This window comes from Triticum urartu, chromosome 5A, assembly GCF_056163025.1.
Source record: "Triticum urartu cultivar PI428250 chromosome 5A, HENAU_Tu73, whole genome shotgun sequence".
NCBI classification, from domain to species: domain Eukaryota; kingdom Viridiplantae; phylum Streptophyta; class Magnoliopsida; order Poales; family Poaceae; genus Triticum; species Triticum urartu.
In genome coordinates this window covers 601410740-601482828 of record NC_141877.1, presented here as the reverse complement: position 1 = coordinate 601482828, position 72089 = coordinate 601410740, and the positions used below count along the sequence as shown (strand labels likewise).

The 72089-nt window shown below is 45.8% G+C and overlaps 1 protein-coding gene, 1 long non-coding RNA gene and 1 pseudogene across 3 annotated transcripts; 2 read left to right on the top strand and 1 right to left on the bottom strand.

The window, feature by feature from the left end:
• Positions 1-29684: 29684 nt before the first annotated feature.
• On the bottom strand, positions 29685-32674 carry LOC147973234 (tryptophan synthase alpha chain-like; annotated as a pseudogene). Its single transcript, XR_015603624.1, has 8 exons — positions 32314-32674; positions 31952-32273; positions 31807-31873; positions 31674-31683; positions 31168-31245; positions 30999-31076; positions 30836-30895; positions 29685-30734 (listed from the first exon to the last, which is right to left on the bottom strand). The product of XR_015603624.1 is annotated as a tryptophan synthase alpha chain-like (transcript).
• A 4367-nt stretch (positions 32675-37041) lies between these two features.
• Positions 37042-38869, top strand: LOC147973233 (RNA-binding protein 1-like). The gene is made up of 4 exons (XM_087524613.1): positions 37042-37050; positions 37101-37153; positions 37381-37642; positions 38612-38869. The coding sequence occupies exons 1-4, from the start codon at positions 37042-37044 to the stop codon at positions 38867-38869; spliced, it is 582 nt and encodes a 193-aa protein (XP_087380739.1).
• Positions 38870-41804: 2935 nt separating this feature from the next.
• On the top strand, positions 41805-43271 carry LOC147973232 (uncharacterized). The gene is made up of 3 exons (XR_015603622.1): positions 41805-41891; positions 42028-42075; positions 43142-43271. It is a non-coding gene; the product is annotated as an uncharacterized LOC147973232 (long non-coding RNA).
• Positions 43272-72089: the final 28818 nt, after the last annotated feature.

The window sequence follows — 72089 nt, the reverse complement described above, 5'->3', positions numbered from 1 at the left end:
TAAAGGCAGTGAATGGTTTTAGGTTTGTGGTCAAGTATGAAGGTTAGAAGTAATAATGTTGCCTAACACTAGTTTGCTCTGTTTTTTTGGGGGAAGCTACTCTAGAAGCGCAACCAAAGCCACTCAATCATTTCCTTTGTTGGAGTTGCAAAGGGTTTGTTTATGAGCCCTTACGAATTGATTGTAATATATTGTTTCATGTGCTCGTAGCAATCATGTATTAATGTGGTAGAAAGCACACACGCTTCGGGTCTTACGTCCATATCATATTTCTAATTTAAAGAGGAGTAGGATTGCTCACAGTGGTGTGCCCGATCAATCAAGCCCCTCATGCCTTGGGAAATTATCAAATCATCCTCCAAGCTATTCCCAGAAGGCGGGTTTGGCTACTGAAAGGGAGCAACTGAAGGAAATATGCCCTAGAGGCAATAATAAAGTTATTATTTATTTCCTTATATCATGATAAATGTTTATTATTCATGCTAGAATTGTATTAACCGGAAACATAATACATGTGTGAATACATAGACAAACAGAGTGTCACTAGTATGCCTCTACTTGACTAGCTCATTAATCAAAGATGGTTATGTTTCCTAACCATAGACAAAGAGTTGTTATTTGATTAATGGGATCACATCATTAGATGAATGATCTGATTGACTTGACCCATTCCGTTAGCTTAGCACTTGATCGTTTAGTTTGTTGCTATTGCTTTCTTCATGACTTATACATGTTCCTATGACTATGAGATTATGCAACTCCCGTTTGCCGGAGGAACACTTTGTGTGCTACCAAATGTCACAACGTAACTGGGTGATTATAAAGGAGCTCTATAGGTGTCTCCAAAGGTACATGTTGGGTTGGCGTATTTCGAGATTAGGATTTGTCACTCCGATTGTCGGAGAGGTATCTCTGGGCCCTCTTGGTAATGCACATCACTTATCCTTGCAAGCATTGCAACTAATGAGTTAGTTGCGGGATGATGTATTACAAAACGAGTAAAGAGACTTGCCGGTAACGAGATTGAACTAGGTATTTGGAATACCGACGATCGAATCTCGGGCAAGTAACATACCGATGACAAAGGGAACAACATATGTTGTTATGCGGTCTGACCGATAAAGATCTTCGTAGAATATGTAGGAGCTAATATGAGCATCCAGGTTCCGCTATTGGTTATTGACCGGAGACATGTCTCGGTCATGTCTACATTGTTCTCGAACCCGTAGGGTCCGCACGCTTAAGGTTACGATGACAGTTATATTGTGAGTTTATGCATTTTGATGTACCGAAGTTTGTTCAGAGTCCAGGATGTGATCAAGGACATGACGAGGAGTCTCGAAATGGTTGAGACATAAAGATTGATATATTGGAAGCCTATGTTTGGATATCGGAAGTGTTCCGAGTGAAATCGGGATTTTACCGGAGTACCGGGAGGTTACCGGAACCCCCCGGGAGATATATGGGCCATAGTGGGCCTTAGTGGAAAAGAGAAGAGGCAGCCCAACATGGGCCGCGCGCCCCTCCCCTCCCTTGGTCCGAATAGGACAAGGAGAGGGGGCCGGCCCCTCTCTCTCCTTTCCCCCCTCCGCGAATCCTATTCCAACTAGGATTGGGGGGGGGGGATCCTACTCCCAGAGGGAGTAGGACTCTCCTGGCGCGCCTCTCCATGGCCGGCCACACCCCCTCCCTTAGTCCTTTATATACGGAGGCAGGGGCACCCCAGAAAGACACACAAGTTGATCCACGTGATCATATTCTTAGCCGTGTGCGGTGCGCCCTTCCACCATAGTCCTCGATAATATTGTAGCGGAGTTTAGGCGAAGCCCTGCTGCAGTAGTTCATCAAGATCGTCACCACGCCGTCGTGCTGACGGAACTCTTCCCCGACACTTTGCTGAATCGGAGTCCGGGGATCGTCATCGAGCTGAACGTGTGCTAAAACTCGGAGGTGCCGTAGTTTTGGTGCTTGATCGGTCGGGCCGTGAAGACGTACGACTACATCAACCAAACGCTTCCGTTGTCGATCTACTAGGCATGTAGATCATACTCCCCCTCTTGTTGCTATGCATCACCATGATCTTGCGTGTGCATAGGAAATTTTTTGAAATTACTACGAAACCCAACAGTGGCATCCGAGCCTAGGTTTTATATGTTGATGTTATATGCACGAGTAGAACACAAGTGAGTTGTGGGCGATATAAGTCATACTGCTTACCAGCATGTCATACTTTGGTTCGGCGGTATTGTTGGACGAAGCGGCCCGGACCGACATTACGCGTACGCTTACGCGAGACCGGTTCTCCCGACGTGCTTTGCACATTGGTGGCTTGCGGGTGACAGTTTCTCCAACTTTAGTTGAATCGAGTGTGGCTACGCCCGGTCCTTGTGAAGGTTAAAATAGCACCAACTTGACAAACTATCGTTGTGGTTTTTGATGCATAGGTAAGAACGGTTCTTGCTAAGCCCGTAGCAGCCACGTAAAACTTGCAACAACAAAGTAGAGGGCGTCTAACTTGTTTTTGCAGGGCATGTTGTGATGTGATATGGTCAAGACGTGATGAGATATAAGTTGTTGTATGAGATGATCATGTTTTGTCGAAGTTATCAATAACTGGCAAAATCCTTATGGTTGTCTCTCTATTGCATAAGATGCAAGAGTCCAATAATTGCTTTACTTTATCGCTATGCGATAGCAATAGTTGCAAGAGCAATTATTGGCGAGACGACCACGTGACGACACATTGATATAGATCAAGATGATGGAGATCATGGTGTCATGCCGGTGACGATATAGATCATGATAGTACTTTGGAGATGGAGATCAAAGAAGCAAGATGATGATGGCCATATCATGTCACATATTTTGATTGCATATGATGTTTATTTTTTATACATCTTATTTTTGCTTAGTTTGACGGTAGCATTATAAGATGATCTCTCACTAATTATCAAGAAGTGTTCTCCCTGAGTATGCACCGTTGCGAAAGTTCTTCGTGCTGAGACACCACGTGATGATCGGGTGTGATAGGCTCTACGTTCAAATACAACGGGTGCAAAACATTTGCACACGCGGAATACTCAGGTTATACTTGAAGAGCCAAGCATATACAGATATGGCCTCGGAACACGGAGACCGAAAGGTCGAGCGTGAATCATATAGTAGATATGATCAACATAGTGATGTTCACCAATGAAACTACTCCATCTCACATGATGATCGAACATGGTTTAGTTGATTTGGATCACGTAATCACTTAGAGGATTAGAGGGATGTCTATCTAAGTGGGAGTTCATAAGTAATATGATTAATTGAACTTAAATTTATCATGAACTTAGTCCTGGTAGTATTTTGCAAATTATGTTGTAGATCAATAGCTCGCGTCGTTGCTTCCTTATGTTTATTTCGATATGTTCCTAGAGAAAATTGTGTTGAAAGATGTTAGTAGCAATGATGCGGATTGGATCCGTGATCTGAGGTTTATCCTCATTGCTGCACAGAAGAATTATATTCTTGATGCACCGCTAGGTGACGGACCTATTGCAGGAGCAGATGCAGACGTTATGAACGTTTGGCTAGCTCAATATGATGACTACTTGATAGTTTAGTGCACCATGCTTAATGGCTTAGAATCGGGACTTCAAAGACGTTTTGAACATCATGGAGCATATGAGATGTTCCAGGAGTTGAAGTTAATATTTCAAGCAAATACCCGAGTTGAGAGATATGAAGTCTCCAACAAGTTCTATAGCTAAAAGATGGAGGAGAATCGCTCAACTAGTGAGCATGTGCTCAGATTGTCTGAGTACTACAATCGCTTGAATCAAGTGGGAGTTAATCTTCCAGATAAGATAGTGATTGACAGAATTCTCTAGTCACCATCACCAAGTTAATAGAACTTCGTGATGAACTATGATATGCAAGGGATAACGGAAACGATTCCCATGCTCTTCGTAATGCGGAAATTGACGAAGGTAGAAATCGAGAAAAACATCAAGTGTTGATGGTAGACAAGACCACTAGTTTCAAGAAAAGGGCAGAGGGAAGAAGGGGAACTTCAAGAAGAACAGCAAGCAAGTTGCTGCTCAAGTGAAGAAGCCCAAGTCTGGTCCTAAGCCTGAGACTAAGTGTTTCTGCTGCAAAGGGACTGGTCACTGGAAGCGGAACTACCCCAAGTGATTGGCAGATAAGAAGGATGGCAAAGTGAACATAAGTATATTTGATATACATGTTATTGATGTGTACTTTACTAGTGTTTATAGCAACCCCTCAGTATTTGATACTAGTTCAGTTGCTAAGAGTAGTAACTCGAAACAGGAGTTGCAGAATAATCAGAGACTAGTTAAGGGTGAACTGACGATGTCGGTGTACTAGAGTAGGGGTACCCTAGTATCCCGAACTTGTGCACGGGCAGTCGCAGCATCCCGCCGCAAGGCTTGCCGAGTGACCGCCAAGACCCTCCGCGGCTACTTTGAAGACCATTCAAGAACAAAGTACTCAAACCAAGGCCCCGGCAAGAGGAGCTAGCCGGGAAGGAAACAAAACCCCGGCAAGAGGAGCTTGCCGGGAAGGCCAACCAAGGCATACCAAGAAAACTTGCCGCGACGCGCCACGCGTCCCAGCAAGGCCCGGTGAGCGACAAGCTCCCGAACACGACAAGACGACGACCACGGCAAGGAGCTTGCCGCGGGAAACCCCCACTTCGTGCCGGCGCTCCAGCACACCCGCCAACGTGTCGCTCTAGGACCCTCCCAAGCACACGTGGCAGGAGGCCGTGTAGCTAGGGGTGCGCGGTGGCAAGCATGCGCTGACAAGATAACCATCGTGGCAAACGGTGGCGTCCCTAGCGGTCCCTTTCAGTACTGTTTAGGCGACACAGACGGGCAATTAATGCCCTTGTCCCCTGCCGTCAGGGTTAGGTATGATACACTGTAACAGGTAGCTGTGCCTACCACAGCACCTTTCCATTTTTGCCCTTTACCTCCGTTGCCACCTGTCGGTAACCCCTTGAGCATATAAAAGGAGGCCCGTGTGCAACGTAGGGGAGAGGAGGGCCAGTTCGAACACTCACGCTCGGTCTTGCTGGCCGCTGGTGTGTACTGTAGCACTCTGCGCTCCCGAGCTAGAAATCAATACCAAACCAGAAAGCAGGAGTAGGGTTTTATGCATCCGTGCGGCCCGAACCTGGGTAAATCGCTCGCGTGCTTCGCCTCGATCTGCTCTTTGCACGACCTCCGCCCCCGCTGAACCGAAAGGGACCCGGTCCGCCGGTCCCATAGGTGCCCGTGGATCAGCACCCCGGCATCTTTGGCGCGCCAGGTAGGGGGCGTCGAAGTTGTGTGAACCAGATCCGGCGTTCTCGCGAGCTAGATCTTCATCATCTTTATCAACATGCCGCCGAAGAAGAAAGTTTTGGAGGCAGCTACTCCGTCCGCGCTGAGCCAGCCACCGCCGGAGCAAACGGTTGGTGGGGCAGGCACCGGCGGAAGGATACGCGTCGACGAGGGAACTCACGGTGCTGCCAGGTCCCAGGACAAGGCTGCGCTGCCCATCGGCGGCGTAGCCGGCTCCTACAATGACCGGGCACACTCCAAGACCTCGGCGTCCGTGCATGCACCGTGCCCATCTCAAGAGGCGCGGGACCGGCAGCGTCATGGTACTCACGGTACCATGCGTTCGCTAGATCAAGATCGAGCTGGTGGATCTCGGAGCGCTCAGGACCACCATGCACGTCAACCTGCTGGCGCGAGCGAGGCACGGTCGCCTAGACGAGATACTGCTCCTTCTAACGTAGTTAGAAGTCCGAGCATATCCCGCTCCTCGCACCGTTCGCCACCGCCACCCGCTACCGCAGCAGAAGCTTTGGCGCGAGCTCAGCTGCTCCTAGACTACCCTCCAGCGGCGGACAAGAACGACGCCAAATCGAGCCACTGGACAGACACCTTTTGCTCTAGTCTATGGAGCAGAGGCAGTTATCCCCACGGAACTCGTATACGGGTCACCTCGAGTGCTCGCTTATGATGAGCTCGAGCAAGAGCGGCTGCGACAAGATGACGCGCTGCTCCTTGAGGAAGACTGTCTTTAGGCTGCTGCACGAGCTGCTCGCTACCAGCAAGCTTTGCGCCGCTACCATAGCCGCAAAGTTAACGCCAGAAGTCTCGTGGAAGGCGACCTTGTTCTTCGGCGCGTTCAGTCCGCCAAGAATTCCAACAAGTTGACGCCGAAGTGGGAAGGCCCTTACCGGGTGAAACAAGTCACTAGGCCTGGCGCTGTCCGCCTTGAGATCGAAGATGGCATTCCGGTGAGCAACTCCTGGAACATTGAGCATCTTCGTAAGTTTTACCCGTAAGGCGCGGTTGTCGGAACCTGTTCCGGCAACCACCTTTTGTACAAGTCTTGCCGCTGTTGCATGTAATCCTTTGTACAAAGCCGGGCGCAGATCCCGTGCACAACACCTACTCCACGGTAAGCAATAACGAGCCGTAAAGCTCCATATCTGTATTGTCTCTTCTTCCTTTTGAAAGCAAGGTTCCCCTCGCCCACAAGTTTGCCGGGGGGGAAAGGAGAAGACGATGGATGGTATGGGCCAGGCGTCGTTCAAGAAAGTTTCGCCTTGCCGGGAAGCGAACAACAGAAAAGCTAAGTTGCCAAAGTTTGAGCAATCAAATTTTTTAAATTTTAAGTTATCTCCCTTGAACGACCACACTTTGTATGGGAAACCTGTGCGCGTAGGAACCAACTCATAGCTAGTTGCGCCCCTACTTTGTTTCGAGTCCGCTCAACAACTTAAGTGAGCTGCTAGCGCCCTTACTTTGCTTCGAGTCCGCTCAGCAACTTAAGTGAGCCGCTAGCGCACTTACTTTGTTTCGAGTTCGCTCAGCAACTTAGGTGAGCTGCAACTAGTTGCGACAAGGTTTCTTGCCGGTAGCGGCACCGCCAGCAGGCTGCTGACGTTCCGCACTCAGCGCTCGCGGCTCAGGTGCCTGCACCGGCAAGTTCCCTAAAAGCGTAGGGCAAAAACATACAAAGGAAGGAATCAAGTAAAGGGAGTAACGTTGCAATCATTGCCCACAATCAAGTTACATTACAAAGATAGCTTGTCGCAGCTCTAACAGATTGTTTCCATGACGAGGTAAACAGCGACAAGGGAAGAAGAGATGGGCGGCCTAATCTACGCGATCGCCTTCAACCCTCTTGATCCCGCTCACCTTGTCCACAATGGGTGCGACAAGGGCTTTGAGCTCCTCCAGATCAGCTTCTGGCGGCAAGGTCCTGAGGATGCTGGTGAGGTGTAGGCCAGGATTGCGGAAGGCCACCTTCATCAACACTTTCTCGAGGGCCCCTGCGCAGACCCTGCGCGACTCGTCAGCCAGTTGCTTGGGGATCCTCTCTCGGAGTCGCTGAAGAGCCGTCGCCACGCCCTTGAAGAACAGGACGAGCTTGGCGCTGGGTTGGAGGTTGTCGTCGGTGGAATACCCAAGATCTTCCATCCCCAGCTGCGCCAGCTCCTTGTCGATATCTGTGGCGGCGTTCACCAGACTCTCCGTCCAGTGCGTCACAGTCTCCCTGAAGGCGTTCTGGGCGGTGGCAGCGCTCTCCAGCAGCGCCTTGTCGGCCTTGATTTCCTCCTTCAAGGTCGCCTCCCGCTTCTTGGCGCTGTCCAGAGTCTTGGTCAAAGTGGTTAGCTTCAACTCAAGATCCACGTTGGAGGCCTTGGCAACGCTGAGCTCCTTGCCCTTCTCGGAGAGATCGGCCTCCAGCCGCGCCACCTTCGTCTTCAACTCCTCCTTGGCGGCCTCGTCGGCGGTGGCGGCGTCCTCCGCTTGCTTGAGGGCTCCGCCAAGCTTCTTCTCGCGCGAGGCAAGCTCCTCCTCGTGGGCGTCGAGACTGACCTTCCGCTGCGCCAGCTCACCCTCCTCCGCGGCTAGCTTCACAGCGGCAAGTCGCTGGCGCTCTTCGGCTTCGGCCTTCTCGAGGAGAAAGGCCTTCTGCGCTTCAACGAGCCGCTCACGCTCCTCCGCCAGGGATCGGAGGGCTTCCCGGTGGAAACCCCCGAGCTCTTCCGCGCGCTTTTCAATGTCTGCCCCCGCCTTCGCGACAAGTGCTCGTGGGACTCCAGCTTGGCCTGTCGCGCGCGGTAGAGCGACATCAACCTCCGCAGCAGCCGCTCTTCTTCGGGCTCGTTGCTGCTGGTGCTTGGCGCGTCGACCAGCGTCAACCCCGCGGAGGCAAGAACTTCTCCGTCAAAGATCTCCCCCTCGACCGGCGCTCTGGAGCTTGATGCCCAGGGAAGATTGATGAAGACATCGTCGCCGGCCTTCAGGTAGACGCCTGGCTGGGGCTCTCCGGAGCCTGGCGCTGCGGCAGCGGCGGACGGATCGGCGGTCGGTGTAGCGCCTGGCGCTCCTGCGGCCTCAGGGCCGTCAGTGCAATCGCCGGACCCCTCGCCAGTTGCCGCGGTGTCTGCCTTGGCGGCCTCTGCGCCGGCGGCGTCGCCACCACCGGTTGCCTCGTCAGCGGCGACCTCGGTTTCCATCTGCTCCGCAGCGGGTGGATCTGACGACCGGAAAAGGGGGAAGAGTCAAGCAAAATCCAGCAAAAACTCAAGAAGATCAAGAGAAGAACCCAAGGGAAGTTTTGAAGCAAGAGGAGTACCTACACTAGGTTCTGCAGTCGTGGTCTCCGCCGTCGGGGGGCCACTGGCGTTGTCCCTCGCCGGAGAACCCTCCCTTGCCGGAGACTTCTCCCTTGCCGGAGATCCCTCCCTTGTCGGAGACTTCTCCCTTACCGGGAAGCCCTCCCTTGCCGGAGAATTCTCCCTTGTCGGGGGATTTTCCCTTGGCTCCTGGTGAGGCTGCTCGGTTCCTACACAAGTCAACAAGCAGATATCAGCAAAGACAAGTACCCTAAAGCGCCTCGCAGCAGAAAGTAAACCGTACACTTACGCTGGGGGCTGCCCTGGAGGAAGGTCGCCAGGTCCGGCAAGCTTGTCTCGGGCGCGCCACCTGCTGTCGCAGTGGGCTCGTCCTCGACGACGATCACCGGGGCCTTGGCTCTCTTTGCTGCTCTCTGAGCCAGAGTCCCAAGAAGGAACAAATTCAAAGCAAAGCAAATGAGATACAAGACAAACAGCAAGATTTGAAGAATTATAAGTACGACAAGAGAAGCTTACTCTTCTTCCTCTTCGTCGTCGGAGCTGAACGCGGAGAAGTCGAAGGCCGGCGCGCGCCCGGCGTGAGGAGGTGGAGGGGTAACTTCCCTTGGCCGCTTGGCAGGAGCGGTGGTGGTAGGCTGAGACGACCCCGCTCCGTCTGTCGGCGCGGCGTGAGTAGCGGCAGGGACTGAAGCAGTGGTCCGGCTAGACTCCGCTCTAGTTGCCGTCGCAGCATGAGGCCCTCCCGCGGCAACGGTGCTTGCCGCGGTAGAGCGTGTCACGCGGCGCGGCGACTGTTGACCCGCTTGCCGCTCCGCCACGTCACAGGCCTTGCGGAGACGCCTTCTTGGCGGGGATGAAGGCCCTGCTTGCGGCGAGCTGCCTGAAGACGAGGAGGAAGAAGAGTTGATTTCCAACGAGCCGCTCGTGTCCCTGGCGGGCTCGCTCGGCTCGGCGTCACGCCTGACAAGCTCCTTCTTGCCGGCGGCTTCCCCTCGCTCGGCACGGCTTGCCGCTTCCGCTGCATCAGCCTCCTCCACAGTAAAACCAAACTCGCCCGCGGCTGCCGCTGCCGCTGCCTCCTCCATCTTGGTGGCGATGAGCGCCAACTCCGCATCCGTGGTGTCGCGGGTGAGGCCGCCCTTCTCGTCGGGACGGACTGGCATTTCCACCAAGTCGTCGAAGAACTGCTGCACAACCTCGTCGGCAGGTTCCTGCCAAGTTGGCACAATTCCATGCGAGTCACACTCCGGCATCATTGCACGGATGCGATCGAGCGAGGAATTGTTGCACAACGGCACGACGCCCCTCGGCAACCTGAACACCTCAGGATGCTGGGGGTCATATTTGAACAGCTCCTGCAGCATCGCCTTGAGCTCCAGGACTGTGAAGTTATAGTTGAGGCCCGGCCGCAGCCTCATAATGTCTACCGCGTTCTTGAACTCCCAAGTGGGCCTCCCCCGTTCCTGTAGGGGGGCGATGCGGCGGCGAAGGAAGTCTGCGCCAACAGCGCCAACAGTAAGCCCGGCAAGCCTGAGGCGCAGGATCCTGGTGACGACAATTCTCAGCCTGTCGTCTTCCGGGGCCATGTCGCTCCAATCGCTGCCGCGTGCTACTGGGGTTTTGCGCCGGGTGGTGAATGGCTGCGGATCCTCTTCGTCAATCCAGCACCAATCCGCTCTCCATTCCTCCCACTTGCCGCGGAACTCTCCCTCCAGATAGGTCTCCTTCTTGCCGGCCCTTGAGATCCAGGCAATCCCGCCGGATAGAGGCTCTCCTCTCTCTACTCGGGGTATGAAGAAGTGGCGGAAGAGGGCTACGTTGGGAAGGACTCTGACAAAGTTTTCGCAGAGGTGTGCGAAAACTGCCATGGTCAGGACGGCATTGGGGGTGAAGTCAAGGAGATGGAATCCGTACGTATTCATGATGTCGCAGAAGAAATCTGAGAAGGGCGGACAGAGCCCGCAGTAGAAGAACAGAGCAAAAAAGGGGTATCCGTTCGGAGCCTTCTTCCAAGAAATGGCGGGGAGTACCTTTGTGCGCGGATGCGCGCGCGTCTCCGCCGACCAGAAGAGGTAGTACTTCTTCCTCAGCTCCTTCGCGGCAAGCTTGGGAGGGAAAACTGCCCACTCCTTCCGCAGCGCCGCGAGCCGCTGCGCCTCGGTCGACTTCACGGCCTTCCCCTTGTCGGCTTTCGGAGCCATGGCGGAAGCAGTGGAGGAGGCCGACGGCGTTGGTGATGCTGGCGGCAATGGGGGCGGGGCGCTGCTCTCTCTCTCTGCTCTGGGAACGCGAGGGAGCGGCGGAGGTTTCTGAGATTGGAAACAGCAACGGGCGAATGTGCGAACTGCCACCATTTCCTCTGCTTATAAAGGGGGAGGGGGCGGACGTTCCGCATTTCTGAATAAAATAACCACCCACGATCTCGCCCACGACCCCGCATTCAACGCGTGCCGTTCGGGGAGGGCGCGGTGGATACGGAGTGAGATACGGCGTAACCTAGGCCTCGCGTGCCCGTGCCCTGTTTTGGGCCTGGCCCAACAGCGCTCGGCACCGTGTCTGGCCCAGGCCCGGGGGCTCCTGTCGGTGTACTAGAGTAGGGGTACCCTAGTATCCCGAACTTGTGCACGGGCAGTCGCAGCATCCCGCGGCAAGGCTTGCCGAGTGACCGCCAAGACCCTCCGCGGCTACTTTGAAGACCATTCAAGAACAAAGTACTCAAACCAAGGCCCCGGCAAGAGGAGCTGGCCGGGAAGGAAACAAAACCCCAGCAAGAGGAGCTTGCCGGGAAGGCCAACCAAGGCATACCAAGAAAACTTGCCGCGACGCGCCACGCGTCCCGGCAAGGCCCGGTGAGCGACAAGCTCCCGAACACGACAAGACGACGACCGCGGCAAGGAGCTTGCCGCGGGAAACCCCACTTCGTGCCCGCGCTCCAGCACACCCGCCAACGTGTCGCTCTAGGACCCTCCCAAGCACACGTGGCAGGAGGCCGTGCAGCTAGGGGTGCGCGGTGGCAAGCATGCGCTGACAAGATAACCATCGTGGCAAACGGTGGCGTCCCTAGCGGTCCCTTTCAGTACTGTTTAGGCGACACAGACGGGCAATTAATGCCCTTGTCCCCTGCCGTCAGGGTTAGGTATGATACACTGTAACAGGTAGCTGTGCCTACCACAACACCTTTCCATTTTTTCCCTTTACCTCCGTTGCCACCTGTCGGTAACCCCTTGAGCATATAAAAGGAGGCCCATGTGCAACGTAGGGGAGAGGAGGGCCAGTTCGAACACTCACGCTCGGTCTTGCTGGCCGCTGGTGTGTACTGTAGCACTCCGCGCTCCCGAGCTAGAAATCAATACCAAACCACAAAGCAGGAGTAGGGTTTTACGCATCCGTGCGGCCCGAACCTGGGTAAATCGCTCGCGTGCTTCGCCTCGATCTGCTCTTTGCACGACCTCCGCCCCCGCCGAACCGAAAGGGACCCGGTCCTCCGGTCCCATAGGTGCCCGTGGATCAGCACCCCGGCAGACGATGTGTGTTGGAAGTAGTTCCAAGATTGATATGATCATCATCGCACACTCCCCTATACTTTCGGGATTAGTGTTGAACCTAAATAAGTGTTATTTGGTTTTTGCGTTGAGCATGAATATGATTTGATCATGTTTATTGTAATACGGTTATTCATTTAAGTAAGAGAATAAATTGTTATTCTGTTTACATGAATAAAACCTTATATGGTTACACACCCAATGAAAATAGTTCGTTGGATCTCGATCGTAGTGATACACATAATCATAATATTGAAACCAAAAGATGCAAAGTTAATAATGATAGTGCAACTTATTTGTGGCACTGCCATTTAGGTCATATTGGTGTAAAGCGCATGAAGAAACTCCATGCTAATGGGTTTTTGGAATCACTTGATTATGAATCAGTTGATGCTTGTGAACCATGCCTCATGGGCAAGATGACTAAAACACCGTTCTCCGGAACTATGGAGCGAGCAACTGACTTATTGGAAATAATACATACTGATGTATGAGATCTGATGAGTGTTAAGGCTCGCGGCGGGTATCATTATTTTCTGACCTTCACAGATGATTTGAGAAGATATGGGTATATCTACTTAATGAAACACAAGTCTGAAATATTTGAAAAGTTCAAAGAATTTCAGAGTGAAGTGGAGAATCATCGTAACAAGAAAATAAAAGTTTCTACGATATGATCGCAGAGGTAAAATATTTGAGTTACGAGTTTGGCCTTCAGTTAAAACAATGTGAAATAGTTTTACTACTCACGCCACCTGGAACACCACAGCATAATGGTGTGTCCGAACATTATAACCGTACTTTATTAGATATGGTGCGATCTATGATGTCTCTTTTCGATCTACCACTATCATTTTGGGGTTATGCATTAAAGACAGCTGCATTCACGTTTAAAAGGGCACCATCTAAGTCCGTTGAGACGACACAATCTGAACTGTGGTTTGGCAAGAAACCAAAGTTGTCTTTTCTTAAAGTTTGGGATTGTGATGCTTATATGAAAAAGTTTCATCCTGATAAGCTCAAACCCAAATCGGAGAAATATGTCTTCATAGGATACCCAAAGGAGACTGTTGGGTACACCTTCTATCACAAATCCGAAGGCAAGACTTTTGTTGCTAAATTCGGAGTTTTTCTAGAGAAGGAGTTTCTCTCGAAAGAAGTGAGTGGGAGGAAAGTAGAACTTGATGAGGTAACTGTACCTGCTCCCTTATTGGAAAGTAGTTCATGACAGAAATCTGTTCCTGTGACTACTACACCAATTAGTGAGGAAGCTAATGATGATGATCATGTAACTTCAGATCAAGTTACTACCAAATCTCGTAGGTAAACCAGAGTGAGATCCGCACCAGAGTGGTACGGTAATCCTGTTCTGGAAGTCATGTTACTAGACCATGACGAACTTGCGAACTATGAGGAAGCGATGATGAGCCCAGATTCCGCGAAATGGTTTGAGGCCATGAAATCTGAGATATGATCCATGCATGAGAACAATGTATGGACTTTGATGGATTTGCCCGATGATCGGCAAGCCATAGAAAATAAATGGATCTTCAAGAGGAATACGGACGCTGGTAGTAGTGTTACTATCTACAAAGCTAGAATTGTCGCAAAAGGTTTTCGACAAGTTCAAGGTGTTGACTACATTGAGATTTTCTCACTCGTATCTATGCTTAAGTCTGTTCGAATCATGTTAGCAATTGCCGCATTTTATGAAATCTGGCAAATGGATAAACAAAACTGCATTCCTTAATAGATTCATTAAAGAAGAGTTGTATATGATACAACCAGAAGGTTTTGTCAATCCTAAAGGTGCTAACAAAGTATGCAAGCTCTAGCGATCCATCTATGGACTGGTGCAAGCATCTCGGAGTTGGAATATACGCTTTGATAAGTTGATCAAAGCATATAGTTTTATACAGACTTGCGATGAAGCCTGTATTTACAATAAAGTGAGTGGGAGCACTACAACATTTCTGATAAGTATATGTGAATGACATATTGTTGATCGGAAATAATGTAGAATTATTCTGCAAAGCATAAAGGAGTGTTTGAAAGGAATTTTTGAAAGAAAGACCTCGGTAAAGCTGCTTACATATTGAGCATCAAGATCTATAGAGATAGATCAAGACGCTTGATAAGTTTTTCAATGAGTACATACCTTGACAAGATTTTGAAGTAGTTCAAAATGGAACAGTCAAAGAAAGAGTTCTTGCCTGTGTTGCAAGGTGTGAAATTGAGTAAGACTCAAAGCCCGACCATGGCAGAAGATAGAAATAGAATGAAAGTCATTCCCTATGCCTCAGCCATAGGTTCTATAAAGTATGCCATGCTGTGTACCAGATCTATTGTATACCCTACACTGTGTTAAGCAAGGGAGTACAATAGTGATCTAAGAGTAGATCACTGGACAGCGGTCAAAATTATCCTTAGTGGAATAAGGAAATATTTCTCAATTATGGAGGTGACAAAAAGGTTCGTCGTAAAAGGTTACGTTGATGCAAGTTTTGACACAGATCTGGATGACTCTAAGTCTCGATCTAGATACATATTGAAAGTGGAAGCAATAAGCTAGAGTAGCTCCGTGCAGAGCATTGTTGACATAGAAATTCGCAAAATACTTACGGATCTGAATGTGACAGACCCGTTGACTAAAATTATCTCACACGCAAAACATGATCACACCTTAGTACTCTTGGGTGTTAATCACATAGCGATGTGAACTAGATTACTGACTCTAGTAAACCCTTTGGGTGTTGATCACATATCGATGTGAACCATGGGTGTTAATCACATGGTGATGTGAACTATTGCTGTTAAATCACATGGCGATGTGAACTAGATTATTGACTCTAGTGCAAGTGGGAGGCTGAAGGAAATATGCCCCAGAGGCAATAATAAAGTTATTATTTATTTCCTTATATCATGATAAATGTTTATTATTCATGCTAGAATTGTATTAACCGGAAACATAATACATGTGTGAATACATAGACAAACAGAGTGTCACTAGTATGCCTCTACTTGACTAGCTCATTAATCAAAGATGGTTATGTTTCCTAACCATAGACAAAGAGTTGTTATTTGATTAATGGGATCACATCATTAGATGACTGATCTGATTGACTTGACCCATTCTGTTAGCTTAGCACTTGATCGTTTAGTTTGTTGCTATTGTTTTCTTCATGACTTATACATGTTCCTATGACTATGAGATTATGCAACTCCCTTTTGCCGGAGGAACACTTTGTGTGCTACCAAACGTCACAACGTAACTGGGTGATTATAAAGGAGCTCTACAGGTGTCTCCAAAGGTACATGTTGGGTTGGCGTATTTCGAGATTAGGATTTGTCACTCCGATTGTTGGAAAGGTATCTCTGGGCCCTCTCGGTAATGCACATCACTTAAGCCTTGCAAGCATTGCAACTAATGAGTTAGTTGCGGGATGATGTATTACAGAACGAGTAAAGAGACTTGCCGGTAACGAGATTGAACTAGGTATTTGGAATACCGACGATCGAATCTCGGGCAAGTAACATGCCGATGACAAAGGGAACAACGTATGTTGTTATGCGGTCTGACCGATAAAGATCTTCGTAGAATATGTAGGAGCCAATATGAGCATCCAAGTGCCGCTATTGGTTATTGACCAGAGACATGTCTCGGTCATGTCTACATTGTTCTCGAACCCGTAGGGTCCGCATGCTTAAGGTTACGATGACAGTTATATTATGAGTTTATGCATTTTGATGTACCGAAGTTTGTTCGGAGTCCCAGATGTGATCACAGACATGACGAGGAGTCTCGAAATGGTCGAGACATAAAGATTGATATATTGGAAGCCTATGTTTGGATATCGGAAGTGTTCCGAGTGAAATCAGGATTTTACCGGAGTACCGGGAGGTTACCGGAACCCCCCGGGAGATATATGGGCCATAGTGGGCCTTAGTGGAAAAGAGATGAGGCAGCCCAACATGGGCCGCGCGCCCCTCCCCTCCCTTGGTCCGAATAGGACAAGGAGAGGGGGCCGGCCCCTCTCTCTCCTTTCCCCCCTCCGCGAATCCTATTCCAACTAGGATTGGGGGGGAATCCTACTCCCAGAGGGAGTAGGACTCTCCTGGCGCGCCTCTCCATGGCCGGCCGCACCCCCCTCCCTTAGTCCTTTATATACGGAGGCAGGGGCACCCCAGAAAGACACACAAGTTGATCCACGTGATCATATTCTTAGCCGTGTGCGGTGCCCCCTTCCACCATAGTCCTCGATAATATTGTAGCGGAGTTTAGGCGAAGCCCTGCTGCAGTAGTTCATCAAGATCGTCACCACGCCGTCATGCTGACGAAACTCTTCCCCGACACTTTGCTAGATCGGAGTCCGGGGATCGTCATCGAGCTGAACGTGTGCTAAAACTCGGAGGTGCCGTAATTTCGGTGCTTGATCGGTCGGGCCGTGAAGACGTACGACTACATCAACCAAACGCTTCCGTTGTTGATCTACTAGGTATGTAGATCATACTCCCCCTCTCGTTGCTATGCATCACCATGATCTTGCGTGTGCGTAGGAAATTTTTTGAAATTACTATGAAACCCAACAGCAACATGGAACTCCTATTGATCAAGACGAAGGCCAAAGGTCGCCTAACAGTGACTCCGAGGAGTATCTCAAGGAAGGAGCTACAAACATGATCTTTTACCTTGCTATAAATTTTCATAGGGAGATGATCATATGTTCTGTAAACATTCAGAAAGAAATGTTGGCATAGAACAAACCTAACTAGGTATACCATATGAACTGCATACATCATTACAAAGAGTTACATCCATGAAGTGATCATAAGAATCCCAAATTTCGACCATACTAGTTGTCATTTGCTTTCTTTACTTTCTGGTGGTCCACAAGATAGAAATGCCACACTAGCTTCATTTAGCAGCCATGGTGGCTCGCTAGTCTAGAGCATTAACTATTTAATTGCATATCATGGGATATCCTTTAGACTCCTGGTCCTGGCATATGCTTCTAGCCTATTTAATCCTTTCGTTGGAGAATTTGCTATGTACCATTAGAAATGAAAACCTCACAAGACATGAAGAAGAACATTTACCATATGTATTGAGAACTCATCGTGCTACTGTTTGTTATACTCTAGATCATCTCAAAGTTATTAGCCCTAGGTTATCCACTCATATAATTCATATGACACCCGATGCTAAGATTGTTGTTGATCATCAACTTCGCTTAAATCATAAAATTAAGGGTGTGGTAAGAAATGAGGCATCAAAACTTCTAAAGCCGGTATCATTAAGAAGGGAGGTTTAACTATGATTCCTAATGAACACAATTAACCTATTCCACAAAGAACTGTGTCAGGATATAGGATGTGCATTGTTCATAGAATATGAAATAAAACTACTAGAAAGGATCATTACTCTTTGTCTTTTATTGACCAAACATTAGAAATATTATCAAAGCATTCACACTTCTTTATCAGGATGGTTATTTTGTTTTTTCTCAAATACATGTGTTTCATGAAGACCTATAGGAAACAAATTTTACACGTCCTTCCGAAACTTATAATTATAGACGTATGCCTTTTGGTTTATGCAATGCACTTGCTACATTCTAAAGATGTATGAGTGATATCTTTGTTATCTTTTCACAAAAAAATTGTTGAGATATGTATTTATGACTTTTTCATCTATGGAACTTGTTTCAATAATTATTTTTGGGATGATCCACGTCTACATAAAAAGGAGTAGACAATACTATTGAGTATTGTATATCTGAGAAAGTGTCACTCTACTATTTTTGGAGGGCAACACGATGGAGATATTACAATCCGGCTTGTATTGCCCTACTCTAACTAAAGATGCCCGCAATTTTATTACGTTTGTATGAATACCTAAGAGTAGTACATATACCAGGCCTCGAGACATGCCTGTGAATTATTATTTTGTTACAAAACCTTCCAATTTCTAGTGTTTGATTCCATGGGACCTTTTCCAACTTCATATTGTAACACATATTTTGGTTGTTGTTCATTATGTCACAAAATGGGCAGAAGTTATTCCAACAAAAAGTGATGATCATACTGAAGGAAATATGCCCTAGAGGTAATAATAAAGTTATTATTTATTTCCTTATATCATGATAAATTTTTATTATTCATGCTAGAATTGTATTAACCGGAAACATAATACATCTGTGAATACATAGACAAACAGAGTGTCACTAGTATGCCTCTACTTGACTAGCTCGTTGATCAAAGATGGTTATGTTTCCTAACCATAGACATGAGTTGTCATTTGATTAACGGGATCACATCATTAGGATAATGATGTCATTGACTTGACCCATTCTGTTAGCACAGCACTTGATCGTTTAGTTTGTTGCTATTGCTTTCTTCATGACTTATACATGTTCCTATGACTATGAGATTATGCAACTCCCGTTTATCGGAGGAACACTTTGTGTGCTACCAAACGTCACAACGTAACTGGGTGATTATAAAGGTACTCTATAGGTGTCTCCGAAGGTACTTGTTGGGTTGGCGTATTTCGAGATTAGGATTTGTCACTCCGATTGTCGGAGAGGTATCTCTGGGCCCACTCAGTAATGCACATCACTATAAGCCTTGCAAGCATTGCAACTAATGAGTTAGTTGCGGAATGATGTATTACGGAACGAGTAAAGAGACTTGCCGGTAACGAGATTGAACTAGGTATTGAGATGCCGACGATCGAATCTCGGGCAAGTAACATACCGATGACAAAGGGAACAACGTATGTTGTTATGCGGTCTGACCGATAAAGATCTTCGTAGAATATGTGGGAGCCAATATGAGCATCCAGGTTCCGCTATTGGTTATTGACCGGAGACGTGTCTCGGTCATGTCTACATTGTTCTCGAACCCGTAGGGTCCGCACGCTTAAGGTTTCGATGACAGTTATATTATGAGTTTATGAGTTTTGATGTACCGAAGGAGTTCGGAGTCCCGGATGAGATCGGGGACATGACGAGGAGTTTCGAAATGGTCGAGACGTAAAGATCGATATATTGGACGACTATATTCAGACATCGGAAAGGTTCCGAGTGATTCGGGTATTTTTCGGAGTACCGGAGAGTTACGGGAATTCGCTGGGGAGTATATGGGCCTTATTGGGCCATACGGCAATAGAGGAGAGAGGCCAAAAGGAAGGAGGCGCGCCCCCCTTATGGTCCGAATTGGACAAGGGGTGCAGCCCACTTTTCCTTGTTCCTCTCCCCCTCTTTCCTTCTCTCTTACTCCAACAAGGGAAGGAGGAGTCCTACTCCCGATGGGAGTAGGACTCCCCCTTGGCGCGCCCTCCTCCTAGGCCGGCCGCCTCCCTCCCTTGCTCCTTTATATACGGGGGCAGGGGGACCCCATATACACAACAATTGATCATTGATATCTTACCCGTGTGCGGGGCCCCCCTCCACGGTAATCCTTGATAATATTGTAGCGGTGCTTAGGCGAAGCCCTGCGACGGTAGAACATCAAGATCGTCACCACGCCGTCGTGCTGACGGAACTCTTCCCTGACATTCTGCTGGATCGGAGTCCGGGGATCGTCATCAAGCTGAACGTGTGCTAGAACTCGGAGGTGCCCTAGTTTCGGTGCTTGATCGGTCGGGCGTGAAGACGTACGACTACATCAACCGCGTTGTGCTAACACTTCCGCTTACGGTCTACGAGGGTACGTAGACAACACTCTCCCCTCTCGTTGCTATGCATCACCATGATCTTGCGTGTGCGTAGGAATTTTTTGAAATTACTACGTTCCCCAACAGTGGCATCCGAGCCAGGTTTTATGCGTTGATGTTATATGCACGAGTAGAACACAAGTGAGTTGTGGGCGATATAAGTCATACTGCTTACCAGCATGTCATACTTTGGTTCGATGGTATTGTTGGATGAAGCGGCCCGGACCGACATTACGCGTACGCTTACGCGAGACTGGTTCTACCGACGTGCTTTGCACATAGGTGGCTGTCGGGTGTCAGTTTCTCCAACTTTAGTTGAACCGAGTGTGGCTACGCCCGGTCCTTGCGAAGGTTAAAACAACACCAACTTGACAAACTATCGTTGTGGTTTTGATGCGTAGGTAAGAAGGGTTCTTGCTAAGCGCGTAGCAGCCACGTAAAACTTGCAACAACAAAGTAGAGGACGTCTAACTTGTTTTTGCAGGGCATGTTGTGATGTGATATGGTCAAGACATAATGCTAAATTTTATTGTATGAGATGATCATCTTTTGTAACCGAGTTATCGGCAACTGGCAGGAGCCATATGGTTTTCGCTTTATTGTATGCAATGCAATTGCGCTGTAATGCTTTACTTTATCACTAAGCGGTAGCGATAGTCGTGGAAGCATAAGATTGGCGAGACGACAACGATGCTACGTTGGTGATCAAGATGTCGCGCCGGTGACGATGGTGATCATGAAGGTGCTTCGGAGATGGAGATCACAGGCACAAGATGATGATGGCCATATCATATCACTTATATTGATTGCATGTGATGTTTATCTTTTATGCATCTTATCTTGCTTTGATTGATGGTAGCATTATAAGATGATCTCTCACTAAATTTCAAGAAAAAGTGTTCTCCCTGAGTATGCACCGTTGCCAAAGTTTGTCGTGCCCAAACACCACGTGATGATTGGGTGTGATAAGCTCTACGTCCATCTACAACGGGTGCAAGCCAGTTTTTGCACACGCAGAATACTCAGGTTAAACTTGACGAGCCTAGCATATGCAAATATGGCCTCGGAACACTGAGACCGAAAGGTCGAGCGTGAATCATATAGTAGATATTGTTGGGTTTCATAGTAATTTCAAAAAATTTCCTACGCACATGCAAGATCATGGTGATGCATAGCAACGAGAGGGGGAGTATGATCTACATACCTAGTAGATCGACAACGGAAGCGTTTGGTTGATGTAGTCGTACGTCTTCACGGCCCGACCGATCAAGCACCGAAACTACGGCACCTCCGAGTTTTAGCACACGTTCAGCTCGATGACGATCCCCGGACTCCGATTCAGCAAAGTGTCGGGGAAGAGTTCCGTCAGCACGACGGCGTGGTGACGATCTTGATGAACTACTGCAGCAGGGCTTCGCCTAAACTCCGCTACAATATTATCGAGGACTATGGTGGAAGGGGGCACTGCACACGGCTAAGAATATGATCACGTGGATCAACTTGTGTGTCTTTAGGGTGCCCCTGCCTCCGTATATAAAGGACTAAGGGAGGGGGGTGCGGCCGGCCATGGAGAGGCGCGCCAGGAGAGTCCTACTCCATCTGGGAGTAGGATTCCCCCCCCCCAATCCTAGTTGGAATAGGATTCGCGGAGGGGGGAAAGGAGAGAGAGGGGCCGGCCCCCTCTCCTTGTCCTATTTGGACCAAGGGAGGGGAGGGGCGCACGGCCCATGTTGGGCTGCCTCTTCTCTTTTCCACTAAGGCCCACTATGGCCCATATATCTCCCGGGGGGTTCCGATAACCTCCCGGTACTCCGGTAAAATCCCGATTTCACTCGGAACACTTCCGATATCCAAACATAGGCTTCCAATATATCAATCTTTATGTCTCGACCATTTCGAGACTCCTCGTCATGTCCGTGATCACATCCGGGACTCCAAACAAACTTCGGTACATCAAAATGCATAAACTCACAATATAACTGTCATCGTAACCTTAAGCGTGCAGACCCTACGGGTTCGAGAACAATGTAGACATGACCGAGAAATGTCTCCGGTCAATAACCAATAGCGGAACCTGGATGCTCATATTGGCTCCTACATATTCTATGAAGATCTTTATCGGTCAGACTGCATAACAACATACGTTGTTCCCTTTGTCATCGGTATGTTACCTGCCCGAGATTCGATCGTCGGTACTCCAAATACCTAGTTCAATCTTGTTACCGGCAAGTCTCTTTACTCGTTCTGTAATACATCATCCCGCAACTAACTCACTAGTTGCAATGCTTGCAAGGCTTAAGTGATGTGCATTACCGAGAGGGCCCAGAGATACCTCTCCGATAATCGGAGTGACAAATCCTAATCTTGAAATACGCCAACCCAACATGTACTTTTGGAGACACCTGTAGAGCTCCTTTATAATCACCCAGTTACGTTGTGACGTTTGGTAGCACACAAAGTGTTCCTCCGGCAAACGGGAGTTGCATAATCTCATAGTCATAGGAACATGTATAAGTCATGAAGAAAGCAATAGCAACAAACTAAACGATCAAGTGCTAAGCTAACGGAATGGGTCAAGTCAATCAGATCATTCATCTAATGATGTGATCCCATTAATCAAATAACAACTCTTTGTCTATGGTTAGGAAACATAACCATCTTTGATTAATGAGCTAGTCAAGTAGAGGCATACTAGTGACACTCTGTTTGTCTATGTATTCACACATGTATTATGTTTCCGGTTAATACAATTCTAGCAGGAATAATAAACATTTATCATGATATAAGGAAATAAATAATAACTTTATTATTGCCTCTAGGGCATATTTCCTTCAGTCTCCCACTTGCACTAGAGTCAATAATCTAGTTCACATCGCCATGTGATTTAACAGCAATAGTTCACATCACCATGTGATTAACACCCATGGTTCACATCGATATGTGATCAACACCCAAAGGGTTTACTAGAGTCAGTAATCTAGTTCACATCGCTATGTGATTAACACCCAAGAGTACTAAGGTGTGATCATGTTTTGCGTGTGAGATAATTTTAGTCAACGGGTCTGTCACATTCAGATCCGTAAGTATTTTGCGAATTTCTATGTCAACAATGCTCTGCACGGAGCTACTCTAGCTTATTGCTCCCACTTTCAATATGTATCTAGATCGAGACTTAGAGTCATCCAGATCTGTGTCAAAACTTGCATCAACGTAACCTTTTACGACGAACCTTTTTGTCACCTCCATAATTGAGAAATATTTCCTTATTCCACTAAGGATAATTTTGACCGCTGTCCAGTGATCTACTCTTAGATCACTATTGTACTCCCTTGCTTAACACAGTGTAGGGTATACAATAGATCTGGTACACAGCATGGCATACTTTATAGAACCTATGGCTGAGGCATAGGGAATGACTTTCATTCTATTTCTATCTTCTGCCATGGTCGGGCTTTGAGTCTTACTCAATTTCACACCTTGCAACACAGGCAAGAACTCTTTCTTTGACTGTTCCATTTTGAACTACTTCAAAATCTTGTCAAGGTATGTACTCATTGAAAAACTTATCAAGCGTCTTGATCTATCTCTATAGATCTTGATGCTCAATATGTAAGCAGCTTTACCGAGGTCTTTCTTTCAAAAATTCCTTTCAAACACTCCTTTATGCTTTGCAGAATAATTCTACATTATTTCCGATCAACAATATGTCATTCACATATACTTATCAGAAATGTTGTAGGGCTCCCACTCACTTTATTGTAAATACAGGCTTCATCGCAAGTCTGTATAAAACTATATGCTTTGATCAACTTATCAAAGCGTATATTCCAACTCCGAGATGCTTGCACCAGTCCATAGATAGATCGCTAGAGCTTGCATACTTTGTTAGCACCTTTAGGATTGACAAAACCTTCTGGTTGTATCATATACAACTCTTCTTTAATGAATCTATTAAGGAATGCAGTTTTGTTTATCCATTTGCCAGATTTCATAAAATGCGGCAATTGCTAACATGATTCGAACAGAGTTAAGCATAGATACGAGTGAGAAAATCTCATCGTAGTCAACACCTTGAACTTGTCGAAAACCTTTTGCGACAATTCTAGCTTTGTAGATAGTAACACTACTACCAGCGTCCGTCTTCCTCTTGAAGATCCATTTATTTTCTATGGCTTGCCGATCATCGGGCAAATCCATCAAAGTCCATACTTTGTTCTCATGCATGGATCATATCTCAGATTTCATGGCCTCAAACCATTTCGCGGAATCTGGGCTCATCATCGCTTCCTCATAGTTCGCAAGTTCGTCATGGTCTAGTAACATGACTTCCAGAACAGGATTACCATACCACTCTGGTGCGGATCTCACTCTGGTTTACCTACGAGATTTGGTAGTAACTTGATCTGAAGTTACATGATCATCATCATTAGCTTCCTCACTAATTGGTGTAGTAGTCACAGGAACAGATTTCTGTGATGAACTACTTTCCAATAAGGGAGCAGGTACAGTTACCTCATCAAGTTCTACTTTCCTCCCACTCACTTCTTTCGAGAGAAACTCCTTCTCTAGAAAAACTCCGAATTTAGCAACAAAAGTCTTGCCTTCGGATTTGTGATAGAAGGTGTACCCAACAGTCTCCTTTGGGTATCCTATGAAGACATATTTCTCCGATTTGGGTTTGAGCTTATCAGGATGAAACTTTTTCATATAAGCATCACAATCCCAAACTTTAAGAAACGACAATTTTGGTTTCTTGCCAAACCACAGTTCAGATTGTGTCGTCTCAACGGACTTAGATGGTGCCCTTTCAAACGTGAATGCAGCTGTCTTTAATGCATAACCCCAAAATGATAGTGGTAGATCGAAAAGAGACATCATAGATCGCACCATATCTAATAAAGTACGGTTATAATGTTCGGACACACCATTATGCTGTGGTGTTCCAGGTGGCGTGAGTAGTAAAACTATTTCACATTGTTTTAACTGAAGGCCAAACTCGTAACTCAAATATTTTACCTCTGCGATCATATTGTAGAAACTTTTATTTTCTTGTTACGATGATTCTCCACTTCACTCTGAAATTCTTTGAACTTTTCAAATATTTCAGACTTGTGTTTCATTAAGTAGATATACCCATATCTGCTCAAATCATCTGTGAAGGTCAGAAAATAATGATACCCGCCGCGAGCCTTAACACTCATCGGATCTCATACATCAGTATGTATTATTTCCAATAAGTCAGTTGCTCGCTCCATAGTTCCGGAGAACGGTGTTTTAGTCATCTTGCCCATGAGGCATGGTTCACAAGCATCAACTGATTCATAATCAAGTGATTCCAAAAACCCATTAGCATGAAGTTTCTTCATGCGCTTTACACCAATATGACCTAAATGGCAGTGCCACAAATAAGTTGCACTATCATTATTAACTTTGCATCTTTTGGTTTCAATATTATGATTATGTGTATCACTACGATCGAGATCCAACGAACTATTTTCATTGGGTGTGTAACCATATAAGGTTTTATTCATGTAAACAGAATAACAATTTATTCTCTTACTTAAATGAATAACCATATTACAATAAACATGATCAAATCATATTCACGCTCAACGCAAAAACCAAATAACACTTATTTAGGTTCAACACTAATCCCGAAAGTATAGGGGAGTGTGCGATGATGATCATATCAATCTTGGAACTACTTCCAACACACATTGTCACTTCACCCTTAACTAGTCTCTGATTATTCTGCAACTCCTGTTTCGAGTTACTACTCTTAGCAACTGAACTAGTATCAAATACTGAGGGGTTGCTATAAACACTAGTAAAGTACACATCAATAACATGTATATCAAATATACTTATGTTCACTTTGCCATCCTTCTTATCTGCCAATCACTTGGGGTAGTTCCGCTTCCAGTGACCAGTCCCTTTGCAGCAGAAACACTTAGTCTCAGGCTTAGGACCAGACTTGGGCTTCTTCACTTGAGCAGCAACTTGCTTGCTGTTCTTCTTGAAGTTCCCCTTCTTCCCTCTGCCCTTTTCTTGAAACTAGTGGTCTTGTCTACCATCAACACTTGATGTTTTTGTCGATTTCTACCTTCGTCAATTTCCGCATTACGAAGAGCTTGGGAATCGTTTCCGTTATCCCTTGCATATCATAGTTCATCACGAAGTTCTATTAACTTGATAATGGTGACTAGAGAATTCTGTCAATCACTATCTTATCTGGAAGATTAACTCCCACTTGATTCAAGCGATTGTAGTACTCAGACAATCTGAGCACATGCTCACTAGTTGAGCGATTCTCCTCCATCTTTTAGCTATAGAACTTGTTGGAGACTTCATATCTCTCAACTCGGATATTTGCTTGAAATATTAACTTCAACTCCTGGAACATCTCATATGCTCCATGATGTTCAAAACGTCTTTGAAGTCCCGATTCTAAGCCATTAAGCATGGTGCACTAAACTATCAAGTAGTCATCATATTGAGCTAGCCAAACGTTCATAACGTCTGCATCTGCTCCTGCAATAGGTCCGTCACCTAGCGGTGCATCAAGGACATAATTCTTCTGTGCAGCAATGAGGATAAACCTCAGATCACGGATCTAATCCGCATCATTGCTACTAACATCTTTCAACACAATTTTCTCTAGGAACATATCAAAATAAACACAGGGAAGCAACGACGCGAGCTATTGATCTACAACATAATTTGCAAAATACTACCAGGACTAAGTTCATGATAAATTTAAGTTCAATTAATCATATTACTTAGGAACTCCCACTTAGATAGACATCCCTCTAATCCTCTAAGTGATTACGTGATCCAAATCAACTAAACCATGTCCGATCATCACGTGAGATGGAGTAGTTTCATTGGTGAACATCACTATGTTGATCATATCTACTATATGATTCACGCTCGACCTTTCGGTCTCCGTGTTCCGAGGCCATATATGTATATGCTTGGCTCGTCAAGTATAACCTGAGTATTCCGCGTGTGCAACTGTTTTGCACCCGTTGTATTTGAACGTAGAGCCTATCACACCCGATCATCACGTGGTGTCTCAGCACGAAGAACTTTCGCAACGGTGCATACTCAGGGAGAACACTTCTTGATAATTAGTGAGAGATCATCTTATAATGCTACCGTCAAACTAAGCAAAAATAAGATGTATAAAAGATAAACATCATATGCAATCAAAATATGTGACATGATATGGCTATCATCATCTTGCTTCTTTGATCTCCATCTCCAAAGTACTGTCATGATCTATATCGTCACCGGCATGACACCATGATCTCCATCATCTTGATCTATATCAATGTGTCATCACGTGGTCGTCTCGCCAACAATTGCTCTTGCAACTATTGCTATCGCATAGCGATAAAGTAAAGCAATTATTGGACGCTTGCATCTTATGCAATAGAGAGACAACCATAAGGATTTTGCCAGTTATTGATAACTTCGACAAAACATGATCATCTCATAGAACAACTTATATCTCATCACGTCTTGACCATATCACATCACAACATGCCCTGCAAAAACAAGTTAGACGTCCTCTACATTGTTGTTGCAAGTTTTACGTGGCTGCTACGGGCTTAGCAAGAACCGTTCTTACCTACGCATCAAAAACCACAACGATAGTTTGTCAAGTTGGTGCTATTTTAACCTTCGCAAGGACCGGGCGTAGCCACACTCGATTCAACTAAAGTTGGAGAAACTGTCACCCGCAAGCCACCTATGTGCAAAGCACGTCGGGAGAACCGGTCTCGCGTAAGCGTACGCGTAATGTCCGTCCGGGCCGCTTCGTCCAACAATACCGCCGAACCAAAGTATGACATGCTGGTAAGCAGTATGACTTATATTGCCCACAACTCACTTGTGTTCTACTCGTGCATATAACATCAACATATAAAACCTAGACTCGGATGCCACTGTTGAGTTTCGTAGTAATTTCAAAAAATTTCCTACACACACGCAAGATCATGGTGATGCATAGCAACGAGAGGGGGAGTATGATCTGCATACCTAGTAGATCGACAACGGAAGCGTTTGGTTGATGTAGTCGTACGTCTTCACGGCCCGACCGATCAAGCACCGAAACTACGGCACCTCCGAGTTTTAGCACACGTTCAGCTCGATGACGATCCCCGGACTCCGATTCAGCAAAGTGTCAGGGAAGAGTTCCGTCAGCACGACGGCGTGGTGACGATCTTGATGAACTACTGCAGCAGGGCTTCGCCTAAACTCCGCTACAATATTATCGAGGACTATGGTGGAAGGGGGCACTGCACACGGCTAAGAATATGATCACGTGGATCAACTTGTGTGTCTTTCTAGGGTGCCCCTGCCTCCGTATATAACGGACTAAGGGAGGGGGGTGCGGCCGGCCATGGAGAGGCGCGCCAGGAGAGTCCTACTCCCTCTGGGAGTAGGATTCCCCCCCCCCAATCCTAGTTGGAATAGGATTCGCGGAGGGGGGAAAGGAGAGAGAGGGGCCGGCCCCCTCTCCTTGTCCTATTCGGACCAACGGAGGGAGGGGCGCACGGCCCATGTTGGGCTGCCTCTTCTCTTTTCCACTAAGGCCCACTATGGCCCATATATCTCCCGGGGGTTCCGGTAACCTCCCGGTACTCCGGTAAAATCCCGATTTCACTCGGAACACTTCCGATATCCAAACATAGGCTTCCAATATATCAATCTTTATGTCTCGACCATTTCGAGACTCCTCGTCATGTCCGTGATCACATCCGGGACTCCAAACAAACTTCGGTACATCAAAATGCATAAACTCACAATATAACTGTCATCGTAACCTTAAGCGTGCGGACCCTACAGGTTCGAGAACAATGTAGACATGACCGAGAAATGTCTCCGGTCAATAACCAATAGCGGAACCTGGATGCTCATATTGGCTCCTATATATTCTACGAAGATCTTTATCGGTCAGACCGCATAACAACATACGTTGTTCCCTTTGTCATCGGTATGTTACTTGCCCGAGATTCGATCGTCGGTATTCCAAATACCTAGTTCAATCTCGTTACCGGCAAGTCTCTTTACTCGTTCTGTAATACATCATCCCGCAACTAACTCATTAGTTGCAATGCTTGCAAGGCTTAAGTGATGTGCATTACCGAGAGGGCCCAGAGATACCTCTCCGACAATCGGAGTGACAAATCCTAATCTCGAAATACGCCAACCCAACATGTACCTTTGGAGACACCTGTAGAGCTCCTTTATAATCACCCAGTTACGTTGTGACGTTTGGTAGCACACAAAGTGTTCCTCCGGCAAACGGGAGTTGCATAATCTCATAGTCATAGGAACATGTATAAGTCATGAAGAAAGCAATAGCAACAAACTAAACGATCAAGTGCTAAGCTAACGGAATGGGTCAAGTCAACCAGATCATTCATCTAATGATGTGATCCCATTAATCAAATAACAACTCTTTGTCTATGGTTAGGAAACATAACCATCTTTGATTAATGAGCTAGTCAAGTAGAGGCATACTAGTGACACTCTGTTTGTCTATGTATTCACACATGTATTATGTTTCCGGTTAATACAATTCTAGCATGAATAATAAACATTTATCATGATATAAGGAAATAAATAATAACTTTATTATTGCCTCTAGGGCATATTTCCTTCAGTTGCTCCCTTTCAGTAGCCAAACCCGCCTTCTGGGAATAGCTTGGAGGATGATTTGATAATTTCCCAAGGCATGAGGGGCTTGATTGATCGGGCACACCACTGTGAGCAATCCTACTCCTCTTTAAATTACAAATATGATATGGACGTAAGACCCGAAGCGTGTGTGCTTTCTACCACATTAATACATGATTACTACGAGCACATGAAACAATATATTACAATCAATTCGTAAGGGCTCATAAACAAACCCTTTGCAACTCCAACAAAGCAAATGATTGAGTGGCTTTGGTTGCACTTCTAGAGTAGCTTCCCCCGAAAAAAAACAGAGCAAATTAGTGTTAGGCAACGTTATTACTTCTAACCTTTCATACTTGACCACAAACCTAAAACCATTTACTGCCTTTATTTTCACATATCATGGCATTGTAGGGAATGAACTATGCTTCCACATTACATATTGTTGGGGATATAACCCCGCGATGTGACCCGCCTAGGTGGGGCTGGGTTACACTATTGGTGACTCAATAGTAAGGGCTTAAGTGGTCCTATGAAGATGAGATATGAAGACTGGAGGTGGCTTACAGGGCGGGCCTATTAAAGGCCCAAGACCCAGAGGGGGTGCTGTAACCCGGAGATGTGAGCCGCCACATGGCGACTTGCCTAGCAACGCAAGGTGGCTTATAACCCGAGTTGGTCACGTCGTGTGATCCGATTAGGACTCCTGTAAGCCAAGGGCCTCGACCTGTGTATATCAAGGTGAGACCCTGCGGTGGGTTAACTCAAGTTACAATCGATCGATAGCTAGGTCAAGCGATTCCGCTCCTTGTAATCGATACCCAATCAATACAACATAAAGCAGGAAGGCTTTTACCTCGTGAGTGAGGGGCCGAACCTGGGTAAACTCGTGTCTCTCGTTCCATTCAACCCCTTCGAGCTAACCTACGTTGCGATGGCTTCACACCTAAATCCTTTTGCAAGGGCATCTGCCGTGACAAAACCACGACACATATTATTGTAGCGCATCCTTCAGGCTCCTGGCGAAGTCTTCTAGGCTCTTCAACCCTTCTCTCGGAGAAGCCGCTTCACCCAGTTGTTTCACCATTGCACTACCAACGATCACCCCATATGCACCCCACTAAGCAATCTGCACCCATTTACAAAATTCAATTAGTTGTTGAACTCCACAAAAAGAAATATTAGTAATTTGTGGATAGTATTCCTCTAGAAAAACGGGTTTAATCTTACCTGTCTAACATGATCAGGTGTTGATATACCAAAGCCAACAACCACTGCTTTGTCAGTGACCTGCAGACAATAGGGAAAACCATTTGAGCATATATACAGACATGCATGAGTATATGCAGGACGATAATTTTGAAGGATGAATTTTATTATTATTTGTTCGAACATGCTTAATCTCCTTAAGAAGGTCTCTGACACGTGGGTTCACTGTTGCTCGTGGACCTGTAACTCCATTGACACTTTCCTGATAGTGAGATTAAAGAATTAAGATGAGAAAGCTAAACTTGCAGGGAACAATTAACTAGGACTAATTTATGCCGCCATCTGGCACTTACAAGGTAAACAAAGCCTTCTGAGGCATTAGTGATTTTTTTCATCCTCTCTGCTGGTGTGGCTGGTGTTGTAAGTAGCACCTGAAAACATTAATTCAAATAGAAAATTATTAATGGCTGGCACTACAAATCCTGCTCTGTTTTGTTTCAGATACTGTACATTGCTGAAGAGGGAGAACACAAACAAGCTCTAGGTTATTTTCTATGGGTGTGGCTAGAAATCAATTAGCTGAAAATTTTCGTTTGAGGTCAATCGATTCTTGAACTGTTGGATGAGAAATCAATGGCCCATGATCTTCTTCATCCTCTCGACTCATCTCCTTCCCTGAGCCGCCAGCCACCACCGGCCTAACCGTCGGCCCCCGCGCCGCCTCGCCGCTCCGCGCTCCCCGGAACCACTCCCCACCGCCAGTCCTCCACCGCCCCGGCCATCCCTCTAGGGCCCCCGTGCTGAACCATTTCTCCGGCGAATCCCCACACCACTGCTCCCCACCATCACCATCCACCACCGCCTCCACCCTGAACCCTAAGATACTGGGGTGATGACGGCGAGCCCCTTCCTTCTTTCCGGCGAGGCTTTCCTTTCTCCTTCCTTCTCCTTCTTCAAAAAATCAACTAAGGCCGAATTCGAATCAGCTAAACTGATTTTTGATGGCTTCATTTCTGAATGGACATGTCTCGGTATAAGGAAGATCGGACACTATAAGACCTGGTGGAACAGATATAAATAAGCGGGACAGCTCCGGCAAATTAATTAGCGGTGACATTAGTGAGCTGCTTTAATTACCTTGCACACCGGCCTGTTTGACAGCGGCGGTGAAGTTGGCCGCGCCCCGCCGCACGATTGGGCGCAGGTACGAGACGAGCACCACCGGGCAGGACAGGCCCGGCGTTACCTCCTTCAGCATCGACAGCACGGCGTCGATCGTCGTGCAGGACGCCAGCGCCCGTGCTGCGGGGGCCTGGATGACCGGCCCGTCGACGTAGGAGTTCGAGAAGGGCACACCGAGCTCGATGACGTCGGCGCCACAGGCGTCTAGGAGCCTGAGCGCTTCCGCCGTGGTCGCCAGGTCGGGATCACCGGCGGTGATGTACGTGGTGAACGCCGTCTGCAGGCATGCATTCACGCAAGAATCGATGGAGTACTACCTTGCCCCGCTCCTTGATCTTGGACAGTGTTTGCCCCACGGACAGGCTCCGCCTGTTGGCGACGGGCACGAATACCGCTGGGACACGCGGCGGCGCTCTGAGCACCGCCACCGCCGGGTCGAACGAGACCGGCGCCGGCGCCGCGGCAGCGACCGTCCTGACCACAAGCCTCCCCGGCGCGACCACCGCCAGAGCAGAGGAAGCGCGCCGCCCCGGGTAGATCAGCGCATGAGCCATGGACGACGGGGACGCGGACGCGGACGCCTTTAGCGCGAAATCCATGTCGCTTGCTACACACTTTTTTTTGCGGGAAGCTTGCTGGAGTACAAAGACTTGGACTCTGGAAGACTGGAACTATGGATGTGCGTCTGTGTGTGTGGATAGGATGTTGGTCTGTGCGCGTTTATATAGTTGAAGCTCGGTCCAGTTCAGTTGAGGGGGAGGACGAAGTGGGGTGGAGACCTGGGACCGGCGGATAGAGCTCCATTGAATTCCTCTCTTTTGGCGGGGAATCTCGGTCCAAACTCTGCCGTGTGGAGAACGTGCGTGATCGCTCCGTTCGTGTTGCCACGGCACTGTACTTATCGGTTAACGGTCGTGAACCACCGCGGCTCACATGTCTACTATACAAGTATTTTTTAAAACACAATACAGACACAAGCGTTCATATACACACGCATATACTTATTCCTATGAATGCACACGCGCATACCTTACCCCTGTTCGGAGCTGGGCCGGTCAAAGACCAGGGAACGTCGTGGCCTCTACAGCTACTACTGTGGTCCAAAGTCCAAACTCCAATCGGATGGAGATGCACCAATCAGGGCGTCCTACGTGGTTGAAATGACAAATGGACATGCCTATTTTCTTTTCTTTTTTTGCTGAGATGATCATGATCTTACTACAACTACAAAGCACCTCAAATACAATTTAAAAATAAATACTTTGAGGTCTCTAAACAATCGAACGGCCACTTCTGCCCTTACGACGAGCTGCAGACACGCCGCAGCCGCTCCTTCCACACCGGAGCATGCCCGATCTTGTCGATGACAGCCGAGGAAGTCTTCGTGCAAGTTCGCTAAGGACCGGTGCCTTGAAGAGGTGGTCATCGTTGTTGAATCCTTGAATCGGTCCGAATAATGTGACACCAAATCTCGTCGTCACATACACATAGCGAGAAACCCTCTGGGAGTAGGATTCCCCCCCCCCCACCAATCCTAGTTGGAATAGGATTCGCGGAGGGGGGAAAGGAGAGAGAGGGGCCGGCCCCCTCTCCTTGTCCTATTCGGACCAAGGGAGGGGAGGGGCGCGCGGCCCATGTTGGGCTGCCTCTTCTCTTTTCCACTAAGGCCCACTATGGCCCATATATCTCCCGGCGGTTCCGGTAACCTCCCGGTACTCCGGTAAAATCCCGATTTCACTCGAAACACTTCCGATATCCAAACATAGGCTTCCAATATATCAATCTTTATGTCTCGACCATTTCGAGACTCCTCGTCATGTCCGTGATCACATCCGGGACTCCGAACAAACTTCGGTACACCAAAATGCATAAACTCACAATATAACTGTCATCGTAACCTTAAGCGTGCGGACCCTACGGGTTCGAGAACAATGTAGACATGACCGAGACATGTCTCCGGTCAATAACCAATAGCGCAACCTGGATGCTCATATTGGCTCCTACATATTCTACGAAGATCTTTATCGGTCAGACCGCATAACAACATACGTTGTTCCCTTTGTCATCGGTATGTTACTTGCCCGAGATTCGATCGTCGGTATTCCAAATACCTAGTTCAATCTCGTTACCGGCAAGTCTCTTTACTCGTTCTGTAATACATCATCCCGCAACTAACTCATTAGTTGCAATGCTTGCAAGGCTTAAGTGATGTGCATTACCGAGAGGGCCCAGAGATACCTCTCCGACAATCGGAGTGACAAATCCTAATCTCAAAATACGCCAACCCAACATGTACCTTTGGAGACACCTGTAGAGCTCCTTTATAATCACCCAGTTACGTTGTGACGTTTGGTAGCACACAAAGTGTTCCCCCGGCAAACGGGAGTTGCATAATCTCATAGTCATAGGAACATGTATAAGTCATGAAGAAAGCAATAGCAACAAACTAAACGATCAAGTGCTAAGCTAACGGAATGGGTCAAGTCAACCAGATCATTCATCTAATGATGTGATCCCATTAATCAAATAACAACTCTTTGTCTATGGTTAGGAAACATAACCATCTTTGATTAATGAGCTAGTCAAGTAGAGGCATACTAGTGACACTCTGTTTGTCTATGTATTCACACATGTATTATGTTTCCGGTTAATACAATTCTAGCACGAATAATAAACATTTATCATGATATAAGGAAATAAATAATAACTTTATTATTGCCTCTAGGGCATATTTCCTTCAGATATGATCAACATAGTGATGTTCACCATTGAAAGCTACTCCATTTCACGTGATGATCGATTATGGTTTAGTTGATTTGGATCACGTGATCACTTAGATGATTAGAGGGATGTCTATCTAAGTGGGAGTTCTTAAGTAATATGATTAATTAAACTTTAATTTATCATGAACTTAGTCCTGGTAGTATTCGCATATCTATGTTGTAGATCAATAGCTCGCGATGTTGCTCCCCGTTTAATTTTTTTTATGTTCCTACAGTAAACTAAGTTGAAAGATGTTAGTAGCAATGATGCGGATTGGATCCGTGATCTGAGGTTTATCCTCATTGCTGCACAGAAGAATTATATTCTTGATGCACCGCTAGGTGACAGAATTATTGCAGGAGCAGATACAGACATTATGAATGTTTGGCTAGCTCAATATGATGACTACTTGATAGTTTAGTGCACCATGCTTAAACAGCTTCGAATCGGGACTTCAAAGACATTTTGAACGTCATGGACCATATGAGATGTTCCAGGAGTTGAAGTTAATATTTCATGTAAATACCCGAGTTGAGAGATATGAAGTCTCCAACAAGTTCTATAGCTAAAAGATGGAGGAGAATAGCTCAAGCAGTGAGCATGTGCTTAGACTGTCTGGGTACTACAATCGCTTGAATCAAGTGGGAGTTAATCTACCAAATAAAATAGTGATTGACAAAATTCTCTAGTCACCATCACCAAGTTAGTAGAACTTCGTGATGAACTATAATATGCAAGGGATAACGGAAACGATTTCCAAACTCTTCGTGATGCAAAAATCGGCGAAGGTAGAAATCAAGAAAAACATCAAGTGTTGATGGTTGACAAGACCACTAGTTTCAAGAGAAAGGGCAAAGGGAAGAAGGGGGACTTCAAGAAGAACGGCAAACAAGTTGCTGCTCAAGTGAAGAAACCCAAGTCTGGACCTAAGCCTGAGACTAAGTACTTCTACTGCAAAGGGACTGGTCACTAGAAGCGGAACTACCACAAGTATTTGGTGGATAAGAAGGATGGCAAAGTGAACAAAGATATATTTGATATACATGTTATTGATGTGTACTTTACTAGTGTTTATAGCAACCCCTCGGTATTTGATACTGGTTCAGTTGCTAAGAGTAGTAACTCGAAATGGGAGTTGCAAAATAAACAGAGGTTAGTTAAGGGTGAAGTGACGATGTGTGTTGGAAGTGGTTCCAAGATTGATATGATCATCATCACACACTCCCTGTACTTTCGGGATTAGTGTTGAACCTAAATAAATGTTATTTGGTATTTGCGTTGAGCATAAATATGATTGATCATGTTTATTGCAATACAGTTATTCATGTAAGTTAGAGAATAATTGTTGTTCTGTTTACATGAATAAAACCTTCTATGGTCATACACTCAATGAAAATGATTTGTTGGATCTCGATCGTGGTGATACACATTTTCATAATATTAAAGCCAAAAGATGCAAAGTTAATAATGATAGTGCAACTTATTTATGGCACTGCCGTTTAGGTCGTATTGGTGTAAAGCGCATGAAGAAAATCCATGCTGATGGGCTTTTGGAATCACTTGATTATGAATCAGTTGATGCTTGCGAACCATACCTCATGGGCAAGATGACTAAGACTCCGTTCTCCGGAACAATGGAGCGAGCAACATATTTGTTGGAAATCATACATACTGATGTATGTGGTCCGATGAATATTGAGGCTCGTGGCAAGTATCATTATTTTTTGATCTTCACAGATGATTTGAGCAGATATGAGTATATCTACTTGATGAAACATCAGTCTGAAATATTTGAAAAGTTCAAAGAATTTCAGAGTGAAGTGGAGAATCATCGTAACAAAAATAAAAGTTTCTACGATATGATCGCAGAAGTAAAATATTTGAGTTGCGAGTTTGGCTTCTAGTTAAAACAATGTGAAATAGTTTCACTACGCACGCCACTTGGAACACCATAGTGTAATGGTGTGCCCGAACGTCATAACCGTACTTTATTAGATATAGTGCGATCTATGATGTCTCTTACCGATCTACCACTATCGTTTTGGGGTTATGCATTAGAGACAGCTACATTCATGTTAAATAGGGCACCATCTAAATCCGTGAAGATGACACCGTGAGCAGATATTTTTTGTAGCTCCTCGAATGTCATTTGTGCACCAAAATTTGCAAGCACCTAAAATATTTGATCATAGTTGAAACCACATACTTTCAGAATTTTTTGATTCTGCTGCAATTTTTTTTATTTTATCCATAGTTGATTTAGCCACAACTTTTCCAGTCCCATGTATATGGTTTGGTCTGGTTATTGGCTGATAGATTTGAAATGCCTCTTCATGTGCAGGTATACATTGCAAGGGCACGACCAAGAAATTTCAAACAATCAAGTGTATCCCGGTACAGCCCCCTATGATCATTCTTCTTCCAATCTGATCCGTGATTTGGAGGGTGTTTTTTTTCCCTCGCAACTTTTATATGATTTGTATTATAATTTTTAGTTGTCCGTAATGTTCATGCTCAATCCCCGTGATGACGTTCTTTTCTGACCAACAATTGTAGCCATAACGCAAATCACAACTATTTCAGCTTTCTGAACGGTTCCTTTTTGCGATTTATGTTTACAGTGCCCAACCAAACACCAACATGTCACCAGCAATGAGCAAGATGCATATAAATGGGAGGCTGTACTTAGATGACATGGCCCCAGGCACCTGTGACGCGGACCTCCGCAACCACTTCGGTCGCTACGGGGATGTGGCTGACATCTTCATTCCCATGTACCGCCTCACTGGCCAGCCCCGCTGCTGCGCCTTTGTCCAGTTCTCTAACCACGGTGACACCTGCCGCGTCCTTGCCGACCCACGCAATGTCATCAACGGACGGGAGGTACCTATGTCAACCTCGTTCGCATTTCTAATTTTCATGCATATTGAATGACTGGACCGTACCAGTGCTGCTGCGTAATTTTTGTTTTTGCTGGGGCAATGCTGCTACATATTACTAGTGCGAATGCAGAGTCGATTTTTCGAGAGATACCGTGCACCAGAACTGATTCTTTTACTGGGTTTGTTTCAGAGAAATGTGTGATAGCTCCCGGGTGCCCCTATACACCCTCAGGAACAGTAAATCCAAAAAAGGGAATAAAATTTAAAAAAATCTGAAACTTTGGGATTAATACCTGTATCTTTTGCTTTCTCTGTTTGTCGATATAGGATATCCATAAGAGGGTGATTAAGCTTTTGTTTGAGTGGCAACCCAGTTAAAGTCAGACAATATAAGTCATATTTTTTCCCTGTTATTAGAACGAGGATTTTACCAGCTGTTACTCTGCTAATTTGTTGCTTATGTTGTACTACAACATCATAATTATAGGCAAGTACATCTGCATATATTCACGATTTTAAATCGCGGGGGAAATGGCCGCAATCGCCGCTGGGAAAATATGGCGCGATTTGCAGGCAAATGAAAATCGGGGGAGATTGTGCGAGATTGCTGGAGATCGCGTCAGTTTAGGCTGAAATTTCCATGCCCAAAATGTTGCTGCTATTTCCTTTTGAGCGTGATATTAATCAGTGATACGAATCCAATAATAACATTAGTTCTGTTTCACAAGAACTATATAATAAATAGAGTAATTATCTACCAGAAAGGAAACCAAATACCCAGCTTATATACATTAGGACTGATAGTGAATAGTAATACGAGGGAATGTAATACTACATAGCATGATAATTTTAGTCTCCTTTTGTACAAAATTTGGCTTTCCATTCAAACCTGGTTGGAAATTTTAAATCACGTATATATGGTTTGGTGTGGTCGTAGGCCGATAGATTGAAATTGTGTTTTCCTGTCCAGGTGTACATTGGAGGGGCAAGACCAAGACATTTAGAAGAATCAAGTGTGGATCAGTACAAGCCTCTCTGCGAGCGGCAAATCCGGAATGGCCCATGGCGTGGATATCGGGTTGGCGACATCGGCAAGACATCTAGAGGTTTACTCGTGTTTGACTCCATCATAATATACATCTCGGAGGATGGTTTTCAATCATGGGACAGACCGATAAGAATGCACACTGAGAGCAAGTCTACCGGGTACGGGCCAAGGCAACATTGATATGAGCTCTGTGAAAGACCGTACTCATTGTTCATCAAGGGGCGAGCCTTCTGCAAACTTTGGCCGATATTGTTTGGTACTTCTGTGCTACCGTGAGTCACATGCTATGTCGACGTTGGGCGAAGCTTTGTTGGACGTACGCCTAATGCTGAATTTACTCAGCCTGGGGCTGCTCCGGCCCTCTGTACTTCTTAGGATTTTGCTAGCAGCCTTTTAGCTTGGTTATTTCGTGTTCTGAGCTGTTGCTCTCATGAGTAGTCTGGAAAAATTGGTTACTGGTATCCCAGTTCCCCGTTGGAACGTTTATGTACTTGTGCCCCGCTTTCGCAGTAACAAGATAATGAAGTTTTTTTTTCGAGAAAACTTTCGATTTATTCATCTTCAATCATGGCAGTACAACGAACACTAGAAATAATAAAAATTACATCCCGATTCATAGGCCACCTAGCGACGATTACAAGCACTGAAGAGAGCCGAAGGCGCGTCGCCGCCATCACCCCTTCCTCGCCGGAATCGGGCATAACTTGTTGTGGTAGACAGTCGGGAAGTCGTCGTGCTAAGGCCCCATAGGACCAGCGTACCAGAATAGCAACCGCCGTTGATGAAGAATAACGTAGATCGAAAAGATCCAACCCGAAGACACACAAACATAGACGAACGATAACCAGGTCCGAGCAAATCCACCGAGGATAGATCCGTCGGAGACACCTCCATTCACCCACCAACGATGCTAGACGCACCATCGAAATGAGGGCTAGGCGGGGAGACATTTATTCCATCTTTAAGGAGCCGACGTCGTCTCGTCTTCCTGAGCAGAATACAAACCCTAACAAAAATCAAAGAAAGAACTAACAATGGAGCCCTCTCGCCGGGCCTTGCCAAGATCTACCACACCCCCATGGCCCTAGGGCCACCAGAGGCGAGGCAGACCTGTGGCGGCGCCGGCGAGAGGCACGAGCCCTAGCTTCTTTGAGGAGGAGGAAGACGAGGTGTTACTCCTTCAATTCAAATATATAGGATTTAATACCTTTTTGATATGTATTACTTTTGACCACGGGTTAGAACAATAATAGATGACATATATGTTACACAAAGCATATGGTCGAATTTGTATGTGAATGGAGTTTCTAGTGATATGATTTAAGGTTCACCCGTATGAATTGAGCATTTGAAGCCCCTCGAATTGCACGTGCTAAGAAGAAACTGTGCTGATGTGGATACACGGTTAGAAAAATTGGTTTTGCTATTTGTGAGGCACCTGAAATTTTATTGACCGTTAGTCAATTTCGTAGCCGTGTGTTTTCTTTAGAAGCAGTCGTATATATAGGGAAGCGTTACCTTATTTTTCAACCGATCAATCATTTCCTTCTATGACCCTAGTCATTTTCAGTATTTTTCTATTTGTGGGCCAGAATTTTTTTGCCATGGAGCTTTCTGGGACATGGTGTGTGCACAACTCTACACATATGATTATTTTTATTTCAGCTTGTTTTGTATTTACTTATTTATTTATTTTGTGTTTGTATTATTGGATAGATTGGTGTTCTTTCCTCTGTGTGTGTATCTACTACCACTATAAAAGAAAGAGAGGGCGGAGAACCAGATCATCCTATCCATCGAAACCTGCAATCTGATGGTCTACATCCCTCCAGCATACTAAACGCGTTTTACGCTTTAATTACCCATCATGCCACTATCTACTACCACTATAAAAGAAAGAGAGGGGCAGATCTAAACAATCGCACCCATCCATCATCAAGATCTAATGGTCCACGGTCTCTCTATGTTTAACACTAGCAAGCCACTAATCACACAATAAATGAAACGACCCAGACAGACGGCCCGCACCACCAATCCTCGCCATCCCTTCGTCCTGAGCAAAACTGCTCGCACGAACGCCACGACCTTCGCTACTCCCCCTCTGCTGCCCACGTCTCCCGCAGATCCTTCGCTCGGCCGCCCCCCCGCAGATCCTTCGCTCGGCCGCCCCGAGCCGACAATCCTCTGCTGCCCGCGGACTGCCGCCGCCGATGAGCCCATCTGATGGCGGCGCGGACCCATGTCCTGGCGCTGGATCCGGCGACCTCTGGTAGAGGCGCGCCTGGCCGTGCCTCCCCCGGCATAGTGGCCCGACTGGGAACGCCGCTCCCGTCCGCCGCAGCCGCCGGACGGCGAGGGCACAAGCGGTGCCGACCTGCACGCGCAAGGGGAGGCGGCAGGAGCAGTCGTGCAAGAACAGGACCAGCCGTCTGGTCAATCGAGCGATCCTTCTTCGTCTCGGCCGCCACGTGCCCCACCCTCGACGACGCCCGCTGTGGCGATCTCCGCACGGGTGACCAGCTCTGTGCCGTTTCATGGTGCGTTGGATGGAGGGGTCGCACCGCGGTTGCCGGGACAAGGTGGGCGTCCATGTGGTATGCTGCGTGCCAGACTCACCAATCCAAGATTCGGTGTTGAGCAAGTTCCTGGACAATGTGACAAAGAGGTTCGGCGAGGACCAAGGGACGGCGACAGCAGTGTCTCAGCAGGCATCCCCGAGCGGCGAGCGCCGATACGGTCTCGTGTTCCTTTTTTAATGAAGGGATTTCTCCCCTGAAGAAGTTGCATCCTCTCAACTGAAGAAGCTGCGTCAAAGATTGTTAAAGAAACCATTATCTTTGATGTACTACGTCTTCTTGTTATACTTGTAATATATTTGTAACAGAAACCATTATCTTCATTCTCTGTATCAACCAAGAGTGTTAACAAATACCAGTGTACTACTGAATAAATTAGTTGTTCTTGTGACATAGCAGGTTCATCAGTACTACTGAATTACCTTGTAATTGATTTTGATGATAAGAATAGTTACACATCGATGGATCGATACATGTGTGATGGTGTTCGCCTCTTCCTCTGCTTGCTGACAAAGGGTCCTCTTTGTGCCCTTCCTCGACAGCTCTTTCCAGTAGGCAGGTCGCCACACATGACATCTCGCCAAGTCGCCTGATTAGAGGAGAGGAAGAATTGGCATGCTGTCTCGGTAAGTGCAGGATGTTTTTTTAGGGAGTAAGTGCAGCATGCTGGTGACGAGTTCAGCATTGATTTTGGCTTTTGTTGATTTTCTCTTTGTTGCGAGTAAATTTCTCACTGATTTTCTTATTGCAACTCATTTCCAGGAACTTGAGCCTAAATTTGAACCTGAGCCTGAAGGATATATCTGAGAGGTATATGTACAGGTCTACGAACTCATCTCCAAGTTATGTTTGAGGAGAGGTATATCATTTTGTCCAGTCCATCATGCAAGCTTTTTCAGTTTGTTGATTTTTTCTCTGAATAGCGTTGATTGGCTGAAAGCATTGTTGTTCGGCACTCCTGCAGCTGTACATTTGGTATGGGTTTTCTCCTGCTGCATGATGTGCTGATAATTTTTTTAAGATTAGACAATATTTGGGAGAAGAGGGGGTTTGCTTAATTGGAACAGGAGTAAGAACGAGAAGGAGCTTAAGTAGGGCCATGGCAGGGCGACCTGGAAGGGTGGAATTTTACCTGTGATATGTGATAGGAGATGGTCACCATAAAACAAGGCGCTAAAGACCTACCAAACTAAAACAATTTCTAGAAAGGTTACTATTCTTTTTTACTATGTAGGTCTAATTTAATTTGTCTATGTTGAGCGCATGAACGAAGCAATGAATTTCTGAATTACAAACAACGTACAGATTTTCTAAATCCAAACCAAAATCAAGCATATACTGTAGGTTGTTGTATTGTTGATCCAGCAACATGCTCTGTTTCTGCATGCCCTGGAAGCTTTGCTACAGTTAATATGTCAAGTTTATTTGGATTGCTCTTAGATAATTAGGTGCATGAATCATATAGCTTGTATATATTGCTTTAAAATACTGTCATGGTGTTTGTCATGGTCATGTTTTACTGCATCCACCCTACAATAAATCTAAAAGCATTCTAACCCAGCATCTCGGTCTCCTGTGGACCAGTTTTGTAAGCCAGATTGATGTCATGTGTAAACAAAGGCCTACATTCATTCTCCTTTTTTCATACTTTACTAGATTACTTCGTATCTTTTGTAGATTAGTGGTAAAGAGTTAGTTAAGCCAACATTCCAAATTACTTTACTAGATTAGTCGTGTCTTTTGTAGAAGTTGAATATTTACTTTGTTTTTCATATGGCAAGTTTAAGATTTCCAGTTCAATCTGCTTCTGCTGGTACCTAAAAGTTTATCCAACTATTTTATTTTCCTTGATGCAGCACAATGACCATCATCGCAGAAGCATAGGTGGTAGACGGTAAGCTTTTTGGAGGAAGCGGAGACGGAGATTTCTATTCACCAAAAGATGGATACGGAGATTTCTATTCACCAAAAAGATGGAGCCGCCATCTAGAAGCACTGACGAGCAGCTTAGTCTCAGCCACGCATCGACGGGCTGAGGTGGGCTTCCAATAGTGGTCAAAAGTAGGGAATGGCTTTTTGAGATGATGGAGGGATCACTGGTCGTGGTGTGAATGTTTGTGTTGGCTTACATGCATAAATAAGGAGTATAGTAAGACTTTTTCAATAGTTCTCTTGGAGGTCATGTCTATGCCATTCAAGGATTTTGATATCTGAATGTTATGACAATATATAGATAGGGAAGATAGCCCTCCGCGTCCTGGTGGCCACTGTATGCTGCAGTGAAGAGCACATTTCAATTAGTGATCAGGCAGATGCGTCGATCCCAGATGTGCTTTGACATTGTGATTTGTAGTTGTCAAGGACATCATTACCCAGTCCGTTCCTATGCTTTGGTGAGTGGTACTTCTCTCCCACCACACAGATTACACTAATTTATTTGATTATAGTTGAGTGGTATGATCTAATTAATTTGTTGTAACATCCCAAATTTTTAATTTGGAATGTTATACATTAGGTCATCATGCATATCATATTTTATTTTGCTTTTGGTTTTGCTCCTAGAAAATCCTAAGCAACTCAAGGTCCCACGGAGAGAGTTGAGGATTTCGTTACTTACATATTTGAGTTTTCTCAAATTATGTAAACAGGATCATTTGATTTTATTTATTTTATCATCAATTATTTCTATTACAAAAATATGAGAGAGTGAATAAAATGACTTTCCCAAAATATAGAAATATTGAGGATTTAATAAAAAATCAAATAAGATTTATTTCGGAGTTTTTCGGTTTTTTTATTTGAATTTAGGAAAAATGCGTGTTTTTCAAAGTTGTAGTTTGGGCCCAGATAAATGTTCACTTTATCGGGCTCGATTTTAGAAACCCGGCAAAATTTATTTCGTGATTTTTGGAGTCCATTTAGTATTTCTTTTTATTTTTCTTCCGAGCGGAATTATTTCAAAAAAGAAAAAAAACGCGGAACCAACTTTGGGCCGTACTCGGCCAGGACACCGCCGGCCGAGGCTATATAAGCCGCCGCCCCGGGGCCCTAAAGCCCAGCCGCCAGCCGCCAGCTAACCCTAACCCTAGGCCAGCCCCGCCGCCTCCAGCCGCCGCCGCCGCCGCCCGCCGCCGCCGTCGCCGGAGTGCGCGCCGCCCGAGGTTCGCCGCCGCCTCGTTTTCCGTGCTGTTTAAAAAAAATTCTGTTTGTTGTTTTTCTTTTCGTCGGATTTTTCGCGGTTATTTTCTGATCGTGATTTCTGATCCGATTTTCGTTTTAGTATAACTTTTCGCTCGTTTATCGGAATCAGGCGATTCAAGCGCCTGGAGTTTCGTCTCAAAACCCTGTTTCCGAATAATCAACTTAAACATGTTTTTGCTATTGTAAAATTTGCCCTAGATCCAGATTACTAGAATGAAGTTGTTCTCTTTCGCCGTTTGAATTCTTTTGCTTCGTTCGATTTGATTCTTTTGCAAACCAGGGTTCTTAAGTTGAACTTTCTGGTTAGCTCTTCTATTTGAGTTTTACCTGTGCATTAGATGAGTACTTATTGTATGCTTGTTGTTTGTCTGCGATAGAATACCCGGAGTGCGCCGCCTGTTACGTTGAGTCTCTAGGTTTCGCGGATCATCAGCAAGGCAAGTAACACTTTGATCATACCTTTTCTATAACCCAGTTTTATTGCATTAGATCAATCCTCACACATTGCATGAATATGATCTAATTAAATTGTGGGATGGGAAGTAGATGAGGTAGTACCTATTACCTGTTTATTATCAAACCTTTGGGAGTTACTTCTACGTTTCCTTATTATGCCATGCTATGCTAGTAGACGTGGATTGGGTGAGTGAAATCCATGACAGGTGTGAGATTGTTAATTAATGGTTTATCTAAGGTGGCAACCTAACACACATCTGGGTGGATTGAGGCACCTGGTTTCCAGGACTTGCCTGTTTTCTTTGGACCGCCACCCAGGCTCAAAGGGATCATGAGATTATTCATACTAGAAACTTCCGTGTGCAGCCACAAGCCATTATGGGCTCTGGCATAGTTGATTAAGTTGTGCGAACTCTTACAGTGGTAGACTAGCAGATGTAGGGGATGTAGGTGGTACGGTCTACCTGATCGTAAGGTGCTAGCGCTTCTGAAAGACTATGTCTCGGTCATCCGTCTTCTCAAACACCCTGTAGTGTGAGAAACCAAACGGAGGCGATCGAGTCTTGTGGGGAAAAGTGCGCAAGCCTCTGCAGAGTGTAATAAACTAATCATGGTTAGCCGTGTCCCCGGTTATGGACATCTTGAGTATCTAGTACCTGGATTATCATGTGAATCTCAACATGTTACTCTAAATTAATTTTATTGGGTTTTAATGATGTTACTTTAATTGGGATTGAGAATGCTGTCAACCATTCTCAATGTTTAACAACCACCTTGATAGTAATTAAATTTATTCCTTTGAAGTAGGGAAAAATTGGCTTTACGCAAAAACTGTAACCATAGAGCTTTCCACCAGCCAAATATGCATATAGTATAGTTGTTGCATTCCATTACTCTCTATGTGTTACTTTGCCAGCATATTCCATGTGCTGACCCGTTTCGGACTGCAACGTTAATGTTGCAGACTTTTCAGACGATGATTAAGGAGTTTTTAGGTCGTGGTTCTATACTCAGTGATACCGTTGGAGTTGATGGACTCACTTATCTTCCAAGCCTTCCGTTGTTATTGTTATTAGATGGCCTTAAGCCATATTTATTGTAATAAGTTCTCTTTTGAGACACCCGATGTAATAAGTGTGTGATTGCTACTCTGCTATAAATCCTTCGAGTACTGTATGGTGTCAGCATTACTGATCCAGGGATGACACCGGAGCACAGAGATCAGACTGTTTGAGGTTTGGTCGCTACAGAGATGGTATCAGAGCACACACTGACTGTAGGACACGACCACTAAGCTAAAGACCTAGATCACTACTCACTCTCTTCTCTTCTGACCTCTCATCTTTTCTACTCTTTAGGATGGCGGATGCAAGGAATAAGTTCACACAACCAGATGAAGATACACCCTTTGGACGCCACTTGAAGAAAGTCACTAGATACCTGAACATAGGAGTACCAAGCTTCACGGGAACCTACAACGCCACTTTACCTGAAGAAGAGCGCTGGATGATTCAAGTTCAAGTTTCAGGAAGGACGTTCATGCCAGTCACTGAGCCCATAGAGTTTTCTTTTGATGCACCAACTTGGAGTCTAGGAAAGAGTATGGCAGCTCACATCGCCATGGGACGCATTGGAGAAGTCTACCGCAAGGATCTCAAGGATACTATCTACCAGATTTGTGGGCGCCGAGATGAACACTGGGAGATGATCAGCACCAGGAAAGATAGGTCAATTGCAGCTTTTATCCAGGAGTTAAATCAGCACATTCGACGACAGGAGAATCAGATGTGCGCCGACATGATAGATCTGAAGAAGGCTAAGACTAGAATCAAGGAACTGGAGGAAGAACTCAAGGCTACACGTGAAGATTATGAAGAAGAAATTGAAGTATTGGTGGAGAAGAATAACGATCTGATCAAGAAGATTGGAATATTTATGGGAGGCCCGACACCAGTAGATGAAGACGAGGAACCCAAGGAGATTAGCCCGGAAGACTACATCATCATTGACGGCACCGACTCGGAACAAGATAGTAGCGATGATGATTATGTGGATGAAGCAGGAGCAGATATCATGGAGTCTACAACCGTAGAATATTTCTAGTAGACCACCTCATCAGCAGTAGTAGTCCATCATGTAAATATAGTAGTCCGAGCACTTTTGCGATAGCTAGATCGATTGTATGCCTTTGTTTGATTGAATGAAGTGAATTGTTTGTTTTTGCCTCATGTGCATATGGGTAGTGTTTTCCCTTTAGACCCCCTCTATCTCTTATATCTCATCTTTTCTAAACCCTCAGATGCCTCCGAGACGTGACCCCGGATTTGCTTTTCCGCCGGAGCTCACCCAGTTGATCCAGCAGTAGAACACCTTGATGCAGTTGCTAGTTCAGAATCAGAATCAAGGGAACAACAACAACACCCCACCACCACCACCACCACCTGTTGACCACTTAGCCCGTTTTCTTAGGCTGAATCCGCCGGTGTTTTCCAGTAGCACCGAGCCGATAGTAGCAGATGATTGGCTCCGCAAGATAGCTAGGGAGTTGACCACAGCAGGATGCACAGATGTGGAGAAGGTTAAATTTGCGGCACATCAGTTAGAAGGACCCGCAGCATCTTGGTGGGAGAATTTCACAGCCACCTTCCCAGTCGACACTGTCACATGGGACCAGTTTCAGCAGGCTTTTCGTACTGCCCATGTTTCAGCAGGAGCAATGGCCATGAAGAAGCGTGAGTTTCGTAACTTGCGCCAAGGAGGACGGACAGTTGGCCAGTATGTGGAGGAGTTTAGTAAGCTAGCACGTTATGCCCCAGATGACATTGCTACGGATGCAGCTAAGCAAGAGAAATTCCTGAAAGGACTGAATGATGAGTTGAGTATGCAGTTGATGGTAGCCACCTTCAACAACTACCAGGAGTTGGTAGATCGTGCTCTTAGGATTGAAGGGAAGCAGCAGCAAATTGAGAACCGCAAGAGGAAGTATGGACAAGGAAAGTATAATTCAGGAGCTCAGCAGAAGCCACGTTTTACCCCTAAACCGGGAGGACATTTTCAGCATACCCATGAAGTAGGTAGCTCGCACAATCACAATGGCACCAAGAATGGTAATGGGAATGGAGGAAGCAACGGACAGAACTGCAACACCCCATTAACCCCAGCCAAGAAGGACTTGAGCCAAGTCACTTGCTATAAGTGTTCGAAGCCAGGACATTATGCCAATGAATATCCTGAAGGCCAAAATGGCAATGGAAGTTCTGGGAAGAAGCCGAACCCTTTCAACAGGGGACAGGTGAACCACATTAATGTGGAGGAGGTTGAAGCTCAGCCCGATGCAGTAATAGGTAAGTTTTTGGTGAAGTCATTTACTGCACTCGTTCTTTTTGATACTGGTGCATCGCATTCATACATCTCAAGGGGATTTGTGGATAAGTATAACCTACCAACCCAAGCCCTTAGGTCACCCATGTTAGTAACCTCGCCCGGAGCAGAATATGTGGCTAGTCTATGGTGTGATCGGTTACCATTAAGGATTGGTAACTATGTTTTTCCCTCAGACCTAATAGTATTGGAATCTCAAGGATTGGATGTGATATTAGGCATGGATTGGTTATCAAAGTATGAAGGGAATATTGAGTGTGCTAGTAAGTCAATTTTGCTTACCACGCCAGAAGGGAGAAGGATCAAGTATGTATCCCGGCATGTACCAAAGAGGACACAAGTAAATTCCTTATCAGGAGTTGTGCAGGAGGAAGTACCAGTGGTAAAGGATTTTCCTGATGTATTTCCCGAAGAGTTGCCAGGCATGCCACTGGATAGAGACATTGAGTTTTTGATTGAGCTTTTGCTAGGCACTGGGCCAATATCGAAGAGACCATATAGGATGCCAGCAAAGGATTTGGTGGAAATTAAGAAGCAGATTAAAGAGTTACTGGATAAGGGATATATTTGCCCAAGTTCTTCGCCTTGGGGATCGCCAGTACTTCTAGTGGAGAAGAAGGATGGATCGTTAAGGATGGTTGTTGATTATCGAGGATTGAACGAAGTAACGATCAAGAACAAGTACCCGCTACCAATGATCAACAATCTGTTTGATCGATTGCAAGGAGCTAAAGTGTTTTCCAAGATCGATTTGCGATCAGGATACCACCAGTTGAAGATTCGAGAATAGGATATTCCGAAGACAGCTTTTACCACCAGGTATGGGCTGTATGAGTATACCGTTATGTCATTTGGACTGACTAACGCGCCTGCCTATTTTATGAACATGATGAACAAAGTGTTCATGGAGTTTTTGGATAAGTTCATCGTAGTGTTCATTGATGATATCCTGGTTTATTCGAAGAATGAAGAGGAGCATAAGGAGCATTTGCGTTTGGTACTTGGAAAGCTCAGAGAACATCAATTATATGTCAAGTTCAGCAAATGTGAGTTTTGGTTGAAGGAAGTAGGATTCCTCGGACACGTTATATCTAGAGAAGGTATAGCAGTAGATCCCGCTAAAGTTGAAACCGTGACCAAGTGGGAAGCCCCAACTATAGTTGGAGAGATCCGGAGTTTTCTTGGACTCGCAGGATACTATCGGAGGTTTATTGAGAATTTCTCAAAGATTGCGAAGCCTATGACGGAGTTGTTGAAGAAGGATACTAAGTTCAAATGGACTGAGGAGTGTGAGGCTAGTTTCCAGGAGATGAAGAAACGTTTGGTGACCTCACCAGTGTTGATTTTGCCAGACCAAACCAAGGATTATGAGGTGTATTGTGACGCTTCACGTCGAGGACTTGGAGCAGTGCTTATGCAGGAAGGGAGAGTTGTTTCGTATGCTTCACGACAACTGAAGCCTCACGAATTGAATTATGCCACGCATGATTTGGAGTTAGCAGTCGTAGTGCATGCATTGAAGACATGGAGACATTTCCTCATTGGAAATCATTGTGAGGTGTACACGGATCATAAGAGTCTGAAGTACATTTTCACGCAGAAGGAGTTGAACCTCAGACAAAGGAGATGGTTGGAGCTCATCAAGGATTATGATATGAAATTGCATTATCATCCCGGAAAAGCTAATGTAGTAGCTGATGCGTTAAGCCGCAAGAGCCATGTCAATAGGTTAATGACGGGAGAAATACCCAAGGAGTTAGCAGAAAAATCTTCATGAGCTATGTTTAGAAATAGTTCCGAAAGGCTATGTAGCAGCGTTGGAAATTCAGTCAACTTTGATGGACAGAATCAGGGAAGCTCAGAAAACGGACAAAGAGATTTCCGCTATAAAGGAGAAACTGAGCAAAGGAAAAGCTAAAGGATTTTGTGAGGATGAGCATGACACCCTATGGTTTGAAGACTGTGTTTATGTACCCAACAACCCGGAGATCAGGAAGTTGATTTTGCAAGAGGCACATGATTCACCGTATTCGATTCACCCAGGAAATACCAAGATGTATTTGGATTTGAAGGATATTTTCTGGTGGACCGGAATGAAGAAGGATATAGCGGAGTATGTAGCAGTTTGTGACGTATGTCAGCGAGTAAAGGCAGAGCATCAGAAGCCAGCAGAATTGTTGCAACCATTGTCGATACCCGAATGGAAGTGGGATAAGCTAGGCATGGATTTTATCACGGGATTGCCCAGGACTCGTTCAGGCTATGACTCGATTTGGGTTGTAGTCGATCGATTGACGAAAGTAGCTCATTTCATCCCAGTAAAGACCACTTACACCAGTGCTAAGTTGGCAAAGATATACATGACCAGGATCGTATGTCTGCATGGAGTTCCGAGGTGAATCGTATCAGATAGAGGAACCCAGTTTACCTCAAAGTTCTGGAAGCAATTCAGTTGGATGACAATTTGACCTATGAGGAGAAACCAGTCAAGATTCTCGAGTTTGCCAGCCGAGTTACTCGTAGCAAGGTTATCAAGTTTTGCAAAGTTCAGTGGAGCCACCACACGGAGGATGAAGCCACCTGAGAGCGAGAGGAAGATTTGCTCAAAGACCAACCTCACCTATTTTCTAGCCAACCCGAGTCTCGAGGGCGAGATTCATCTTAAGGGTGGTAGGTTTATAACATCCCAAATTTTCAATTTGGAATGTTATACATTATGTCATCATGCATATCATATTTTATTTTGCTTTTGGTTTTGATCCTAGAAAATCCTAAGCAACTCAAGAACCCATGGAGAGAGTTGGGGATTTCGTTACTTACATATTTGAGTTTTCTCAAATTATGTAAACAAGATCATTTGATTTTATTTATTTTATCATCAATTATTTCTATTACAAAAATATGAGAGAGTGAATAAAATGACTTTCCCAAAATATAAAAATATTGAGGATTTAATAAAAAAAATCAAATAAGATTTATTACGGAGTTTTTCGATTTTTTTATTTGAATTTAGGAAAAATGCGTGTTTTTCAAAGTTGTATTTTGGGCCCAGATAAATGTTCACTTTATCGGGCTTGATTTTAGAAACCCGGCAAAATTTATTTCGTGATTATTGGAGTCCGTTTAGTATTTATTTTTATTTTTCTTCCGAGCAGAATTATTTAAAAAAAAGAAAAAAAACGCGGAACCGACTTTGGGCCGTACTTGGCCAGGACACCGCCGGCCGAGGCTATATAAGCCGCCGCCCCGTGGTCCGAAAGCCCAGCCGCCAGCCGCCAGCTAACCCTAACCCTAGGCCAGCCCCGCCGCCTCCAGCCGCCGCCGTCGCCGGAGTGCGCGCCGCCCGAGGTTCGCCGCCGCCTCGTTTTCCGTGCTGTTTAAAAAAAATCTGTTCGTTGTTTTTCTTTTCGTCGGATTTTTCGCGGTTATTTTTTGGTCGCGATTTCTGATCCGATTTTCGTTTTATTATAACTTTTCGCTCGTTTATCGGAATCAGGCGATTCAAGCGCCTGGAGTTTCGTCTTGAAACCCTCTTTCCGAATAATCAACTTAAACATGTTTTTGCTATTGTAAAATTTGCCCTAGATCCAGATTACTAGAACGAAGTTGTTCTCTTTCGCCGTTTGAATTCTTTTGCTTCGTTCGATTTGATTCTTTTGCAAATCAGGGTTCTTAAGTTGAACTTTCTGGTTAGATCTTCTATTTGAGTTTTACCTGTGCATTAGATGAGTACTTATTGTATGCTTGTTGTTTGTCTGCGATAGAATACCCGGAGTGCGCCGCCTGTTACGTTGAGTCTCTAGGTTTCACGGATCATCAGCAAGGCAAGTAACACTTTGATCATACCTTTTCTATAACCCTGTTTTATTGCATTAGATCAATCCTCACACATTGCATGAATAGGATCTAATTAAATTGTGGGATGGGAAGTAGATGAGGTAGTACCTATTACCTGTTTATTATCAAACCTTTGGGAGTTACTTCTATGTTTTCTTATTATGCCATGCTATGCTAGTAGACGTGGATTGGGTGAGTGAAATCCATGACAGGTGTGAGATTGTTAATTAATGGTTTATCTAAGGTGACAACCTAACACACATCTGGGTGGATTGAGGCACCTGGTTTCCAGGACTTGCCTGTTTTCTTTGGACCGCCACCCAGGCTCAAAGGGATCATGAGATTATTCATACTAGAAACTTCCGTGTGCAGCAACAAGCCATTATGGGCTCTGGCATAGTTGACTAAGTTGTGCGAACTCTTACAGTGGTAGACTAGCAGATGTAGGGGATGTAGGTGGTATGGTCTACCTGATCGTAAGGTGCTAGCGCTTCTGAAAGACTATGTCTCGGTCATCCGTCTTCTCAAACACCCTGTAGTGTGAGAAACCAAACGGAGGCGATCGAGTCTTGTGGGGAAAAGTGCGCAAACCTCTGCAGAGTGTAATAAACTAATCATGATTAGCCGTGTCCCCGGTTATGGACATCTTGAGTATCTAGTACCTGGATTATCATGTGAATCTCAACATGTTACTCTAAATTAATTTTATTGAGTTTTAATGATGTTACTTTAATTGGGATTGAGAATGCTGTCAACCATTCTCAATGTTTAACAACCACCTTGATAGTAATTAAATTTATTCCTTTGAAGTAGAGAAAAATTGGCTTTACGCAAAAACTGTAACCATAGAGCTTTCCACCAGCCAAATATGCATATAGTATAGTTGTTGCATTTCATTACTCTCTATGTGTTACTTTGCCAGCATATTCCATGTGCTGACCCGTTTCGGACTGCAACGTTAATGTTGCAGACTTTTCAGACGACGATTAAGGAGTTTTTAGGTCGTGGTTCTATACTCAGTGATACCGTTGGAGTTGATGGACTCACTTATCTTCCAAGCCTTCCGCTGTTATTGTTATTAGATGGCCTTAAGCCATATTTATTGTAATAAGTTCTCTTTTGAGACACCCGATGTAATAAGTGTGTGATTGCTACTCTGCTATAAATCTTTCGAGTACTGTGTGGTGTCAGCATTACTGATCCAGGGATGACACAGGAGCACAGAGATCAGACTGTTTGAGGTCTGGTCGCTACATTTGTACACTTAGACACACAACCAAGGAATGAAAAACCTGCTCCAAAGATCTTCAAAATAGTACAATATTAGGTATTGTAGAGTACAATTTGTTTAAGCTAAAATTTTCTTTTGCATGGAAGCTAATTTTATATTTGAGGTGTAATAGATACACATGCCTTGGATACACTCCGTTCTGATGGTAATACTTTCAGTCACTCACAAACAATAAGCTTCAGCATACAAGGCAGCGTTCAATGCTATTGGACCCAGGTGTTGGTATACAATTTCTTGTACATTTTACTTCAGCTTACAAGGCAGAGTTCAATGCTACTAAGTCTGTTCTTAGTGTATTGACAAAGCCAATTATGGGGCCACTGTTGGAGGTTCTTGAATGTACCCTGCCACTACAGAACGTGTGTGCAGAAACAGTTGAATATCTCAGTTCAGCTGCAATGGTAGCGATGGATACATCATGCAGTGTGGTTATCATTTGGCCATTTTGGTTCATCTTCAGTACGATATTTAATATTGGTATGGTTACTGTAGTCTCCCAAATGATTTGTTTCTTTTTCCCTTTGCTTTTTTATTATTCTGATGACTTACTAATATTTTTATTTGCATTTTATTTACTGCAGCCAATTCAGTCTTGTACCCTGTAATTTGGTTCGTCGGAGAGATACTAGCCGCACCTTTCCGACTTGTCACTGCACTAGCAAGTTTTGTAGCACACTTCTTTGATGATATTGTTGATGTTTTAGACAAACCTGGTCAACATTAAGTTCGTTATATCATGTTGGTTCTGCATCCAGTGCACCTGCACTTATATCTGAAACTACCATTTGGGGATTACACTGGAAAGATCTTCTGTACCAGGTAACATAAATTTGTTTGCATGCCTACTATTTTTTTCAATTAGTATATTATGCAACTTACATCGGCTCTTGTTTTAGATTTTCCATGCAGCCCGGAGAATTTTCTACTGTTTTGTTGCCTTCTTTTCAATGTGCAATAGGCATCAGCTAAGGTAATTTTTATTTTGGCTTGTATGTAGAGGTAGTATTTGCAAATCAGACAGACAATTAGTCAAAAATCTGAATGATGAGAACATCTGTGTTTTTTTGTTAAGAGTTCAAACTTCTTCAAACCGGCTTGTTTGGTGTGTCTGGCCAAGGAAATTTTAAAATTATGTACTGTACCTCACATTATGCCTCCATGAGTGCTATGTGTTAATTGCGACTACATGCTGCAGCATTTACAATCACATAGAAGTTCTTCTCTGACACCTATCCTGCCTTAAATGGCACGCAACATACTTCCTCTTGTGAAGGAGCTCGGAAGTACAGTAATCAAGATCATCCTGTAAGTACTTGCATTTTATACTTATGGTTGACGCTTGTGTTCATTCAATCGTGTTTCGGAAACGAAATGCCTCTCTAGGGAAAGAAAAACCCCGAGAACTGATATTATTTATTTTATTATGATACTCCTGGACATGTGAATACATAGTTCATTCCAAAACAGCCCATCTACCGTGGACTGGACACTGAGAGTGTAAAGAGCGATGGTGATGATTCTAGAGATTGTGTTAGGGTGTCGTCAAGTTTCACAAGCTCATCATACACCCCACCAGCCACCACCTTGCTCTGGACCTAACAAGAGAAGAAGGATAACAAGATCTGATGCTGGAAGCCTGGAAGTGATATATCTAAAGAACCATACTCAGAATTTGTGACCTCACCAAGATATTCATCTTCATCATGTTGCGGTGATAATGGCAGTAGCAAGCCACTGGTGGAGCCTAGCACATACAAGGATGTGTTGATCTTGTTCTGATTCAACGATCATGATCTGCCGTTCAGACTAAAGGAAGTTATACTGTTTGATCGTTCTTGATCCCTTCCTTCGCATTCACGACCATCGAGATGACTCCATTAACGAGACGTTCTCCGACATTGACCACCGCCCTTGCATGATGTTTAGACTCTAGGCTGTAGTGTGTTAAGCGGACGAGAAATCCGGGCATCTCCACTTGTCCAGGTTTCTCCACTGCATATTCTGCATGCCCCTGCACCTACTGCCTTCCATATCTATGCTAACCTACACCCCCTTTGTCAGTGTTTTTGTTTATATATTGTCCTTCTGTTCTTGATGTGGATGGGTGGAAGCATGTATTTCTGATACATGTATACGTTTTAAGAAGGGATGTTGATAGAAGACTCCTATTATGCATGTACCTATTTTCTTAAAAGCATCCAATGTCTGTCATGTCAATTATGTTGACTGACCAAGATGATTGTCTTTTATAGCTTATATATACTATGCATTTTTTCTTTCATTTTTTTGCTTGTGTGTTCATTGGATTATTTTATGAGCTGTCATATTCACTTCTTAAATAATAAGGAATTCCATGCAAAATTCCGCGGAGCATAATCTTGATTGCCCATTGAGGAAGAAATTTAAGCTAACGGCACTACTAATGGGTGGCACTGATGGAAGAAATTTAAGCATATATTTGTGTACATGACCGATGATGATGTTGTTGTAGCGTCTTGGGTGCATATAACCCTTGAGCTAGGCAATCAGATGGATGTCCTGGATTTATGATATTTTTTGTCAGCATTTATTTTTATTGGCAACAACGGTTGTAATATACACTCTCTGCTTTATGAAAAACATTTTGATGTTAAGATTTCACTTTTGAATGTTGGTTAAATGGCATTGATATTTGTGTGTGATTTATTCCATTTTAGTAGTCATTAGGGTGAGTATCTGCAGTACATAATCAAGTCTTAGAAATTCCATAATACCTTATCAACGCCATTAGCATCTTTACGCAAGCCTTTGGTTAGCGACCTCATCTGTGAATCATCCGTTGATTTAACTATTCCTTGATTTAATTTTTCTCAGCCTTGAGTTGTCGATTGATCATACCATGATATTGACTGTATCCATTGATTACTTTTTTTCCATCTTTAGTTATCACATGTTTACATCATGATATTAAGAACAATTTTAGGATTGCATGTCCATGGACTGACACAATTCAATGATGCTTTTCAATTATAACTAGATTTAATCTGTTCTTTTTACAACCTATGAAAATAGTGAACGAATGAAATAATGTATATATTGTTTGTATGACCACAATACTCCCACTTTTCAAAATACAACTTGGGCAACATCACAACACTGTGTATCCATTTAATTTATATATTTTGAAACATTTTTATGCATTTAATTTATATTTTTCAAACATTTATTATTAAATGCATTTAATATATATATATATATATATATATATATATATATATATTGAACTATTTGTATGTATATTGGTTTGAATTTCGATTGAACAATGTTTGAGACGTGCATTGCACGTGCAAGCTTACTAGTATGTGCAGACGTGCGTGTTCCCCTGGGTGCTTTTTTTTGAAAGTGGTGCTTTTGTGTACGTGGCGTGTATGCCTATCTCACTTTTAGTCTTCATGGTGAATGGCCCACCTTCTTAGAGATATGAACTAAGTGCCGTTGATGAGTAAAATCAAACATGGGAGAGGGATATGGAAAGGATGAAGAAATGAAAGAGGAAGTCATTTCTAATAGTAGCGACTTGTCACGACTCATTGGTTCATGTAGAATCCATGTCCTAGGTCTATCAAAAAGCATTCTTTTCGCTAAGCACACTCGTGCATTCATGTGAGAGATGGGGGAGTGACTCTATATGAGATGCAATTCATCTTCGACATTTGGGATACAATTAATCTTCAAGATTGGTGTTTTGTGTTTGAACACTTAACATGGATTTACAGTACAAATTGTACTATTATCTCTTTTTTGCGAATAAATTGTACTATTATCTAACATCATCCCTACCGTTGGATCATGTTTTCTTCTCTCTCTCTTTCTTTTGTTTTCTTCCTCTCTCTCTCTCTCTCTCAATCACACAGTTGGTAAAACTGTGTATATCATAGCTTGCCACGAAATCTTTTTGTTCTGCAAATTTTGATATATTATTTGTATTTTTCTGAATTAGGATGATTTAGTTATGATTTTCCCAAGTTTAATGTCGTAAAAGGCTTTAGTCCCGGTTGGTGTCTCCAACCGGGACTAAAGATAGACCTTTAGTCCCGGTTAGAGACACCAACCGAGACTAAAGGGCTGGGAGAAAAAATTTGAAATTTGAAAACAAAAATTGAGAAAGAAAAAAATTCAGTCCTGGTTGGTACCTTCAACCGGGACTAAAGATCGACCTTTAGTCCCGGTTGGAGATACCAACCGGGACTAAAGGGGCTCGCACCATTCGAAGCCGGTCGCAAACCCTTTAGTCCCGGTTGGTGTCTCCAGCCGGGACTAAAGGTCCCGTTCGAACCAGGATTGATGCATGCCCGCTCGAACCGGGCGGTTCGTAACGCGCCCGGGACTACTGCTCCGATCCAGCTGTGACGAAACCCCTGTTTTCTACTAGTGCATCTCCAATAGACGCGCGGTTACATGGCGGGCTAATTTTTTTGTGGTGTCAAAATAGCGTTTTAGCGCTGGACTGGTGTTTTGCTTTATTAGAAGCGCAAAAACACGGCGTCCAATCCCGTTGCCCCACCTGTAGTAGCTCAGATTTTGCAGCGCGCGTGAGCGGACGCATCAAATACGTAGCACGCGATGCAGTTTTCGCCAGCGTGTTGAACCTTGTTTACCGCGCACGACTGCTGGAGCGCTACTTTCGGTCGCACACACGCTATGTAGCCCTTTTTTCAGCACGCGGCTTATCTAGCGCATGTGTTGAAGATGCTCTAATCACTTAAGCATGCTTTAAGTTAGGAAGAAGTGGAAGGTGGATGCTGAATGCAATTTTGATATTCTGGAACCATGCATGTGTTGCACGAACTTGAGTCTCTATGTGAAGGTTATGAGATGTACTTAATGGACTGGCTCAACTTTCCACCGAATTTTCTTTTGGACAAACAACTTCTAAGAGATAGAAAACAAACACAAAGCAGGGAAACAAACAGCTATGGCAATGCTAAAGGAATAAACGGTCCAAAAGTGTTGGAACGAGAACATCACTTGTCGGCGATCGGATCACCGTGGAACGCCGGTGCAACTAGCCGGAACAAGAACACAACTAGCTAAGCGGGCAGGTGGATGCTTCTCACGCGAGACTTACGAAGCAAAGTCATCTCCGGCGACAAGTCTAATTAATCTGTAGAAAAACACGACAAAACACAAGCACGGTATAACTTTTTTTTGTTTGAAACTGGCATATGATTACATAGACTCCATGGGAAACATCAAACACTACTAATACTTGCCGACCTAGCCCAACATGACCTGACTTAGACTATCCAACGACACCAAAATGCATAGGACAACGGTTTGGAATACCTAACAAAAACTAGTTGCGTGCGCCCTCTAATGCTTCCAGTAGCATTGGCGACCCGAGGGGCATGCAGCAGGGCCATACGGGCAGGGGACGACGGTCTTGTATTTGGCTGGTCGGTCGATGTGGCGCAGCTCCAACTCGGTCTTGGGGTCTCCCTGCTGGAATGCCTGCACTGCTGGCGTAGTAGGAGCGCTGGTGATCGGCATGACATGTCCGAAGTATTTGGCTGACTGTGACATGAAGTCTTCGTCGGGAGATAGCGTGTAAGGCACCCCGACCCCGCCGCGCTGGAGGGTGCGGATGAGGCGCTTCGTGATGTCTGCCATGAGCTCGTCGGCGGAGTCGGGGCCGGCTGCTGCTGCCATCGCGGCCCCGCTGCCACCGATCGCCTGTTGGCGAAGCCTCGACCTTGACGAGGCAGCCGTGGAGTACTTTCCGATGGTGGGCTCGTACATGCTAGCGGCGGAGCACACGTACGACCAGGAAGCAAGCTAACGGCCTGCTGGATCGATTTCTCACGCCAGCTGACACAAGCCTTAATCGATCTTGATGTCGCACGCGGGTCGACACAGAGAGACTCCGGATTTATGTGTTTTACGGAGTATTACTTTGATCTCACGATTCGGTACAATATTACAGGGGTATATGTAGATATATATATAGTAGCTAGGAACTCTAATCCTAGTCCTACTACTAGTCCTATAACTACACGGTGACGAGTTCTAGACTTCTAGTCCAAGCCGAACATGGACAGCGTGGTTAATTCCACCATCGCCGAGGAACCGTACTGCGGTGCATCGGCGGCGACATGAGACACCCTCTTAGAGCATCTCCAACCGCATCCTCAACAGGCCCTCTTAAGACCGTTTTTAGCGCCGGCGCCGAAAAATCGGCCCAGTCACGTCCCCACGAGCCCGTTTTTCGTCGGATTGGACCGAAATTGGCGCCGGCGCACCCAACCCGAACCCGGCGTGCTGGGGGCGCCCCCGGGCGCCGGCTCGAACGTTTTGGCGCGAAAAAGTGGTGGGACCGACGTGTCAGCGAGACGAAGGCTGGTCGTCCTCATCGTCTCGATTTTCCCGTGAGGAGTCAATGCCAGCATGCCATTAATTCACGGGCGGCGAAGTGCGGCGAGGCCGCCCCGCCTTCCGCCACGCGTGTCGCACGCGGCCGCCCCTGAGCCGCTATATAAAAGGCGCCCCTGGCCGCGCCAGTGAGGCACCCATCCATCTGCAGTCCTCCCCCTCCTCGCCGCCGCAGTTCCTCTCCTCTCTCCGTCGTTCGAGCCCCTCCCCCCTCCCCCCCGGCAACCATGAGCGCGAGGTACCCCGGCGACGCAGCCGCGGCCAAGGGTTTCGGCCGCTTCTCTCTGAATGAGTGGGAGGCAAACCTCCTCCACGAGTCCAAATACCACGCGCCGCCCGACGTACGCCTTCCGTCGCGGTGGAGGCTCAGCGCCGGCGGGGTCCCTGTCCCCCCTCTGCCCGTCCCCGAGACGCCCTATTTTCACGCCGAGATCGAGCGTGTGCGGGCGTCCCTGATGGCCGCGGAGCGGGCGCTCCCGGAGTACGTCGCTGACAACCACGCGGCGTGGGCGGCGTACTTCGAACGCCGGCAGGAGGAGCGGCTCGTCTCCATGAACAACGCGCCGATGTCGCGCGGCCGCAACAACAGCGAGGGCCGCCGCCTGTGGTGGGGCGTCCCTGGCCGCACGCTCAGCGGCGTCCTCGCGCACGTCGAGGGCGGCAACGACCCGCCGCTCGAGTGAAGCAGCGCGCCAGGGCGAGGGGTGGAGCAGCGGCCGTGTCAAGGAGGAGAAGCATCGGACGTAGTTTAGGTTTTTTTCGTCCCTTATATTCGTGTAAAAAAGGGGCAAAATTTTGCCAAAATTTGGCCGTGTTTATTCAAATTTGGCCGTGTTTGTTAAAATTTGGACGAACTGTGGGGGCGTCTGGGGGCGACCTGGGGGCGGCGGCTGGGAACATGCTCGCCCCCATGCCGAAAAAAGCGCTGGCTCGCCCCCAAGCGGCGCTTTTTCGTGCCCTTGGGGGGCCGAACGGCTGGAGATGCTCTTAGTGCCAACGATGAAGTCCGCCGGCGCCAGTATTTTTTAAAAAAAAGAAGGATGACCCCGGCCTCTGTATTTGAGAGATGCATACGTTTATTTTATTAATTATTTATAAAGACCTTATAAAGTAGTACATCAGGTAGTCTGAAGTCATCATGTTAGCAACATCTGTTGCTACTCCTACCGACTTGATAAAGAGGTGCCGATAGTCCGAGCTTAATATCAAACAGACATCGAATAAATATCATGTAAAGTCGGAGGCCCCAACCAAGACACATACTGGGTTTGGGGCGCAAACCGGTCCGACGCGTTCTCATTGGTCGTCATCGTCTTCCACTGATTCATCTTCAGAGCAGGTACTGAGGCAACAACTTTGCCAGGTCTGTCATCGACGCCCCCATGGCGCCAGACAACGCCTCCTCCCTATGCGCGCCCATCATCACACATCCGTCACCAAGGTCATGGCGCGACACGTCACCGAGACTCCACGTCGTCGATGTGTCACATGGAAAGCCGCTCCACCGCTGAAACCGTCCACTGGTCCCTCAAGCTAATGCACACCTTTAAGAATTAAGAAAAAGGGTTCCCCCGCTTTATATATAAAGCACCATCACCGAACAAGTTGAAATCGGCCGACACACACACACACACACACACACAAGGTTGGATACAAGGGCACCGAAAACGGCAACGCCACCCCAACAAACACCTAGTAAACACAAGATGGAACACTAAGCACTACGACAGAGTCGTCAGGGTCCTCAACCGTGGGAGAGCCACCACGAAGAGGAGAAGCCGTGTGTGACGCTCAATGGGTTTCAAGGCGGCGCCTTCAGCAAGGGAACGACACCGTAGCGTCGCCACCGCCCAATCTAAGGATTAGGGTTTTCCCTGGAGCACCGACAACAGATGAGATGCCGCGACGACGCCAAAACGCGGTTGCCGCCGACCTGATAAGACAGAGCGGGTTTTCACCCCGGCCAACACTCATCGTCATCGAATTGGGTTACGGGCCACCGCAACGCCACCACTGAACAACACACCCCGGTCAACATGCCGCCCACACAGCCATGGTAACCGGACAGCGCCCGAGCCGCGTGCTCCGCCCGTGAGCACCCGGCTACCACCAACCGGGCCGCCGCCATGGCATCCGAGCCCCACCCCCATCCAGGATTCACCTAACGGACACGGCCGACCGGAATGGAGCAGAAGATCATCCTTCCACCCCAAAGCCGACACCTTGGCAGGGTTGGTGTCCTCGGCGGCCAGATCTGGGCCAGGGGAACTCCGGCAGCCACCCGAAGCAGCCGCTAGATGCCACGGAGGGGGCACCCACCCCATTCCCGAGGTCCCCTTCCACCTTCGGCAGGCCTCGCGCGCACCCACACCGCACCATGGAGCCACCCCGATCTGACGAGCCCGAAGATGAAACCAAAGAGGAGGGAGGGAGCTCACCCAAGTCAATCGCAGACCAACCGCAGCCGGAGCAAGTCCCGGCGTCGCCGCGGAAGACCAGGCCACCACGAGGTTGTAGCCACGCCGCTGCAAGCCGCCCCCCCCCATGCCAAGCTCCAAATGGGTCTCCGCCGCCACCCCGCGCTGCCCGCCGCCAGCCGAGACCAAATCCGGGGGATCTGGTAGGAGGCGCGCTGGCCCGCCACCACCAGATCCGGCCTTGCCACGGTCGCCGCGCCGCAGACGCGCGCCCAGTCACCGTCGCGCCGTCACCACGCCATCACGCCGCTACCCTGGAGCCGCATCGCCGCGCCGCTGCCCCCGCCGTAGGTCAGCGCCCCCCGATGAGCTGCCGCCCCGCGCCGGCCGTGGACCCCGTGGGGAGGGGAGAAGGAGGCCCCGCCGCCGCCCGAGCCGGCCAGGCTTCGCCCGGCAGCCCTGCTGGGCGGCGACGAGGGGGGAGGCTGCGGGAGGAGGGGTGTGGAGGAGGGAGGCTAGGGTTCCCCCGGGGCGCTCGCGGGAGCGCCGCGGGAGGGAGGAGACTTGTTGGTACACTTCCACACCTCCAAGAATGACACCCTCAAGGAGGGAACGACACAAGTGCGTCGTCGTTATCCAATCGACTGATCTTTGGTTTTCCCGGGAGGTAGCGAAAGGAGTTGGGAGCTTCACCTTGATGATGCCTTCAAGAAGGAAACAACGTCGAGGGCTCACCATCACCAGCTCCGGCCACCAGCCGGATACCAGGTTTTCACCTGGATCTGTCCCATAAGCATCCAACCGACAACATGTGCACCGTCCAGACCGCCTTCACAGATCTGGCCACCCAAATTTGGTGGCCATACACAACGGCACTGCCACCATGGGATCCCTGGCACACCGGTCACTGTCTGCGTGTGCCATCACTGGAGCCTGGGAGGTGAGCCGCCACCCCACCTCGCCAAACCGCGAGAGCCGCCGAGAGGAATCCCGCGCGCTCGTCATCGTCGCTGATCCGATCCAATCCGGAGCCAAAGTCATCAGATCGCAGGCGCAGATCCGCCATGGACAAGGACATCGCCACGCCATGCCGCTGCGAGAGGCCTAGACTTCACCTGCAAACACCTTCTTGGGCCGCTGCCCTGGGTCGCCACCGTCACGAAGTCCTCCATGCCGCTGCATCACCCACGCTGGCTAGCCGCGCCCAGGCCCGAAGAGGCCAGCCTGCGCCGCCCCATCACGCGAGGGGAAGAGGACGCCCCGCCGCCGTCGCCGGTGGGGCTTCGCTTGGCCACGCCCTTGGGCGGTGGAGAGGGAGGGGAAGGCTGGAGGAGGCGACTGGCAGCGAGACAACACGTGGCATCATTGGCGGTGTAGTGATCCCGACAACACAATGGGCATGGTCAGCGATGTGGCAGCGTTCGGTGGTAAACGCGTCGTAGGATAATGCATTCGAGGACGCACGAGCTGCCGCATGTATTTGCACGCGTCAGCGGCACCTCCTATCCACGTGTTAAATGTGCATGGTGTAACGGATATAACTCAACGGATTTACTACAACTTAGTCACCACTGCGCTTGAAAATTAAACGAATGGAATCGATCTAATTACCGGTCTTCTCAGCCGATTCGAGCTCTGGCTGGACTTCGTCTTTCTCTGGCTCCGGCAGAGTCGATGACTTTTTGACGTGCTGGAGCACGAGGCGAGCGACCGGTGATTAGGCATACAAGTCGCTCGTTCTCACCATTAAAAGAACTCGTATGCTAGTTACAGCACTTCCTGGGTGCAATAGTTTATCCTCTTCCTCCTCCTCATATTCATGCTCAGAAACCTACAAAACAACAAAATAGAATGGTTTACTTTGCTTCATTGAACTAAAATCACGACAAGAATTATAAAACCGAGAGAGTACTTTGGTTCATTGTCCCAATAGTTTACTTTCACAGATCTTCAATGGAGTGTTCCTCAAGCTAGAGGTCAACAAAGCCACCATCAACATGCTACGCAGGGTCGAGCCATATGTTTCATATGGGTATGTTGTACGTCCACATTTTGGTTCTGTATAGGTACTGGTACGCCTTCAAGGTGTAATGATTGCATTATTGCTGTCATGGCCTCTTGGCTAAACAAATGTACAGTGCCTATAATATCATTTTTGTCATAACTTTGACTAAATATGTCTCTAGCCTTTCTTGAATCCTAGGGGGTGAACACTTTGTGAAAAGAGTGGTCTGAAACGTAATCATGCCATGCATTTCTTAAGCTGAATTAGTTGTGAAGCAAATTATAGGCCATGAGATTTTCTACATCATGAGGATAACTAGTCAAAGCTGTATTGGGTATTGCAAGATTCTCATGTGATGTTCCATTTGTACCTAATTGTATAACATCATTACGTTTGTAGCTAGCCAAAACTAAGGAGTGTTAGGGGAGTCGATGTACAAGAGAGGTTTATGTCAAGACAAGCAAAGGATTACTCTGACTAACAACAAAGTCATCGAGGAGGTTAGCAGTTGATTGCCCTCATTTGATCTCTTTACTTTGTATTTCCAAACTCAACTCTGGTATATGATATTCTAACCATTTTGTTGGTCTAATCAAGGTGTTGGAAAGCTCAACACGATCTTCTTTAAGGGACCTTGTCCACGAAGATCTTGACCGTTGGTCAGCCTGCACTTGAAGGAGGCGAACAAGTTCCTCTGGCAACTCAAGCTGAAGGTGCCGCTGGGGGGCCTCAAGAGGAAGAGGAACCACTACATTGAGGATGGTGACTGGGGCAACCATGAGAACTACATCAACTAGCTCAACAAGAGGATGAACTATGTTGTTTGGCTTATCATCATGGTCCCTTGTGTTCAAGCGATGTTTTGTTTGTTAAGCACTTTAAGCATTCTTTACATCAGGAAGAAGTAGATGGTGGATGCAATTTTGATATTTTGGAACCATGAATGTGTTGGATGAACCTGAGTATGTGAAGGTTTTGAGATGTATTTAATGATCTGGCTCAACTTTCCACTGATTATTTTGGACAAACAACTTCTAAGAGAAAGGAAATAAAACACAAAGAAGCAGGCGAAACAAACATCTATCACAATGCTAAAAGAACAAATAGACCAAAAGTACTTGTGCGACCTCTCTAGTGCTTGAAATGGCATCGGCGACCGGAGGGCCACGTAGGGCCATACCGACAGTCTTGTAATTCGCTAGTCAGTCAATATGGTTCATCTCCGTTTCACCGTGTGCAAAGTTGCACTACCCCTCAAAGCGGCATCTCCCACTGCCCAGTGGTTGCAGAACTCTGTTTTGGGATCACCCTGCTGGAATGAAGGAGGAGGGGGGGATGCAAGGTTGGGGTAGGAGGAGCGTTGGTGGTCGGCATGGCATGTCTGAAGTAATTCGCATATCGTGCCATGAAATCTCTGTTCGGACATAGCGTGAACGACACCCCCAATCTCACCGCGCTGGAGGGTACAGATGAGTTGTTTCATGTTTGTCAAGAGCTCGTGGGGACCTTGGGAAAATACATTAATTATTTTATGCTAAGTTTTTATATTTACTTAAATTAATTGTACATATTTAGTTTCTTAACCAAAAGTACCGTAATATAGTTTTGATGGGTCTAATTTTATTCTTTTATTTATCTATAATAATTAACCGCGTCGTATTGTTGGTAAATAGTAGTATGGTCTATGGTGTGAATTATTATGCAATTGTAATTTATATCCATGGAAACTTTATCTTTGTTAAATTTTAATTATACCATGTAAGAAAATTCTTTATGAGCATTCCATGTATGTGCTTGTGTTCATATATATAAGTATCATTATATCATGGTAGATGTTTCTAGACCATATAGTCTAACAATATCTAACATACATGTAGTCCCATAATATAAAATGTTATTACATCCAATATCATATTGGATATAATAACGTCTTATATTATGGGGCGGAGGGAGTATTTTATAGTGTATTATTAGGTAAGCATATCTATAGAAACTTGTAGCGTATGACAAATGTTTCTGTAAACTGCGCTCGGTACTAATTTGACATCATATGCATGATTTGTGTTTCTATTTAGAATATCATCGTTACTATAATAATCAAACAATATAAAACATTAGTGATTCTATTTTTCATGTACATGATCTAGCTATTTCATATGCTCATCTAGAGTGCACTTGGTTTGACTGGTGCATGAGAGTACTCATGCTAGTTTCTCAAATGAATACATTAATTTAACATCAAAATCTAATTATTGCTTCTACCCCCAATCTCAGGCCAAAAAGCCGCCCATTTTGCCCTGCCTATAGGTCATTGTACTAGTAAGACGATGTGACGTTGGTGTAATGTGGCGTTGCATGTCATGATCGGTTCGTCTTTGTTCTTGCCGTACAAAAAATAGTAGGCAACTATATTACTTCTACCCTTTCATACTTGACGAGGAAGCTAAAACAATTCGGTGCCTTTATTTCCACATATCATGGTGATCTAGAGTTTTTTTTTCTTTTTTTCAAAAAGGGAAAGACCCCGGCCTCTGTATCATCATGATGCACATAGCCATTTTTATTAAAAGGAAATAAATAGGTCTGAAACATACATAGTATCAACTAAAACGGCAAAAAGAAAAAGAAAACACCACAAATGGTGGGTACAAACGAAAGATTACATGTCTTAACCACATAATCTATTACTGGCATGCCAGCCAAACCGGTTGAATAACGTCTGTGAAACCATCTCTAGACAGTTGCACCCAAAGGCCATGAGCCCCCAAGCATCCCCACGCTGAAGTGATGACCACATACGGATCGATGTGATGGCTCTAAAGATAACCTGCAAAAAGTTAATAGAGCGAGACCTATTAAAAACACATTCATTCCGGCAATTCCAAATTACCCAAAGTAAGGCACAAACCCCTACATGGATATGACCCTTAAGTATTTTGTTGATACCAACCAAACCAGTTTCCAAACAAATTTGGGATACTTGTTGGTGGTGGTAAATTATATGCAACATGAACCGTGCGCCAAATCAAAGCCGCGAAAGGGCAGGAAATAAAAAGATGTTGAATTGTTTCATCCTTATCACAAAAATAACACTTCTTACATCCATTCCAGTTTCGTTTAGCCAAATTATTTTTGGTGAGGATCAACTCCCTCTGAACAAACCACATAAAATTTTTAATCTTTAAAGGTACTTTGATTTTCCACATATGCTTTCTACGGAACACAGGCCCCGTATTAATAAGATCTTCATACATAGACTTGACAGTAAACACCCCATTGGTATTTAGTCTGCATCTAAAGGCGTCAGGCGCATGAGATAGGTTGACCAAAATCAACCTACTAACTAAATGGAGCCACGCCATCCATTTATCGCCAATCAAGGCCCTCCTGAATTGGATGTTCAGAGGTATTGAACCAAGGACTGATTGAACTGTATCATCTTTCTTACACACAATATTATACAATGATGAGTACTGAACCGCAAGCGGATTGTCCCCTAGCCAGGTATCTTCCCAGAAACTAGTGGATTGACCGTCACCAACTTCAAATGAACCTCTCATAAAGAAAGAAGACTTGACCTTCATCAAGCCCTTTCAAAATGGAGAGTCGGTTGGTTTGGCTTCCACCTAGGATAAGGTCTTCGAATATAAGTATGTATTGTGGAGTAGCTCTTGCTCATTTTGCAACTTGAATAGCCATTTGCTAAGCAAGCACCTATTTTTTTATTTCCAAGTTTTCAATGCCCAATCCGTCTTGGTCCTTAGGTCTACACAAGATATCCCATTTTGCCAGTTGATACTTCCGTGTGTGCTCATCACACTGCCAGAAGAACCTAGACCAATAGAAATCAAGTCTCTCTAATACCACTTTGGGTATTTCAAAGAAACACAACATAAACATTGGCAAACTTGTGAGAACTGTGTTGATTAGAGTTAATCGTGCCCCATATGACATGAGTTTACCCTTCCAAGAACTTCGGGTTTTTTCAAAACGATCTTCTATAATTTTCCATTCTTTGTTACTAAGTTTTCGATGACGAATGGGTATACCAAGATAAGTAAACGGTAGTGTGCCAACCTCACACCCGAATAACTGTTGATACGTCTCCGTCGTATCTATAATTTTTGATTGTTCCATGCCAATACTCTACAACTTTCCTATAATTTTGGCAACTTTTTATATTATTTTTGGGACTAACATATTGATCCAGTGCCCAGTGCCAGTTCCTGTTTGTTGCATGTTTTATGTTTCGCAGAATATCCATATCAAACGGAGTCCAAATGGGATAAAAACGTACGGAGCTTATCTTTGGAATATTTGGAAAATATGGGAGAAAGATCAACCCGAAACGGTGTCTGAGGTGGGAACGAGGCAGGGGGGCGCGCCCCACCCCCCTGGGCGCGCCCCTGACCCTCGTGGTCCACCCGTAAGGCGGTTGATGCCCTTCTTCAGCCGCAAGAAAGATAATTTTTGGTAAAAAATCATGGCGAAGGTTTCGGTCCAATGGAGTTACTGATCTCCATATATATACGAAACGGTGAAAGGGCAACAGAAGTGAACGCAGAAACAGAGAGAGACAGATAGACAGATCCAATCTTGGAGGGGCTCTCGCCCCTCCCATGCCATGGAGGCCAAGGACCAGAGGGGAAACCATTCTCCCATCTAGGGAGGAGGTCAAGGAAGAAGAAGACGAAGGGGCCCCCTCTCCCCTTCTCTTTCGGTGCCGCCAGAACGCTGCCATGGCCATCATCAACACCTCTGCCATCTTCACCAACATCTCCATCACCTTCCCCCCTCTATCTACAACGGTCCACTCTCCCGCAACCCGTTGTACCCTCTACTTGAACATGGTGCTTTATTCTTCATATTATTCCAATGATGTGTTTCCATCCTATGATGTCTGAGTAGATTTTCGTTGTCCTATCGGTGGTTGATGAATTGCTATGATTGATTTAATTTGCTTGTGGTTATGTTGCTGTCCTTTGGTGCCCATCATATGAGCGCGCGTGTGGATCACGCCATAGGGTTAGTTGTATGTTGATAGGACTATGTATTGGAGGGCAAGAGTGACAGAAGCTTCAACCTAGCATAGAAATTGATGTATACGGGATTGAAGGGTGACCAATATATCTTAATGCTATGGTTGGGTTTTACCTTAATGAACGTTAGTAGTTGCGGACGCTTGCTAATAGTTCCAATCATAAGTGCATAGAATTCCAAGTCAGGGATGACATGCTAACAGTGCCCCCTCCCACATAATACTTGCTATCGGTCTAGTAAAGTAGTCAATTGCTTAGGGACAATTTCGCAACTCCTACCACCACTTTTCCACACTCGCTATATTTACTTTATTGCTTCTTTACTTACAATAGCCCTTAGCTTTTATTTACGCGCTCTTTATTATCTTGCAAACCTATCCAACAACACCTACAAAGTACTTCTAGTTTTATACTTGTTGTAGGTAAAGCGAACGTCAAGCGTGCGCAGAGTTGTATCGGTGGTCGATAGAACTTGAGGGAATATTTGTTCTACCTTTAGCTCCTCGTTGGGTTCGACACTCTTACTTATCAAAAACTGTTGCGTTCTCCTATACTTGTGGGTTATCAAGACCTTTTTCTGGCGCCGTTGCCGGGGAGCAATAGCGTGGGGTGAATATTCTCGTGTGTGCTTGTTTGCTTTATCACTAAGTAATTTTTATTTGTTGTTCTTAGTTGTTCTCTATCTTTAGTTATGGATATGGACACGAAATACCAAAAAAATTAGGTGTACTTGCTACTCATGGAGATGAGGAACCTCCTAAAACCCTCGATGCTCGTTATGTGACAGAAATTATGTACTACTTTGATAATCCTAAGAAAACCCCATTCAATCTGGTAATGGGAGTAACGTTGGATCAACGTGAATACTTTAGGGATTATCGCTTGACACAAAAAGGGAAACTTTTATGGGATCAAATTTATATATTGAAGTGCTATGCTCGGCAAGTATGCTTGAGTTATGATTATACTTGTTGCTCTAGGATGAAGGCTCCACACCTTCCCTTTTCATGCAAATTTAATGATAATGAAACCTTAGCTTCTTATGCTAATGTTATATATGATTACTATGCTGTGGAACAAATAGAAGAATTTGTTGCTTTTAAGGGTGCTTATGAAATTGAATCTTTGTTTGAAAAGTATGAAGCTTTTGATGATGATGTTTATAGGCCTGAAAATTTAGCTATCCTAAAATATTGCTATGATAATTATGAATATAATTCCTATATTAATGCGCTTATTGAGACCTATATTAATGCGCTTATTAACACGATCTTCATCGAGCTCCTCCTTGAGCTCGGTTGCGTCACCTGCACGGTATCATCGGCACCTGCAACTGGTTTTGGAAGTAATCTGTGAGTCACGGGGACTCAGCAATCTCACACCCTCGCGATCAAGACTATTTAAGCTTATGGGTAGGGAAAAGGTATGAGGTGGAGCTGCAGCAAGCACTAGCATATATGGTGGCTAACATACGCAAATGAGAGCAAGAAGAGAAAGGCAAGGCACGGTCGAGAATCTATGATCAAGAAGTGATCCTAGAACAACCTACGTTCAAGCATAACACGAGACCGTGTTCTCTTCCCAAACTCCGCCGAAAAGAGACCATCACGGTTACACACGCTGTTGATCCATATTAATTAAGTTAAGTTTCAGGTTTTCTACAACCGGACATTAACAAATTCCCATCTGCCCATAACCGTGGGCACAGCTTTCGAAAGTTCAAATCCCTGCAGGGGTGTCCCAACTTAGCCCATCACAAGCTCTCACGGTCAACGAAGGATATTCCTTCTCCCAAGACAACCCGATCAGACTCGGAATCCCGGTTACAAGACATCTCGACAATGGTAAAACTAAATCGGCAAAGCCGCCCGATGCACCGACAAATCTCGATAGGAGCTGCACATATCTCGTTCTCAGGGCACACCGGATGAGCAAGACATCGGGTTGGCATAGACCCTGGTTGCCCAGGGGGCGCCGGGCATCGCTCAGGTCGGACCAACACTTAGAGAAGCACTGGCCCGGGGGGTTAAAATAAAGATGACCCTTGAGTCTGCAGAACCCAAGGGAAGGTGGTAGGTTGTTAGTGCAAATGTAAACCAAGGTTGGGCCTTGCTGGAGGAGTTTTATTCAAGGCGAACTGTCAAGGGGTTCCCATTATAACCCAACCGCGTAAGGAACGCAAAATCAAGGAACATAACAGCGGTATGACGGAAACTAGGGCGGCAAGAGTGGAACAAAACACCAGGCATAAGGCCGAGCCTTCCACCCTTTACAAAGTATATAGATGCATTAATTAGATAAGAGATATTGTGATATCCCAACAATAATCATGTTCCAATCATGGAACAAACTCCATCTTCACCTGCAACTAGCAACGCTATAAGAAGGGTTGAGCAAAGCGGTAACATATCCAAACAACGGTTTGCTAGGAAAGGTGGGTTAGAGGCTTGACATGGCAATATGGGAGGCATGATAAAGCATGTGGTAGGTATCGTGGCATAGGCATAGCAATAGAGCGAGCAACTAGCAAGCAAAGATAGAAGTGATTTCGAGGGTATGGTCATCTTGCCTGCAAAGTTCTCCAAGAAGACGAAAGCTCGATCCTCGTAAGCGTTCTCAACGGGTTCCTAGATCACGTACTCGTCTCCCGGATCTACCCAAAGCAAGAACACAAGCAAAGGGAACCACGATCAACCACGGTGCAATGCGCAAACAACATGATGTAAAACATGGCATGATATGCGGGATGTGATATGCAATGCATATGCGTGCTTCGGAAAGAAAAGATT

Bases quoted from the DNA above. Each gene is read 5' to 3' on its own strand.
- LOC147973233 (XM_087524613.1), top strand. The intron at 37,154-37,380 runs GTACAGCCCCCT...TTATGTTTACAG, and splicing joins AAACAATCAAGTGTATCCCG to TGCCCAACCAAACACCAACA. The intron at 37,643-38,611 runs GTACCTATGTCA...TTTCCTGTCCAG, and splicing joins ATGTCATCAACGGACGGGAG to GTGTACATTGGAGGGGCAAG.